General features: G+C 47.0%; 1 protein-coding gene across 2 annotated transcripts; it reads right to left on the bottom strand.

Moving 5' to 3' along the window:
• Positions 1 to 27,922: 27,922 nt before the first annotated feature.
• RALB (RAS like proto-oncogene B) lies at positions 27,923 to 69,989 on the bottom strand. Of its 2 annotated transcripts, none has more exons than XM_003819158.6 (5): positions 69,763 to 69,989; positions 43,916 to 44,076; positions 36,556 to 36,764; positions 32,884 to 33,061; positions 27,923 to 29,492 (listed from the first exon to the last, which is right to left on the bottom strand). In XM_003819158.6, the coding sequence occupies exons 2-5, from the start codon at positions 44,027 to 44,029 to the stop codon at positions 29,373 to 29,375; spliced, it is 621 nt and encodes a 206-aa protein (XP_003819206.1). In that variant the 5' UTR covers positions 44,030 to 44,076; positions 69,763 to 69,989; the 3' UTR covers positions 27,923 to 29,372. The 2 variants fall into 2 exon arrangements, with proteins under 2 accessions (XP_003819206.1, XP_008970751.1); XM_008972503.5 differs by having other exon boundaries at positions 43,916 to 44,079; positions 69,763 to 69,983.
• Between the last annotated feature and the right edge of the window lie 2,100 nt (positions 69,990 to 72,089).

The following is a 72,089-nucleotide window of genomic DNA, read 5'->3' as shown; positions in this document are numbered from 1 at the left end:
TGAGTTCATGAGTAGTTGCTGCAGCCACCCCCGGAAGTGACAGGAAATGAATCACCCCATTTAGCCTGGGTCCTCGCGGCAAACCTTTTGCAAAAACTCTGAAGACATTGAATATATCGCTCTCCCTGGCCCACCCTGCGCATCCAACGTGTGACACAGAGCGCTTGCCATGCATCCCTGCCCCAGGAAGGCCCCCAGCTCAGGTTTGTCATTGCTCAGCACCTTTAGATATACAGTATTTGCAGCAAAAGGCCTTCCTTGATTCAAAGGCATGAAGCCCCAACACTGGCATTCCAGACGTCCCACTTAGAGTTCACAGTCATTGCTGGGCATCAGCCCACCTTCAACCCCCCGAGGTAGATGGAAGGGGTCCTGCCGGTCCCTCACAGCCAGAACAGCTCAGAAAGAACAGTGTATAAAGAAGGCCTTCATGGCCGGGCATGTGGCTCATGCCTATAATCCTAACACCTTGGGAGGCCAAGGTAGGAGGATAACTTGAAGCCAGGAGTTCGAGACCAGCCTGGGCAACATAGTGAGACCCCCCCTCACCCCATCTCTACAAAAAATAAAAATTAGCTGGGCATGGTGGCACAAGCCTGTATAGTCCCAGTTACTTGGAAGGCTGAGGAGGGAGGATTCTTGGGCCCAGAAGTTCAAGGCTGCAGTGAGCTACGATCACACCAGTGCACTCCAGCCCGAGTGACAGAGCGAGACCCTGTCTTTATGTTTAAACTCGAAGAAGATGGAGGAGGGAGAAGAAGGAGGGAGAAGGAGGAGGAGGGAGAAGGAGGAGGGAGAAGAAGGAGGGAGAAGGAGGAGGGAGAAGGAGGAGGAGGGAGAAGGAGGAGGAGGGAGAAGGAGGAGGGAGAAGGAGGAGGGAGAAGGAGGAGGAGGGAGAAGGAGGAGGGAGAAGGAGGAGGGAGAAGGAGGAGGAGGGAGAAGGAGGAGGAGGGAGAAGGAGGAGGGAGAAGGAGGAGGAGGGAGAAGGAGGAGGGAGAAGGAGGAGGGAGAAGGAGGAGGGAGAAGGAGGAGGGAGAAGGAGGAGGGAGAAGGAGGAGGAGGGAGAAGGAGGAGGGAGAAGGAGGAGGGAGGAGGAGGAGGGAGAAGGAGGAGGAGGGAGAAGGAGGAGGGAGAAGGAGGAGGAGGGAGAAGGAGGAGGGAGAAGGAGGAGGGAGAAGGAGGAGGGAGAAGGAGGAGGGAGAAGGAGGAGGAGGGAGAAGGAGGAGGGAGGAGGAGGAGGGAGGAGGAGGAGGGAGGAGGAGGAGGGAGGAGGAGGAGGGAGAAGGAGGAGGGAGAAGGAGGAGGAGGGAGAAGGAGGAGGGAGAAGGAGGAGGAGGGAGAAGGAGGAGGGAGAAGGAGGAGGAGGGAGAAGGAGGAGGAGGGAGAAGGAGGAGGGAGAAGGAGGAGGAGGGAGAAGGAGGAGGAGGGAGAAGGAGGAGGGAGAAGGAGGAGGAGGGAGAAGGAGGAGGAGGGAGAAGGAGGAGGAGGGAGAAGGAGGAGGAGGGAGAAGGAGGAGGAGGGAGAAGGAGGAGGAGGGAGAAGGAGGAGGGAGAAGGAGGAGGGAGAAGGAGGAGGGAGAAGGAGGAGGGAGAAGGAGGAGGAGGGAGAAGGAGGAGGGAGAAGGAGGAGGGAGAAGGAGGAGGAGGGAGAAGGAGGAGGAAGGAGAAGGAGGAGGGAGAAGGAGGAGGGAGAAGGAGGAGGAGGGAGAAGGAGGAGGGAGAAGGAGGAGGGAGAAGGAGGAGGAGGGAGAAGGAGGAGGAGGGAGAAGGAGGAGGGAGAAGGAGGAGGAGGGAGAAGGAGGAGGGAGAAGGAGGAGGGAGAAGGAGGAGGAGGGAGAAGGAGGAGGAGGGAGAAGGAGGAGGAGGGAGAAGGAGGAGGGAGAAGGAGGAGGAGGGAGAAGGAGGAGGAGGGAGAAGGAGGAGGAGGGAGAAGGAGGAGGGAGAAGAAGGGAGAAGAAGAAGAAGAAGAGGCCCTTATGAAAATCTATATATCTCAAGGATATTTTTCCCTTGACTCTGGTTGTAGGAATTGGCTTTCCCAACAGGTACCCTAAGTTTCCCAACCTTCCATTTATCACAAACAAGGATATTATCCTCTGTCAAAAAAAAAAAAAAAAAAACCCAAAGTTTCCCAGGCCTGTTTGTGAAAGCTGTGCTGGCCATCCTGCCCGCATGAAGAAAGCATGGGTTCTTGTCATCCCACAGAGGAAGCCGTGTGAGTGCTGTTGATAGCCTGTTGCTCTAATCCAGCAGCTTTCCTATACACAGCTGTTGAAAACCATCAGCGTTGGAGACAGCAAAAGAAACACTGGGCTGATAGATCGGAATGACTTAGGAGAGGCAAATCAACACACACACGTGTTGTGCAGATCTTCCAAAATCTAACTATAGCGAGAGAGGGGTGGGGAGAGGGGAAGAAAACAATTGAGCCCCAGAGGCATCTGGAAATGAATGCTAGACTCTGTCTGGGTGTTGCTCAATGGTGACCTGCCTTCCCAGGGGCCTTGCCAAGGTGTGGTAAAGGCGCAGGCTCTGCTGATGGCTCGTTTCATCCCTGCTGGAAGCAACTGGGGAGCTGCTTCAAAGTTGCAGTGTCCTTCGAGCAGCAAAGATCCAGCGATGCCAGGGCATGAGAAGGGCATCTCTCCCATGCGAGTGTGGTGAGCAGACAGGCGTCTACCTGCACAAGGTGTGTTTACGGGCGCAAAGCCTCCAACTCATGTGGTCAGGTTAGAGAACAGAAGCTCATTCATTCCCTATTTGCCCCAAAGCCTAACCCTTCTCCTTCAGTTACTTGGAGTGAACAACTACTACCCCACAAGGACCCAGGCCTGATGGCTTCTAGCATACAGCGCTTGCGGTGCAGGCAGCATTGCCCTGGAACAGAAAAGCTGAGATTCTAGAGACACCTCCCCGACACGCCCCTCCCTTTCTGCCACATTTTGGCCGTGTCTGATGTTGGCCCACAAAGTTCCACCAAAAACATCCACCGCCCACTACTCCTGCAGCCCAAGCAAAAGCTCGCAAAGGGAAAATCGAGGCGTTCCGTCAGAGCTGCAGCATCAGACAGAGGTGTTTTGGCAAGCCAGGGGCTCTAATGAGGCTGTAAATGACAGGGCAGGGAAGTGCAGGAAATGGCTAAACATCCTGTCGGCTTTGAACTCCACAGACCTGCTCGGAAGCACTCACATTGGTCTGAAACACGAACACCTCTTTATTATGGGATCAATAAAGGCTGTAGGAATCGCTTCTGGTCCTGCTGGTGTTACCAAATTTGATGATCATTTGCTGAGCACTGAGGAGATCACAGGCCAGAGGAGGTGGGGGTCCACCTGGGCTGTGTGGTCACGCACCCAGTGCCCAACGCTCAGACAGACACCAGCCAGCTTCACCTTGTGCTGCCTCTGCGACTCTGGGCGACTTAGTTTTCTGTGGCTCTGTTTCTTTGTCTATAAATTGAATATAATAAATAGGGCCCACCTGCAGGAGTTGTGTGGGCCCCAGTGGAGTGATAATGTAGGTAAAGGGCTGACATGCCAGGGCCAGACACCAGGGTGACTCCCCTGAGAACCAAGAGGTCATCGCCATGGTTCAGAACCTGTTCCATTCTCCTCTGCTGCCCTAAGCATTCCAATACAGCACCTTCTCCCTGCCACGCCCAGTCTCCAGGGCTGGAATACAGATGTGAGCAGGACCATTCCTGGCCTCCCGGCTCTGAGGAGGCGAAGCGCAGGCCCACAGCTGTGCGGCAGGAGCCACCCTCCCAGCAGAGCCAGTGTAGACACTTGAACGGCTCCTGCAGACACTCCCCTCTCCCCCTCTTAAAAAAACAAATGCCCTGGCCTCCATAGCCCCCACATACCTGCTTGTGCCCTCCTCTCTCCACTGGTATCACAAACAGAAACATCAATCTGCCTTTGTTTTGCCAGGTCTGTTTCCACACACCCCTCCCATTATATTTGAAAACAAAGCTTCCCATCTTTGCTCGGACTTCTCAGCCTACTTTTAAGCAAAGCACTAACAAGCGCCTCCAGGGTGGCGTGGAGAGTTTGTGCCAAGAGCACGGCTTGGCCCAGAGCCCATCCCTTCCAGGCCTGGTCACAGGGAGAGAGGGTGGAGATACAGCAGACAGAGGGGCCGAGAAGGGGCCTGCGGCCTCCCCACCTTGCCTCTCCCTCTGGTAGTGAACGTCCTGCCCATCCCCAAGGGCCTCCGGTCGGCCCTGGGTTGCTCCAGGGGTCCCTTTCAGCAGACCGCCCCCAGGCCTGTCAAGCCTGTCTCTTGCACAGAACGCTTTATCTGCCCCCACCCCTGCATCCTGTTCTCTGTTCCAGAGGGGCAAGGCTGTGGAACCCCAGAAGACAGGCCTCTGAGACGACCCGGGTCACCCGGACCTGGACTCAAATCCCATCCCTGTACCTCTCCTTGGATGAACCATCGAACACTGAGCTTCCATTTTGCATCTTCCAACTGCACAGAGAAGTAAGTGTGTGCTGCTCCTTCCGTGGTTGGTGCTGAGTGGGGATTTCGGGAATGGTCCCTGCTCCCTGCATTTTCCACAGGGCCAGCGGGAAATAAGCTTTACCTCCACCACACAGGAGGGAAAACTTCAACTCACATGTTAGGGTAAACTGGGGAGAGACTTGGGGTAAATGGGGAAGTTTTTTTGGTGATGGGTTGGGAGGGGCCCTTTACCCCGAGAGGAAGTGGTCACCTCCGAGGGTCTAGCTTGGTGGCAGGGGGTACAGTTGTAGCCTAGAGAAGAAAGAACAGGGGCTACACACATGTGATGTAAAACCGAGGAAAAGTGAAGAAGTGCGAGGTGCTCGTGGGGTCACCAGGTTTGGGGCTCAAAGTTCCAGGAAAGGAGGGACTCCAGGACTTGACCTCCACTGCACACCTGGGGACAGGGGCCGGAGACAGTTACCTTGGAACCACCAGCGCCCACACACAGGGACACTCCCCACCTGACAACTAAACTGTGGAGTTCATTCAAGTCTTTCCAGACCGCTGTGGTAACTGAAGACTAATTTTCCAGTGCAGGAAGAGGAGGAGGGACCTCCTGTCTCATGCTTTGTTTAACTAATATGAAGGGAAGGGGAGCCAGGCGCGGTGGCTCATGCCTGTAATCCCAGCACTTTGGGAGGCTGAGGTGCGCGGATCACCTGAGGTCAGGAGTTCAAGACCAGCCTGGCCAACATGGTGAAACCCCGTCTCTACTAAAAATACAAAAATTAGCTGGGCGTGGTGGTGGGAACCTGTAATCCCAGCTACTGGGGAGGCTGAGGCAGCCTCCCTAGTATATATATATATATGAGGGGAAGGGGGCAGGAATCATGGAGCCAGAGAAACTGATTTTCAGTTCACAGGCAAGCGGAGGCCTGATGTGGAACTAATGGGGTACTGCGTCATGGGCAACTAAACCTGGAGGGGGCACCGTGCCCGGTTCTCCCAGAGAAGAGAAGAAGGCCTGGGCAGACAGCTCTCCATCTCTCTGTGGAGGCCTCCCCTCCCACTTCCTTCCCCAACACCCCACCTCTACCTGCTGCTTCCAACCCCCAGCCCTGTTGGTTCTGGAAAGTTTGGTTGTTATCCAGCAGGAGGATGAGGAATGGTTTAGAGCAGAGCCATTAAACTACAACCTGTGGGCCAAAGCTGGCCCACCCCTTGTTTTTCTAAATAAAGTTTTATTGAAACAGTCACACTTGTTCCTTTACATATCATCTGGGGCTGCTTTCTCACTTTGAGCTGTTGCAACAGAGACAGTGGGGCCTGTGACACCAAAATTATTTGCCATCTGGTCTTTACAGAAAAGGTTTGCCAACCCAGGTTTACAGAAGGAGAAAGGAGGGTGCTTCCCACCTGCTTCCCTTGGTGAGTGGGGAGGAGCTGGTGGCAAAGCGCAGGTTCTTGGCAGTAGGAACCAAGGCAGCCCTGCATCAGGCTGGAAGGGCTGAGGAAGGCCTCTGTGGAGATACAGAAAGGGGGGCTTAGGAATGGGGAGGGCGCTGAGGCCTGTGCCCAGAAAGGATGGGCCAAGAACAGGGAGAAGACAGCTGGCACAGAGGGGACGCTGGGCTGCCCCTCACAGACTCAGCTGAGGCAGGAAAGACTTCACTAAAGAGGAAGGCCAATGCGTTTAGGCTTTTTCAGAGAAAAGGACAGCGCTCCCATGGGCAAGGGTGAGTGGGGAGAGCAGGCAGGCGCGAACCTTGAGCTTGGGCTCCTTGGGACCTGCGTGACCCACAAACCCCACCCCTGCCCGGCAAACCCCACCCCTCTGCAGCTTTCCTACTGCCCTTGCTGTACCATACCAGGGACTTGCCACCAACTGCAGCTCCGGCTGCTGTCAGATCCCTCCATCAGGAAAACAGTGGTCCCCTCACAGCTGGCTCCTCCCTTCCCCACACCACCCCAGCAGGACTGATCTCTCCTGTTTCCCAATGTCTGTTAGGGGGACTCCACCACCCGGTCCCCCAAGTCAGAAGCACCAGACGTCCCGAGGCCTCTTTCTCCTTCCCATGTCCCGAGGCCTCTTTCTCCTTCCCCACCTTACATTAAGTCACCTCCAAGTCCCTCCAAACCTCCAGGTGTGCTTCTGAAATCCATCTGGATACCCTCCCTGGCTCTGGCCACCCTGCCCTGTCTCCCAGCCAGAGCAGCCCTCCTCTGCGCTCACTCGCAGCCCTGCACATCTGCTCAGCCAGCAGCAGCTCTCAGAGGCTTCCTCACCAGCCGGTTTCCTGGGCCCTGGCATTCAGGCCACCCCTCCGGCCTTTGCCAGGCCCCCACCCCAGCACAGTCAGGCCCTGTCTCCACTTTCTGCAGAATGTTCCAAGCAGAGGTTTTGGGGCCACACAGCAGCTGTGGGAACTCAAACAAGTTAGCCCACCTCGCAGGGCCTCAGTTTCCTTACCTCTAAAATGACGACAGCACCAGCCAGGGCCAAGGCCACTGTGAGGATGCAAAAGGCTGTTATTCACATCGCTGCTATTTCCCTCCCTGCTCCTGCCTCTGTGCTTGCTTCTGCGCCATTCCATTATCATTCACTGAGCAAAAAGGCATGGGCTGCCCAGGAACTCAGGGAGGGGAGTGAGCTGGGGTTGACCATCATGTTACAAGGGCCACAGTGCTGCTGCGGGCATTTCAGCACTGTGCCGGGGTGGGAACCAGTGTCTGGCTTTGCCTGGAGAAGCAGAAGGGCACAGTTGGGTGAAGTGTGCTGTGTGCTGTGGCAGCAGGGTGGGGAAGGGTGCAGCCAGGGCCAAAGGCACAGTGCTGAACACGCAGAAAAGGGCAACAGGCACACGATGGGACCACAGCATGTGCAGATGACAGCCGGGAGCACAGACAAAATGATGTTCTGCGGATGGCAGCCAGGGACACAGAGGAGGTGCCCTCTGCAGAAGGGGCTGGCAGCCCCCCAGCCTCACACCCACTCGTCAATGGCTGTGTGGTCACGGTGGTGTCCCCCACCCTCCAGGGATTGTCAGCTGAGGAGCGACATGGCCAGGCCTGTGCAGCAGCGAGCTCACACTGGTATTAGAGTGAAAGACCGTCCTAGAGACCAGAGACCAGAGCATCAGTGTGAGAGGTCAGGGAAAAGACGGTCGCAGTGGCCAAGGCGTGATGCTGTACAAGCCAGACAGTGGCACCAAGGGGCAGTGGAGGCCACCCAGAAGGAGCACACTTGACAGACCACAAGAAAGGACAGCACGATTCGGTGACCATCACCAGGGGCCAGGCAACGGGAAGAGTGAGGACACCTGCGGTGTCACCCTGCGGGCAGCCAAGCTCCTATGGCGCTTTCGGGTGGGAGGCCGCCCTCAGCCAGCGGGCGAGAGAGAATCCATCCCAGAAGCCGCTGGAGGGCAGGAAGGAAAGGATTATGGCTCAAAGGGAATGACACAGTGATGGAGAAACAAGCTGCTGTTGTGTGTGTGGACGAGTGTGCCGGGGGCAGGAGGCGGCACCGACGATGTCACCAGGGAGAAAAAATTACCTTGAAGCTCATGGAGTGAAGAGTGTTCGGGACAGAGATGGGAAAGCCTGGGCCTGAGGAAGGCACAGATTGTGGTCAGTTGTTTAAGGACAGAAGAAGTTAGGAAAACACTGCCCTGGGTGATTTGCCTCCTACACAACAAAGGTTTCCTCCAAGGCTAGTGCAAGCTGGCAGGAAGCCCGTCATCTTCCGTGAGCCCAGCCACATCAGCAGCACAGGCTTCCACCTTTGCGCCGCTTCAGAAGAGCTTGCTCAGTCTGGCTGTGGCTGTTAAAAGTGTGCTTGGCTTTCTGATTAAAAATAAAACCTCAGTCGAGGGATGAAAGAAAGTGCTTTGGAGCTCTTCCAGGGACCCACCGCATACAGGTGGGGAAGGAGGAGGCTGGGGAGGGAAGGAGGGCCGGGGGAGGCTGACACAGCACCCGCATCCATGAAGAGCAGAAGCCCAAAGATGTCTTTCCCTGCACAGACCAAGGATCTGTGATTTCGGGAGCGCAGAAGGAAAGGCGCAGGACAGGAGGGGAGAGGTGTGAACATCTATGGCAAGGCGAGTCCAGCTACTGTTAGCTGGGTGACAAGGAGCTGCTACGACAAGCCTGCGTGGAGATTTAGGCAGCATATGGTCACCGTTTCATTATGTGCAAGTGGCTTTCTGCTGCCAGCTCCGTCCGGAGCTCCTGAGGCAAGGCTGAACCACAGGGTCTGGAAGGTGAGCCCATTTCCCAGACTCCACAACCCCCGCAGTCAGAGACAGTCTCCCCACACCACAGCTCTAGGTCAGACACACGTGGCTGGAACAATGTAGAAGGACAAAATGACGTGTAAGACAAGATGGTCACCACGACCTGCCACGCGCCCAAGCAGAATATGCCAAAAGTGTCCCGCGGTCCAGCTCACAGGTCACGGTCAGAACCCACCCAGAGGACTGCCCGCGGGTGAGAGTGGTGCGTCCCCTGCCCGGCTGCCCCAGACCTCTGAGGTCAGCTTGCTTGGGTGTGAGAGAGCAGTCCTTGAAGTAAAGGCCATTGGGTCGGTTCACAGCGGGTGGGGCCCGGGGCAGCCACTGCCCAGGGCTGCTGTTGACACGGCGGGAATGTTTCTTGAAATCAAGGTCTGCTGCTCTCTGGGGGAAGGCAATGGAGCCCGGTGCTCCTTGGGGCGGGCGTGGCTCCGCCTGGCTGTGGGGTCCTCCTGCTTCTGTTTCATCTGGAGGAAGAGTTTGCTGGGATTCCGGCTAAGGGCTGGGGCCTCCCTGTACTCTCCAAATCTCTTCTCAGTAAACAAAACTCAGTGTGGGAACAGAATTCCTATCAATTACAATACAAACTGATTGATGCCATAAAAGCGCGACTGAAACCACCGGCCCTCACAAACAGTGCGGCTTATGTTGCCTGCCCCGCTCTCCGAAGGAAACCTTCCCTTCAAGAGTTTGTGTATCGTTTACCCTTCTTCTTGGCACACACATACAATCCAAAGCCTGTAATAGCGCAGGTCATTAAACGAAACAACTGCACTTGGGCCTTTTTCAAGGGAGTGGTTCAGGCAGGCGCTCTCCTCGCGGAATCAGTTTACAAAGCGTTATCACAGCTACCTCCGCTGAGAGGGGGGCAGGCCAGCCACGCAGCGTTTTCTCGGGAAAACGGACTTTCCCGTGGCCACTAGGTGGAGCTAGGTGTTTACCAAAAAGGGCAGCTTGAGCTTTGGTGCCGCTGGGGACTTACGATATTAAAATGTCATTTTTATATGCAACTACCCTTTACACATAAAAATGAAATGGAGTGGGAGCTCTAAGAAGCACCTGAAAGTTTCATGCTGGGGGAAGCCCCCCATATGTGGTCAGGAAGGAATCCATGTCTCATTTTAAGTGCGGAGAATGGGAGGAAGGGAGGAGGTAGAGGAACCCTCCAGAACCTGAGGCGCCACGTAGTCCTGATTCGCCTCTCTCCATCTCCCAACCTGAGCAGTCCTGAGAACGCGGAGACCGGCTCCATTCACTGCGCAACTAACTTCACCGCCTGCTGTGCTAGGTCACTGCGCCCAGGGACCCACGTACCAAGAAGCAATGCTGACACCCTCCCTGTCCAGCAGCTAGGGTTGCCAGGGGATGTGAAAGGATTCTGAAAAGATAATGCAATCTTCAGACGTTGTTAGGACTGTTTTGTTATTATTATCAGGAAACAGACGTAAACTGAAGAGGGAGACATAAAGCATTGGCTGTGTGATAAGTCTTTTTTCAAACTCATGTTTTCTGACACTTTTTAACACACATCCTCGTTGATAGAATTTCCTTCTCGTCCGGGCGTGATGGCTCATACCTGTAATCCCAGCACTTTGGGAGGCCGAGGTGTGTGGATCACCTGAGGTCAGGAGTTCGAGACCAGTCTGACCAACATAGTGAAACTCCATCTCTACTAAAAATACAAAAAAATTAGCCGGGTGTGGTGATACACACCTACTATAATCCGAGTTACTTGGGAGGCTGAGGCGGGAGAATTGCTTGAACCCACAAGGCGGAGGTTGCAGTGAGCCGAGATCGCACCACTGCACTCCAGCCTGGGCAACAAGAGCGAAAGTCTATCTCAAAAAAAAAAAAAAAGAAAAGAAAAGAAAAAAGAATTTCTTTCTCGGATAACTTTAGAAAGAAATCATGGCAGGGGGCATAAGTTTGTACATGGTAATCAAGTATACAAGATAACCAGAGCTCAGAGCAGCCCCGTCCCAGCATCAGGGATGGTGAATGAACCCTTAGGGCCAGGGTCTGCAAGGCCACAGTGGAGTCACCTGTGAGGCTTCTTCCTGTAGGTGGGCAGAGGAAGAGCTAGAGGGCCCCAAACAGCTTCCAATAGGAATCTCTGGCTCCGTTTATGGCTAATCAATGATGAACCAGAAGAGGAAAGCTAGTTGCTAATTTCCAAACAAACCACGAAAAAACATAGGAAATGATAAGTTTATTAAAGCAGCATGCTTTTTAAAAAGAAGTCTAATTTTTCGGCTGAGCGCAGTGGCTCACGCCTGTAATCCCAGCACTTTGGGAGGCCAAGGCAGGTGGATCACGAGGTCAGGAGTTCAAGACCAGCCTGGCCAAGATGGTGAAACTTCATCTCTACTAAAAATACAAAAAAATTAGTTGGGCGTGGTGGCACATCCCTGAAATCCCAGCTATTCAGGAGGCTGAAGCTGAGAATTCCTTAAACCTGGGAGGCAGAGATTGCAGTGAGCTGAGATTGTGCCACTGCACTCCAGCCTGGGCGACAGAGCAAGACTCCGTCTCAAAACAAAAAAAAAGATGTCTAATTTTTCTAGTTATTGTTTTTTAATAGAGACAGGGTCTCATCATGTTGCCTAGGCTGGTCTCAAACTCCTGAGCTCAAGTGATCCTCCCACCTCTCCCTCCCAAAGTGCTGAGATTACAGGCATCAGCCACCACGCCCAGCCAAAAAGTGTAATTTTAAAGGAATCAGGTCACAGGGTTCAGGCAGCAGCCAAGGAGCTCTAGGGTCTTCCAGAGCTAACATAAACTTTCAAAAGAAACCATATCTGTGCACATGTGTAGCATTTGCTAAAGATTGTTTTGATCTGTTATATGAATAAGTGTTTTGTTCTCAACTTTTTTAATTAAAAAAAAGTGTTTCCTATTCAAATAAGCCCAGAAAATATTGGATTAAAAATAAAGTGTCCTAATGAGGGCTTTGAACCTCCAGAAAGGAGGACTCTAACATGAACATGCAATGTTCCATGAGCACATTCGGTCATAAAACCCTTGTTTCCTGAAAAACCAATTTGCATTTCTAAGAACTAGTATTTCGTGCCATATTTTTTGAAGAACACTATCCCAATTCAATGGGACATGCAGGCCAGTGCTGACGGAAAGTCAGATTGTGGCACCAATGACTTCCTGGCATTTGAGTAAAAACAGTCAGGAGAGGCAGGGCGCAGTGGCTCACACCTGTAATTCCAGCACTTTGGGAGGCCGAGGTGGGTGGACCACTTGAGGTCAGGAGTTCGAAACCAGCCTGGCCAACATGGTGAAACCCTGTCTATACTAAAAATACAAAAATTAGCTGGGCATGATGGTGCACACCTGTAATCCCAGCTAGTCCGGAGGCTGAGGCAGGAGAATTGCTTGAACCTGGAAGTTGGAGGTTGCAGTGAGCCAGGATCATGCCACTGCACTCCAGCCTGGGTAACAGAGACTTCATCTAAAACAAACAAACAAAAAACCAAACAAACAAATCAGCCAGTAGAAACAGTACTGGCTGTTCGTTGAACAGCCAGTTCAAAACAGTACTGTTTTGGTTGAAACAGTAGCAACAAGTCAAAGACATGATGGAGAGGAGATTCCATCAAAAATGTACAGTCAGGAATGCAAAGACCCCAAATTTGTCATTAAACCTTTTTGGTGACCTAGCTAGGCCTCTGTGCTAGGGCTTAGCAATTGATGTGGGAATCTCAATCTATAGAACAGGTTTCTGAAAAGTCATATACAAATGAAGCATTATAAGCAAATAAGCCTGAGAGAGAAGAGAAGCAATTCTATTTAAAATAGCTGCAGCATCACAATGGAACTCTTTGTGGTGTGATTACACCCCTGGTGTGTGTTTGGGCAGCCAACACCTGTGCTTTGTCCTCCTTTGATCCTAACCACAAGCCTGGGAGAGGGTAGCCCCAGAAGTTCAGCACCTCAGAAACAGAGAATGGCTTACTGCCCCCCTCATCTTACAGATGAGGGAGGTGAAGCACAGAAAAGTCAAGTGAGGCCGGGCACGGTGACTCGCGCCCGTAATCCCAATGCTTTGTGGGTTTTTGCTTTTTAAAAAAAAAAAAAAACCGAGTCTTGCTCTGTTGCCCAGGCTGGCTAGAGTGCAGTGGCGCGATCTTGGCCCACTGCAGCCTCTGCCTCCCGCGTTCAAGCAATTCTCCTGGCTCAGCCTCCATAGTAGCTGGGATTACAGGTGCCCCCACCACGCCTGGCTAATTTTTATATTTTTAGTAGAAACGGGGTTTCATCATGTTGGCCAGGCGGGTCTCGAACTCCTGACCTCAGGCAATCCACCCACCTCGGCCTCCCAAAGTGATGAGATTACAGGCGTGAGCCACCATGCCCAGCCCATAATCCCAATGCTTTGGGAAGCTGAGGCAGAAGGATCACTTGAGCCCAGAAGTTTGAGACTAGACTAAGCAACATAGCGAGACCCCATCTCTACAAAAAAAATCAAGCAATTAGCCGGCCACACCTGTAGTCTCAGCTACTCAGGAGACAGAGCCAGGAGGATTGCTGGAGTCCAGGAGATTGAGGCTGCAGTGAGCTATGATGGCACCACAACATTCCAGCCTGGATGACAAGTGAGACCCTGTCTCAAAAAAAAAAAAAAAGAAAAGAAAAAGCCAAGTGACTTTTTTCTTTAAATTCGAAAGGCAAAGTTCTCATATTCAGTGTTAAAGCTTTTTGTTAAACTGTTAATTATTTATGTCAAAACTTTTCGTAAGTTCAGAAAATGGGGAATGCTGAGTATTTTAAACAGAGATGAGAAAACAGCTACTGAAAAGTTGATTTATTATAAGTGTTGAAAATCAGTGTAGAAAAATCAGCCGGGCGCGGTGGCTCACGTCTGTAATCTCAGCACTTTGGGAGGCCGAGGCGGGCGGATCACCTGAGGTCAGGAGTTTGAGACCATCCTGACCAACACGGAGAAACCCCATCTCTACTAAAAATACAAAATTACCTGGGTGTGGTGGTGCATGCCTGTAATCCCAGCTACCTGAGAGACTGAGGCAGGAGAATCGCTTGAACCCAGGAGGCGGAGGTTGTGGTGGGCCGAGTTGCGCCATCGCACTCCAGCCCGGGCAACAAGAGCGAAACTCCATTTCAAAAAAAAAAAAAAATCAATAAATGTGTTACTACCCATTCTGAGGAGATGGAACATGAGAAAAGCTGAGACAGCATCCAAAGAATGCCAGTGTCAATCCTTAGACTACCCAAACCACCCGCTTACCTAGAAAAAGTGAATCTCATGAGTAGCGTACAGGTTTTTACCAGTACAATGTTTACTGCGGTGTGAACTCAAGCAAATTCCCCTCGCCCCTGGGTCCCGAAGAACAGGACATGATGCCCTGGGCCTGCAATGCCAGGGACCCCTTGGCACAGGTGCCCAGAGGCAGGTAGCACGAAGAGGCTGCCATGCTCCAGGCTGGGCAAACTAACCCCCTTCTAGCCACAGCAGCCCAGCCCCAGAACTGAGTCCTGACCCAAAAGAAGCCACCCTGGCATTCGGGGTCTGCTTTGCATGGGAGGGTGACTAGCCCACTGTGGCAACAAAGCCTGGGGCAGCCCCCTGAGCCCCACCTCCTGGTACTCACCCCTGCCTTTGTGCAATTCTCTCCCCTCTAGTGTGGGCGGGACCTGAGACTCACTTCTAACCAATGGAATATGGCCAGTGTGATGGATGGCACTCCATCTTGACTACATTATGTTACAATTTGCTGGCCATGAAGAAGCCAATTGCCACGTCATGAACGACCCGTGGGGAAGGTCACAGCGCAGGGAACCATGGGAGGTCCTAGGGACTTGAGGGCAGCTCCTCTAACAGGCAACAAAAAACTAAAACTCACGTTTTTTGTTGGTTTTTTTTTTGAGACAGTCTTGCTCTGTTGCCCAGGCTGGAGTGCAATGGCACGATCTTGGCTCACTGCAACTTCCGCCTCCCAGGTTGAAGCTATTCTCCTGCATCAGCCTCCCGAGTAGCTGGCGCCTGCCACCACGCCTGGCTAATTTTTTTGTATTTTTAGTAGAGATGGGGTTTCACCATGTTGGCCAGGCTTGTTCAAACCCCTGACCTCAGGTGATCCACCCACCTCAGCCTCCCAAAGTGCTGGGATTGCAGGCATGAGCCACCGCACCCAGCCTAAAACTCACTTTTATAGCTGCAAGGAATTGAATTCTGGGAACTTGGAAGTGTGTTCTTCCCATGCCAAGCCTCCAGAGGAGAAAAGCCCAGCTGACACCTTGGCTGCAGCCTTGTGAGACCTTAAGCAGAGGACCCAGCCAAGCAGTACACACATTCCTGACCCACAGAAACTGTAAGATACAATAACAAATGTGTGTTTTCTGAGCCACTAAATTTGTGCAGCAAGAGGTAACCAATACATCAACCAAACAAGGGTGTCCGATGTCAGAGATGGCACTTGACATATACAGAGAATCAGTCAGCAGTCACAGCAGCAGAGCAGACGTGGCAAATGCAGGAGGAGGTGCTGAGTCCCAGAGGAGCTGCTGGCAGGGAAGGGAGCCCCGGGAGCCTGGCCCTGTCGGGGCAGGGGGACAGCCTGTTCACCGGAGCCCTGAAGCATCCTGCTCGACATTCCAGTCCTACACAGGGCTGGCTCTCACATGCACCCTCTCACGATTCACTCCCTCCTTCTCCAGAAATCTGCTCATCTCCCTGCGGCCTCTGTGTCAGACACCATACCATGAACCTTCCAATCACCTGCCAGGGAAACATGGAAGTCACTGTGAGGCCAGGCGCAGTGGCTCACGCCTGTAATTCCAACACTCCAGGAGGCCGAGGCAGGCAGATCACCTAAGGTCAGGAGTTTGAGACCAGCCTGGCCAACATGGTGAAACCCCGTCTCTACTAAAAATACAAAAATTAGCCAGGCGTGGTGGCAGGAGCCTGTAATCCCAGGTACTTGGGAGGCCAAGGCAGGAGAATCACTTGAACCCGGGAGGCAGAGGTTGTGGTGAGTCGAGATCAGGCCATTGCACTCCAGCCTGGGCAACAAGAGTGAAACTCCATCTCAAAAAAAAAAAAAAAGAGTTCGAGGCTGTAGTGAGCCAATATCGCACCACTGCGCTCCAGCCTGGTGACAGAGTGAGACCCTGTCTCAAAAAATATATGTGTGTGTGTGTGTGTGTGTGTGTGTGTATAGCTAGTGGAGATGAGTATCATCATGTACTGTTTTACTCAGCATCTACCATAAGTTAAATCTTGTATATAAATGTATATACACACTCATTACATCTTTCCAAGGACAAAAAAGTAAAATGGCATCATCCCCACTTAAGAAAAACTATGAGAAAATGATGCTCAGAGAGATTAAGGAACTCATAAATGGGCATAGAGCTTCATTGCTAAGACTCAGGCTGCTCTTTTTAAAGCCTACGTTCTTTCCACAGGCTGCCCCTGACCCTGTTACAAACAATCCTTACAACCCGGCCTGCCAGCTCTGAGTCTTCCCTTAAAGATGAAGTCCGCAGGTGGCAGCAGGTGGAGGACGGGTGTGACCAGAGGTTGCTTGGATGTGTTTGTGCTCCAGTGTGGTCCACTACAAGCCACTCCCCAAAGGCACTTCAAAAGAGAGTTGGGTCCCCCTTCACATGGAGTCCGCCATCTGGCCTCCGCATCTTCCCATCAGGATGGTGTGTCTCCCCAGACACAGCTGGCTGCTTCGCTGCTTCTATTTTGCTCATAGTCTCTTGTCTTGAACAAACTTCCTCTTTTCTTTGTCTTCCTCTCTACTTTCCCACCCTTCAAGACTCATCTCGTCACTTCCTGTAAGAAGCCCTCCTTCTTTCCCTCTCTAGCCTGGGTTACTTACTCCTAACACAAATGCACACTGCTAGCATAGAGCATTATTGCACACGATGACAGTTGTGCTACCTAGTGCAATACTGCATGGTATTACTTTTATCAGCATACATGTTCATCTTCTCCAACAATGTGGAGACTCCTGAAGTCAGGGCTGTGTGTATTTCATTTTGTATCCCAGTGCTTAGCCCAAAGCATGAGACAGAGCAGGATATTGGTCGAAGTGATGCTCCTGCCCATGAAATGACCAGCAGCACTAGAAGTTTGGAAAGTAATTAAAGGCGAGGCTAATGTTCACTTATCCTTGAAGCCCTACTATCACCCACGTTAGCAGTCACCCGGCACAGGAGTTTCCACAAACAACCACTGGACAAATATTGTTTGCATAACTGACTCTATGGACCTACCCAGGAGCTTGCTAGGTTCACCCTCCTTTCAGGGAAGGAGAGTCCAGGAGAGTCTCTGACAGCCTCGTTCACCCACTACGCATGCTTTCCTGTTGGCTGGACTGCCTGGTGGACACTGAGAAGCCTCTGGATACACACTCCGGTGCCCTGGGGAGCTTCTGCAGACCTGACGAGGCAGAAGAATGACCTCTAGTGGTCCTCGCTGGCTTTGTTCATCCATGAAGCACTGGAACTGGGAGGGGTGTTTTCAGTGGGAAAAGGTGCAGTAATTCAGACAACTGTCCAGAAAGAGCGCTTATCAATACACAAGAATTCTGGCAATCGCAACAGAATAAACAGCTGTAGAACCACAGAGTAAATATTAGATATACCTCTTTATTACTGGTAATAAATCCATCTAATATAGCAGTAAATAAAATATATGTTATAAATCTTTTAAAGTCTATGAAATTTTCAACCTTAAAATGCTTTAAGAAGCTCTCATGAACATTCAAAATAATACAGACAACAGGTACATCACATTGTACAGTTCTTCAAAGGCATATTTTTTTAAATAACTCATCAAAAACAAAAAAAAAAACAAAAAAAAAAAGACTCTGCCCCCAACCACCCACCCCAGCAAGAACTACTATGATTTTGCAGTAAGAGATTTTGGAAAAACAATCTATGAAAACCAGGGCTCCAGTGCTGCCAAAAGCACACAAAGGATCTGTATCTATCAGCATACACTCTCTTTAAATGGAAACGTTTAACTTATCCCGTCATACCAGTTCTCCCAAAGGCAGTTTGTTACCATGTAAATTCAAAGTTGATCAAATCAGGCGTCATATACTCATTTTCTGATTTGATCATCCTTGTTTTCTGTGGAGGAAGGAGGATTGCAGTTGTTTTTCTAATGAACAGGTAGAGCACAAAAAGTTTAATCTCTTTTGTTAAACAGAACTTCTATAGGGTTATTTTCTCCCTGATTTAGCTCTGAACTAAAGTTCATAACTACCTTCGTGGTAACAGTCAAAGTTCACCTCCTGTAGGTGCTTATAAACTGCTTGCTTATAAACCCAGGGCCTCTGAAATATACTGACATATTCTCTTCACCAACCTAGGGCACTCACTTCCGTTAACCACCCACTCAGTACCACCTGGACCAAGCTTCTCTGCCGCAAGCTCGGCCTGAGTTTGATTCCTGGACCCAGCATCCGTAAAACCTTAGGAAAGCGCTCTGAGCCTTTGATCACGGGCTGGCAGAGCAAGCCCACCCTCTGGATTAGACACCCACAAAGCCTATATAATCAATATCGAAGGCAATGAATTATTTCATCCAGAAATAATTACTGCTTCAGGTTCACACAGGAGGTGAGTTTCACACACTTAACACATCTTCCTTGCACAGTTTGTGTGTGCACTCACTCAGCTGGTTTATCCTCATAGCTAGACATGTACATTTCACACACATTTCAAGAAGGGACTTGGAAAGAAATTTCAACTTTTAAAGTTGCTTTCTAGTCACAGGTGAGTGGTCTCTTGCCTCTTTGAAATATAAAGTTTCTTCACAGCCCATAACGTGGAAAGATTGCTAGAAGACTTTTATGCAAGACAGCCAGAATATGGAACGCGAGGCTCCGTCACAGCTTTAGCCAACTTCTTGTGAAAGCACCTGTAGTTGACGCTGACAGCCCCCTCTGTTGAAGGAGTCAGGTGCGACAAGGATGGACACATGGGGCAGACCCTAGTCCTACCCAAAAGAATGGTCAGAAGGCAATCAGAGCACAGAGTGGAGGCAGACGACCAGGAGGAGCCAAAGAAGGCATGCCAGGGGTTCTAGGAAAAGAGCGGGGACATCTGAAAAGAGTTCAATAGGGTGACCAGGAGGGATGACCAGGGGGGGTTCAGGCTGCCGTGCACAGTGTGGAGCTCGAGATGTGGGACATCTGTGTGGAGGAAGGAGCACCTTTGCGGGGTGGTGGCCCTGAAAGGATGGGTAGAACTGTGTCAGAAATTGGAGGAGAGTAAGAGTCCAGGTGGAATGAATTGCATGAGAAAAGGCACAGAGCGATGAGGGGAAAGGAAGGGGCTTTGCATAGCATCCATCTTTACAATCACCTGTGAGGCCACTCTAACCACCTTCGTTCTACAGACTTGCTGGCTCACAAAGCCCACATGGGGCAGAGCTGAAATTCACAGAGCTGTGTGTGATTCCTCAGCCAGAGCAACCTCTCTATGCCAAGTACAGGCACTGCTCAGGGAGAAGGAGAGTGCTGAACGGCAAGGGTGCAGGTGGAGGGATGGCAGGCATCCAGATGGGGTGAGGTCCCCGGGGGCTCTGATAGAGCGCTCCAGAATCCCTACAGAGGAGAGGTTTGGAGGAACAGCTGGGGTGGGGGATGGAGAAGGCTTATCCAAAGCTGCATTTCCACAGCATTGGTGCGCCATGGCTCACTTAGGTGTGTGTTCAGTTGAGGCAGTTCCATCGTTTGCTCTAATGCTGGCTAAATCAGTTGTACTTACTTCTGCAGGCGACAGGCAGGAGTGCAATCTGGGTAGTGCTTAAGCCAGCTGCCAAGGCAGGGGTTCCTACAGTGGACAGAAACAGGGAGAGACCTGAGTGGGAAGACCACCATGACTACCAGACCACTCCAAAGCGTGTGAGGTCAGGAAAACAAGGAAGGAAGAAGAGGAGGCTGAAAAGTAGAAACGGAAAACTATGTTCTGGGGGATACCAGGGAGAAGGCATGCCGGCCAGCAAACGTTTAACGGAAGAAAAACAGGGCAGAAAAGAACGTGAGGGCGAGCTCACCACCACCGGATTTAAGGGTGGGGAGCAGCAAGGCAGACGGCAAGTGTCTACTTTCAACTCAGCAGAAAACTTTCTCACTGAGAAAACAATCAGTCCTCCAATCTGGGTTTAGAGAAACAGAACCTGGTCAGACTTCTAAGATCACTACTCTAGCTCTTATTTCACTATGTCTCTTGGTACCAGTCCTCAAAAGAGAGCCCCTGCTTTATAGAGAAACTTGAAGCGCTTCCTCAAGGCGACATGATTTTACATTTAAGCTAACTCATTCAGTTTAGCCAACACCCAAGATCCTGCAATGAGTCCACATCAGTAGAGGGCCCAGAGACACAGAGTGAACAGTGTGTGGTCTCTGTGCTCACGGGGCTCACACGACAACAGGGACTGAGAGGAGCACGAAGCCGCAGAAGGAGCTGTGAGGGGCTCATGAGGCACGTCAGGGAAAGCCCTCGGCGCGTCCAGAAAGGCTGCAGAGCAGCCACACGGTACTTAAGGGTGAGCAGAGGGTCAGAACGGGGCTTTACAAAGACCTTTTATTGTTTGTATGTTATACGTCAATAAGCTTTATTCTTTTTTTTTTTCCATCTCACTCTGTCACCCAGGCTGGAGTGCAGTGGCACGATCTCAGCTCACTGCAACCTCTGCCTCTCGAGTTCAAGCGATTCTCCTGCCTCAGCCTCCCGAGTAGCTGGGACTACAGGTGCGCACCACCACAGTGGGCAGTAAAGGAGTGAGACCCCGAGCAGGGAGAGAGGTGAAAGGAGAAGCAGGAGAAAGCTCAGTCAGGCATGAGAGCACTGGCAATACTGTAAAGACTGGAAACAGCCACTGACTGTGCAGGGGGAGCTCCCTGGTGACTCTGCCCCAACCAGCCTGGCAGAAGTGGAAGCGACTGCAATGGGGACTGATGTGTGTTTCTGGAACATGTAGCCCCTGCCCTGGGCCTGAGGTAAGGAATACGGCTTAGCCATGAAAAGACAAAAAGAAGAAAGGGGTATTTTCCTACACCCATACAATTCAAGAATCTCTGCAGGAGAAAAAAAAAATCCATTCACATACCAAAAGCAATTTTTCCCTAATAAAGAACATAATTTGCACAGATGAGTTGATAAGTTGGCCAATCGCACATGGATAAGTGCTGACTTAAAGTTACGCAGGTATCTTAGTTATCTTGACCCAGGAAGTCAGGGCCTTTAAGGAAGCCACACTCCACTACTGTCTCCACAGCCAGAATCGAGTCCCCAGCACTTCCCCCACTTCACTGAGTGCCAGCCCCTGCAGAATGCCGCAGCCCTCCCCCAGGCTGAGAAACCCTGGCCTGGGGCTACGTTTCCAGCTGCGCTGGGATGAAGAAACTTCATGGGTCAGGACATCTTCTTGTCTTAGATTCTCACTCAAACCAATGTGTGGCTAATTAAGGCAGTCTAGACTCACGGAGTTTTACCACAGGATTAAAATAATATCATACATGTGTTTTCGCCACATAAATCAGATTTTAGGAAAGCTTTCCCAGCTGCAACTACTGAAAATACACAAGAAGTAACTGATGACTTAGCCCATAAGAAGTTAACCAGCTCATCCCTTTGATTCCTGTGCAACACTCACCTTGAGATGTTTTTAACTACTAGAAATAAGTAAGCTTGGTTTTGTTGTTGTTGTTGTTGTTGTTGTTTTGAGACAGAGTCTGGCTCTGTCACCCAGGCTGGAGGGCAGTGGCGCAATCTTGGCTCACTGCAAGCTCCGCCTCCCGGGTTCACACCATTCTCCTGCCTCAGCCTGCTGAGTAGCTGGGACTACAAGCACCTGCCACCACGCCCGGCTAATTTTTTTGTATTTTTAGTAGAGACGGGGTTTCACCGTGTTAGCCAGGATGGTCTCGATCGCCTGACCTCATGATCCACCCGCCTCAGCCTCCCAAAGTGCTGGGATTACAGGTGTGAGCCACCGCGCCCAGCCGTAAGCTTGTTTTAACGTGTGAAGTTGATGGACACTAACTTTCCCAAGGATTCCGGAACTTGAAAACCGTTTAGGTATCTGGTCCTTCTTCACTGCCACCTGAGAAGGCTTGTGGAGGCTGCACTGCGGAGAAGCAGCTTCACACTCCTGGCAGCTGGGGGCTCCGTTCCTGCTCCCAGGCCGCAGCACCTTCACCAACCTGGGTGGGAGGCCGAATCCTCAGCTCAGCCAGGTTTCTGTGCTTCTCAGACACGACCAGAGGCCCCATTCCGACTTGAGCTACGTGTGTGGCAATGAATCATCCTGACAGTACTGTCAGTGTGACTGAACGCGTCTAGCTTGGTGGCACACAACTGAACAAGTAGAAATGAACAGCAAGCTGCAGTGTGTCAGGACAAGCTCTAGCACTTGAATTAGACAAAGGCTGGGGCGGAGGGGTGTTGGAGGAAGTCTCTTTCTTCATTCACATCTACTCAAATAGAGAAGAACAGCCTTAAACCCAAGGGCCCAAATTAGTTTTCAAACTTGTACTACATCCTTTCTAAAAAGTCCTCAAAGCGGGCCTCGTGTAGCAACTTACAAAAGGAAATCAGGAAGTCTGCACTGACAATATGCATTTTAAAAAGCAGCATCACCAAGGAGCAGGTAACTCACCAACTGCAGCTGGCAAGCAGGATCGTCCCAAACCTGAGAACAAAAAATCTACAAAACCGCTAACAGCACAGGTAAATTAACTTAGATTTGTTGACCATATAAAAACAAGAGAACATCCCAAGTCAGCTACATTTCAAAAAAGATAAGACAAACGATGTACTACTCCACATGGGCAGTCCAGGTTGTTACCTGCACAGGTAATAAACTGATCACCAAGAGGTAAAAGCAAAACATATAAGTGAAATCAACACAGGCTTAGTGAAAACTCACAATTCCCTCACTTGAAAGTTGGTATCAGAAGACAACTGGCCAGGCCGGTCATGGTGGCTCACACCTGTAATCCCAGCGCTTTGGGAGGCCAAGGCAGGCAGAACGCTTTAGCCCAGGAGTTCAAGACCAGTCTGGCAACAGAGCAAGACCCCATCTCTGCAAAAGCATTTAAAAATTAGCCAGGCATGGTGGCGTGCATCTGTATTCCCAGCTACTGTGGAGACTGAGACGGAAGGATTGCTTGAGCCCAGGAGTTCAAGACTGCAGTGAGTCATGATTCCACTACTGCATTCCACCGTGGGTGGCCAAGCAGGACCCTGTCTCAAAAATTAAATAAAGACAACTGGCCAGACCCAGGTCTGACCCCAAATGCTGAGGTCCATACTCCTGGAGAACAGAGATTGCCATAGGCCCTCAAGTTCAAAATGACCCCTGCATAAAGTCAAATCAATGTGTTCACTCTAATCTTTATTTAACATTGATCTGCAAAAAAAGGAAATTTTAAGTATTTGTGACAATGAAACCAGGGCAAAATGGAAAGCTGAGCCCAAAAGTTAGTCTCCCCTGAAGCCTCTCTTCAAATAATAGTATTTAAAAAGCCCAAAGGGCAAAGAGAATGGAAGGGTCACTAGCTGATGTGTGAATCTGACAAATTTACAGAAGCTGAAACCCAGACGTGAGCCGTTTGATAAGGAAGGATCTGTTGAGATGAGGGCAACAGGACCGGCTCAGTTTCAACCGGCAGATGGAGCAGCAGAACCACGGTGCGTGGCTAGAGAGCCTAGGTAGAGGTCTGTGTGGGACACGGTCCACCCCACCCCTGCAGGCAGCTCTGTCCATCACCAGTGCTCTTCTCTTGGAAGAAACTGTCTGGAGTGAACCAAGGCATCCAGCCTGGCCAATGGCCCCCAGAGCACACCTTCCCTCGATTAGGCATTAGGGGTTCCCAGCACTATGACTGGTTTTCTACCCATTCACCCCAAAGTCAAGCCTGCTATTTCACAAGCCCCACTCATGTACATGGAACTCCTGGCCGACTTTCTATTTCCTCCTAAGAATATGGCTGGACAAGCAGGAATCATTAGATACGTGAGAAAAACTGCAGCTTAAAAAATAAAGAAGAAAAAGTGAATAAAAATACAACTTTCAAAAGATCTAATATCCTTCAAAAGTCAAGATATTGAATCCATAAGGCCGCCAAGAACAGTTGCTATGAAAAAGGAACAAATAAAGACAAAGAAAGCTTTTGTTCACACATACACACGGTGAGCAAGTGAGAAGACAAAGTTGATCCCACTAGTGTAAGCTTCCAAAGGGCAAGGAATTTGTCTGTTTTGCTCACTGCTCTATCTCAAGAACTTACAACAGTGCTTGGCAAAGTGCTTGGAAAAACACAGGGAGGGAGGATAAATTTGAGAGAAAATAAAGATGGAAAATATAGGAAATGGATGGAGCAGACATGAATCTAGGAGGTTCCAAAGGTGGTAACAGGAGCTCTGGAAGGAGAAAACAGAAGCGATCAAAGAATTTCAAAAATACTTTTCTAGAGCTGAAGAGGCAGGAGTCTTCATTGGAAGCCTCTGCCGACTACCAAGCAGGATGAGTCACAAAACAGCCACACTTAAGATCCACAGCTGTGCCCATTTCAGACCCTGCAGATAAGGAGAAGGCCCCGATAACGGGAGAGAGGGAAAAGCCAGGGCCCCCACTGCAAAGGGACGACCAGGGAGGGCTGCACCAGTTTGATCAGTGATGATGCACCCTCCTGGACTCTGAGCCAAGCCTTCCACGTTCCCAGGGAAAACAATTTTGAACCCAGAATTTTACTCCAAGCTGAACTAGCAATCAAATAAAGGGCAAAAGTACCAACACTGTCATACATGCCGAGGGGCTCTGAAAGCTCTCCATCACGTCCTTCCCGAAAATGCACTCCAGCAAAACGAGGATGAAAACCAAGAAAGGAAGACGTGAAATTCAGAAAAGTGTGGAACTGACCCAAGTGTCCAATACAAATCTCACCTCCTACAAAGTAACCAGTCCAAATGAGATCGCGCAATCCATGAGCTCTAAGCAGAATATCTTCAGAAGAATGGAAGCAGATTCCAAGCGACAGAGAAAGAAACTGGCATGAGGGGGAAGAGAGCACATGAGTGTTCTCTCAAGAAAAAAAGCAACCCAACATCAGGAAAAATGGCGAGGGGGTGAAGGGGCACTGCATAGGAAATAACCAAAGCTGAAGCCCACACATGGCGTGATCCAGGCAGCTGACAACAGTCCGCTGGACCAGACACTAGGAATGCTCCTTCAAGTGGCAGCCTGCACGGCACGGTAAAAGACATGATTGCTGCACGGTGCTCAGCTCGACAATGAGCCAGGTTCACATAAGTGAGAATAACCGTATCATCTGCGATTGGTGTTCAACTTTCAGAATTAATCTACAGAGAAGCACCAATGCCTGAATTATGGTCACAGAATGGAATGTCCATGTCATCCATCCTGATAATGTAAATAAAGAAGAAAGAACTGACAAGAGCTGGGAAGGAGACAGGGTCAAGAGATGGTGGCAGGACTGCTCACACCCTCACCCTTCCAAGTGGAGAACCACACAGCGCTTTTGAGAGTTGACCAAATAAGAAAACAGAAGTTTAAATATACAGTTTTAAAGGTATAGCAGTCACCAAGAAAGGAATTAAAACTGAAATTACTGCTGACGGTCATAACTGGGGGTGAGGGGAACAGGTGAGCTAAATCCTTGTCTGTTATGTCAAATCCTTACTGGAAAGGTCTGAGGTTGAAAAGAAATAATGGCATAAGATGATTATTTAGAAATACAGGAGTACGGAATGAATGAGCTGAGAGTAGGAAGGGTTAGATGTGAGCTTTGAAGCTGGAGCAGGGAAGAGTGAAACTGAAGACCTTCCATCACAACAACTTCCAGGCCACTGGACTTTAAAGCCCATGCAGTTAGAATTTTGATAACATAATTTTAGGCCGGGCGTGGTGGCTCATGCCTGTAATCCTGGCACTTTGGGAGGCCAAGGTAGGCGGATCACCTGAGGTCAGGAGTTCGAGACCAGCCTGACCAACATGGTGAAACCCTGCCTCTACTACAAATACAAAATTAGCCAGGTGTGGTGGCGCATGCCTGTAATCCCAGCTACTTGGGAGGCTGTGGCAGGAGAATTGCTTGAACTCAGGAGGCAGGGGCTGCAGTGAGCCAAGATTACACCATTGCACTCCAGCCTTGGCAACAAGAGCAAAACTCCATCTCAAACAAACATAAAATAATAATTTTGGCCAGGCGTGGTGGCTCATGCCTGTAATCCCAGAACTTCTGGAGGCCAAGGCAGGCGGATCATGAGGTCAGGAGATCGAGACCATCCTGGCTAACACAGTGAAACCCCGTCTCTACTAAAAAAAAATACAAAAACAAAATTAGCCGGGCATGGTGGCGGGTACCTGTACTCCCAGCTACTTGGGAGGCTGAGGTGGGAGAATGGCATGAACCCAGGAGGCGGAGCTTGCAGTGAGCTGAGACCGTGCCACTGCACTCCAGTCTGGGTGACAGAGCGAGACTCCATCTCAAAAAATAGTAATAATAATAAACTTTTAAAATGAAAATATCAAGGTCAAGTTTACTGCTATAACATTAACATATTAGTACTTTTCAAACACTGTTAAGCTTCTATGGTGCTTTATTAGAAAGTAGCTCATAGACCAACAGAGGTGAGTTTTGTATTTCAGTTGTCATTTAAATTATATGCCACAATTGACCTAATCTAAAAGACACATTTTCTCCTACATTTTTATGTCATTGGAATCAAGATGAATTCATTTAATTGGTAGGGTTCCTAGTGGTACATAAATTGTTTATGTTATCTTGTAATCAGGGTGCCTTAGATTTAATAGGGCACTTGTAGAAAATATGTCAACATACTTTTCCCCACATTATTTGATGAAATCAGATTGTTACATCTATTTCTAATACTCTGCTCTGCTCCCTTGTACTCCAGCCGTATCCTGGTTGTTGGTTTCTTCCTGAACACTCCAGGATCCTGGGACTAACTGTCTCCTAGTCTGGAAAGCTCCTGCACCCAGCCCACCCATTCCTCACAGCGCTGGCTGCTTCTGGTCACCAAGTCTCAGTTAACACATCACTCTCTCGGAGAAGCCTGTTGGCCACCCAATCTAAATCGGCTCTATACCTTAGAGACATTTTCTGTCATATTACCCAATTTTCATCAAAGCAGTTATCCTGATGTTTTCATTTCTCTTTCCTTACTAAAGCTTAAGCTCCAGGAGAGTGGAGATCTTGCCTATCTTGTTCAACACCACATCCCCAGCACCTAGAATAGAGCTCGACACCAAGTAGGTGCTCAAATAATTCTAAAATAAATATTTTTTTAAAATAGCACTAAGCTATGGACATAACATCTAAACATTTAGTGACTGTGTTTCAAATCTATAAGCAGCACGGCTTCATTATTTTTCAATAGCTAAGAATCTCATAAGTTATTTTGTTAGAAGATCCATTTCTAATGGCTATCCAATTAAATTTTAGAAATATACTAATAGAATATATCAAGTATAATTTCTATAGCATGAAACAAGTCATAACATCTTTAATTCATTTGTACATATTCCAAATTTACCTTTTTTTTTTTTTTGGAGGCAGAGTCTTGTTGCCCAGGCTGGAGTGCAATGGCGCGACCTCGGCTCACTGCAACCTCTGTCTCTGGGGTTCAAGCGATTCTCCTGCCTCAGCCTCCCAAGTAGGTGGGATGACAGGTGCCCGCCACCATGCCCGGCTAATTTTTGTATATTTTTAGTAGAGATGGGGTTTCCCTCAGGCTGGTCACGAACTCCTGACCTCAGGTGATCTGCCCACCTCAGCCTCTCAAAGTGCTGGGATTACAGGCGTGAGCCACTGTGATCGGCTCAAACTTACCCACTCTTGACTAGAACTGGTATCAAATGGATGGCAAACTAGGATGAAAACAAAAAGCTTGTTTCAAAAATTCAAGAGTGTCATTACCCTCAACTTTTTAAATTTTAAGAAGAGATGGAGGAAAGATGAAGTTTAAAGGACTGTTGATACTTACCATTTGATTTCCCTCAACTCAAGTATTAATTGAAATAGTTTGTCAGATATTGAAGAACGCCTGACAAGAATAATGAATAACTGGCCATTCCTTCAGTACTTGCATTTCACATGTATGACAAAAGGATAAAATAAAACGGCTGAAATCCCGAGAAAGTCTATTTGCCTGCTTTTTTATTCAAAAAAAAGCCCATGATTCTTTGGGAGGGGATACAGGATTGTTTTCCAGTCAGATCATAATTTCTACCATCTCTGTGATAATCATAAATTCAAAAGGTTCCCACTCTCCACACCCCGATTCACTTTTGGCACCTATATATGAAATGTTGCTTCTGAAAAATGGGGAAAAAATGTGAATACTGGGCTTTTACCACAGTGCTCCTTTCCTGATGAAAATCTTTTAGTTTGCTCAATTTAGAATACTGATGCAAGAAAGTTTAAAGATATGTCATCAATGAAAATCTTTTTCTAACTATCTGGCTATCTTAGAAAATAATTATATTAGAAACAGCAGCCAATTCTCAGAGGCAAAGGGGCGATGGCTTTATCTCTCTCTACTTCTAATTTTAAATTTAGAATTACAGAGCAATTCTATGAGAGGTAGCAGAAGGTCTGGCACAGGCTCTGGCTTCACGATTTCAGAATACAACTTTAACTCATCACGTCTTTGGGAAGAGTGTGTGTGACACTTAGCAAGAGGCTCACTAGACCTCCGTGTGCAGTGATGCTGATCAGACAGACACATGCATTCACCACTAGTGGAGAGGGAGGGGCCTAACCAGAGGACAGGCAGTTAGGAGAGGACTTAGCCAAAGAACTTAAAAATATCTACACGAGTGGCAACGTGTGTCATTTATAATGCACACCATTCCTGAGTCTTCACTTGGTCTGCCAAAGAAAAGTTCCTACATAAAAATCAGGATGCTTACAGGAGAAAAATAACCAACACAGATTATAATAGGCCAATGTTTAAATAAGAGGAAAACAACTCACAACTTTCACTTTTCATATGTGAGGAGGAATCAGAAGCTTGGTATTGACCTATCTGGCGCAATTCAAATTCATTTCTTTAGCTGTTTCAGATCCACAGGGTATTGCCAAGAAGCTTACCCAAAAAATCGGTGGATTTTTCAGTGTTCTTAGAGCTGAAGGGATTTTTCTCAGTACTACTACTAAACTGATAAAAGTGGGAAGGCATCTTACTCCACTCCCTCCTCCGAAACCCACTACAACATCTGTAGTTCGAAACGAAGGATGGTAATGTTATAAAACTAGGAACAAAATAAGATGCTATGACAATTCTTTCTCTTTGTAATTAACAGCTGTTTCCTATCTGTGGCACTTTATACATAGCTAAGCTTTTGGGAGGGAAGAAGGGGAGAAGAAAGAAACTCCACAACCTCCTGACAAAGCAGCCCTTCCACTTGCATGGGCTTATTTCTTCTGCCAGCCACTGAGTCACAAATATTTTTCCCCATTTAAAGAAGTTTGAGTGAATGAAGTTGGGGAGAGTGGGAAGCACAAGCAAGAAGTTAACCATAGCCTTCTCTTTACCAACCCAGCCCTGTGTCCTTAGGAGCAGCTGGCTTCATCCGTCACCTTGACACTCATAGTAAGCAACATCTTTCTTTAAAACTTTTCTTGTTCTTGCTGCTTTTCTTGCCATTCTTGTCTTTGTTTTCTGACATCTTCTTTGTTCTGATTTCTCTCATTAGGTCAAAGAACACCTGGGGGTGAGGAGGAAAGAGTAAAAAGAATAGTGAAGAAAGAGCCATTTAATGATTTTTTTCTTTTGTTAACCTGACACTGTGAACACAGCATTTAAGGATTCAATGAAATAATTTGACTAAGCAGGATATGTAGTTACATTTTAAAGCATAAAGTCAAACTGATTTTTATAAACCATATGTCAACAGAAACAATAGCTCTGGGGCAAATAAGAAAAATTAACCTTAAAAAATTCTAATTATACAAAGCAAACATCTCTCATACAACTGCTCATATCACACAACTGCTCAAGCCAAGGACAGAATCATCGTACTGTCACTGCCATGCAGCAGCAGCTTTTTTTTTTTTTTTTTTTTTTTAATTCAGACAGGGTCTCCCCATATTGCCCAGGCGGGTCTTGAACTCCTGAGCTCAAGCAATGCCCACCTCAGCCTTCCAAGTGCTCGGATTACAGGCGTCAGCCACTGCACCCGGCCTAACAGCTGCTTTCAAAATGATAAAATCTTACAGTAAGTGTGATGAAGGGTAAGACATATTTTTGCATATAACAGATCTATACATTTATAAAATTTACAAATATTGGGAGTAATAACAGCAAGCAGACTTTCTAGCATTTCCAACCACCAGGGAAGGGAAGAATGCCATAATGAGTCCCTGCTCCCAGGTGCTCTTGACACCCCTGCATCTGATTTAATCCTTACAAGGACCCCACAGAGGTTGGAACATCATTATGCATGACAGCTTTCCCAGCTAACTCCACAACAGCCACCCTGGGGAGGCAGTAGGATGGGAGAAGGAGGGCGTAAAGCATCAACAACTAAAGCTCCTGCACTAGGCGACTGAGAAGATGGAGGATGAGAGATGTCCTTCTGGCCACCCTATCCCTCCCCACACACACTCCCCCACCCTCAGTCTCAGGACAACCACTCCTCCGACCCTTGTGATGTCAGCTGAGAGGAACTTTATCAAGAACTGATGAGACTTGTCCTTTGAAGGTCAGTGTGTTACTTAGATATGGATTATCCTTTTGTCACAGTAGTTTGGGTTTTGCCCTCTGCTACCAGCAATCATGCCAGAGGACTGATTATACCCAAGCAGACAAAATATGAATCCTACGAAGAGACATTTGAGATTTCTCATAGAGAATGACGGAGACTGCAAGTGTGGGACTGAGCACAGCCCTTATCTTCAGACATTCACACAAAACCACAAGCTCCTTCATGGCCACACCTTCTTCTTGGTGAGAAGCAAGATCAAGCCTCTGGAGTGTGGGGCTCCACATGCATTTACCACTAGCTCCAGGCACAGAAAAGCACCCCCAACCCCAGCCCCCAGCTAGATCAGGCCAACCCAAACATCCCTTCTTGCCAGCCTCTCAGGAAAGCACTGCAGAAGACAGCAACAGTGAACAGTTTCAAATGCTACAGGTTTGTCTTTTTGTCCTAACAGCAAAAGACAAGAGGAGGGGAATGGAGTGCATCCAAGTTAAAATGATGACAAAGTTGTTCACGGGCTGATCTTATCACACCTTTCATAGAAATTCTTTACAAGTGAATACAATGCTGCCAGTCATAAGTCTCTGCTGGTTCCTGTTTGGCAGGTCAAGCTGGTCCAGCAGACAAGGGGAGATGACAACACAGACCCCCCACGCGACAACCCATCCAGGAAATACACATCCACAGTTCCAAGCTGAGAGAGTCTCCCTGATTTTTTTAAAATGAGCCATATTTCTGGATTTCCTGTGTGGTTTCCACAGCTGGAAAATAATTTAATACAAATATTTTAAGTAGCACAATAATATAAGAGCGTAAGAGTTGAGAGATGACAATATAAAGAAAAGCTGACGACGGAACGCGCGCTTCCCATTGCAGATTACAACTAAACGGACTTAGGCTGTAGAATATATGTATCCTATATGTATATCTATCCTATATGTATATGTCTCCTAAGATACATGTTTTTATGTACGATACATACACATAGATGCATCTTGCCGAAGTGCGTCTAAAGCAAACCCCTTCTAATACCGACGTTCTAAATACCAACGTTCTTCTAGCATCGCTTCAAGTGAAAATAAAGCTTGGATAAAAATCTCTCCCTTGTCAGGTAATGAAGCAAAGGGGAATGTTTCTGCACAAGAAAGAGAAACAGAAGACAGGATATAGGGGATTCAGATGCTGATGCTGCAGAACAAAAAGCAGACGTGTCCACTGTGTGGCCGCCAAAGTGCTATGTGCTTAGATTCTACAAGCACATGGATATGCAGTGAGAGCTAGTGAATGAGGTCAAGGCAGAAAGCCTCATCTTTAAGGTACAGCGTTAAAATTTTAGCTGTGTGGCAACCACCTTGAACTTTAATTTTAAAAAGAAAAAAGGCCTAACAATAGCAATCCCTGATAGGTGGATTTTCAAATTGTCAGCATTCATCATTGTCACTCAAGGTCACCCTTTTATTAGCTTCAGAGATTTGAATGAGAAAGTATGCTGGGATGGGATAAGAGATTAAAAAAAAAAAGAGATCCCAGAGATTTGATTTCTGAGAGCAAATACTATTTAGAGACTACACTACAAAGATGGAACACTGTGGCTCTGTCAGTGAACAGTAAGGCGAAAAGAACAAAACTGACCAATAACTCAATGAGAGCAAAATCAAGAAGCTCCACGTATCTTTCAAGGGCACCTCCAGGGGAACCTCCTAGAAGCAGCCAGGCCCGCCCACCCTGCTCCTGAAGAGCAAGGCTGTGGGAGGTGAGAGCACACACAGAAGCTAATGACGTCCATCCCTCCAGCCCAGCCTTCACAAACCAATGGCCTCGTCCCACCATCCTTCCCAGGACCACACCAACAGTAAGCACAGTCCGCCGGGTGTGGTGGCTCACACCTGTAATCCCAGCACTTTGGGAGGCTGAGGCAGGCAGATCACTTGAGCCCAGGAATTTGAGACCACCCTGGGCAACATGGTGAAACCCCATCTCCACAAAAAACAGCCAATGTGGTGGTGCACACCTGTAGTCCCAGCTACTTGGGAGGCTGAGGTAGGAGGATTGCTTGAGCCCAGGAGGCAGAGGTTGCAGTGAACTGAGATCACACCACTCCAGCCTGGTGTCACAGTGAGACTTTGTCTCAAAAAAGAAAAACCCAAAAGAACACATTAAGCATACTCTAATGAAGCCTCATGACAAAGTAAAAGGTTCTGTGAGTTGTCTGAAATACAAGGTGACATCCTCTCAATGTTTCTCATTATAATCATGATAATGGCTTAGACATTCATAGGAATCAGAATCTTCACCTAGTTTTCATAAATGGTTCCCTAAAACCCAGCAGATGAGATGCCTCCATTCTGCTGTTTCTCAGGTCTGTTTCTGAGAAATACACAGAATTCACGCCTACCTTGTCCACGTTGGCCCGGGTCTTCGCTGACGTCTCCACGTACTGCACGCCCCACTCTTCGGCTTTACTCCTGGCCTCCTCCACAGGCACCTGCCTCCGCTCCTCTAGGTCAGACTTGTTTCCCACGACGAGCAGTGGAATTTTATCTTCTTCAGCCTTCACACGGAGAATCTGTTCCCTAAGGTGTTACACCAAAAATACAGCAGCTAAAAAAACTAAAGAACGAACCCTGGTTTTGTGAACCCATCTAAAATAAAAGGCTTTCCTAAGGCAGAAGGAAAAAAAAAAATCACTAGATTTAGGGCACGTTCTGAGAAAGCACTCCCTAGAGGCAGTCATGAGCAAGACAAGTGTTTTCCAAGTATGCTTCTCAGTTTGCCCACATCAGAATCCTCATCACAAATGCAGATTTCTGGGCTCAGTCTTACAGAAGTAAGTGTCTGGATAGGAGCCCAGGATTTTACATCACAACAGGGTCCCCAACTTATGCACACAAAAAAAAAAACAAAAAGAAGAAAAATGGTCAATCTCTGCAATAAAAACAAGCTAAGGGAACTATCTCCATAAAATGCTTAATTCCCCTGAAAATATTTGTTTGTGACATAAAAGCTATGAAATCCAGTGTTTTCTATATGGAAGGTGGCAGCCTATTAGTGGATCACAAAACCAATCTAGTGGGTCACAACCAGCAGTTTCTCCCCGCCGCAGTGAAATAGATTATAGAATAGAACTGACCAGATCAGAAATATCCAAGGGAATCTCAAGTAGGAAAGGTGAATATTGTATTGTTTTGAAACTTCAGTTTTGATTAGATCTGCATGTGTACACGACAAGTATGTCATCCCATCCCCAGTTTCCATGCAGACACAGTAATGTTATAGGCCACAGAATCGAGACAGATATGTTAGGCAGTAATCACATTCCAATACGTACCATTTTTCTACTACAAAGTGAAAAAAATGAAAGGAAATACGACAAGCCCTATGGAAAAGTACTTCAAAAGTGTCTTCTACAAAAATACCATTACTCATAGCATATTAAATTTTACGTCTACTAAAAATTATCAGCTATCTGAAAGTACTAATCAAAACTAAATATTTAAAAAAATTAAATACCCCATTTCCATTATTTTGGTCCCATGAGAATATTTCTACTTTTATATGCCAATACATTCTAAAAAGAGTCCCCTTCAAAAATGTATTTTGTAGAGATCTGTATTGATTTTTATATGGTATAGGGTAACATTTCACAATAATAAAAATATTTTCTAGGCGTGGTGGCTCACATCTGTAATGCCAGCACTCTGGGAGCCTGAGGAGGGAGGAACACTTGAGCCCAGGAGTTCAAGACCAGCCTGGGCAACATAGGGAGACTTGTATCTACAAAAAAAAAAAAAAAAAAAAAAAAAAACTAAAATTTTCATGTAGTCAATTTAAGTGCCAGATACCAAATATTTTAAGACAAACTAAAAAAGATGAAAAGATGCTTGAAATTGGCTTTGTGTAGCCTTGTTATAGCCTACATTTGAACTGGGGTCAAAGAACATGATACATTTGAAGTCATGTGATCATTATAAACTATGAACAATAAAAACTGATAGCTTTCTGGCTCATTAGTCTTGCAGGGGCACACAAAATTACCTCATTGATAAACGTATCGATCCAAAAATGGGAGTACCAAGTTCTGGTCTCTTATGACAGAACTTATCTTAGTTCGTAAAATATTTTCCAGGAAAAGTTTCAAGGAAGACAGCATATTCACATGTCATTTTACATTGGGGCCTTTCTATTTGGAAGATAGTACACAAATGCTGTTTTAAAACTGCTAACAGACATGAAGTAAAGTGACTTGAGTTTAGCCACAGGGCTCAGATAATCGACCTGCATTCTTCTGTTCCCAACAACATGAGAAACCTACGCAGAGGTCAACTTCCCCTTCTTTCTGGTTTTAGGTATTCATCTGTCCTTTTTCTTCTAAGGATCTCTCTTTCTACCTAACAACCAAAACCCTTTTCCACGATGAGGGGAGCCCTGCTCCAACTCTGTGAGAACGCCCGAGTGCTATCTGTGCATGTGTGGTGACTGAGGAGAGGACAAGGGGCACTTGAAATACCTGTATTTCTCCATATCCTCTGCAGAGAACTCGCCTGCCCACTTCCCTTCTAAGTAAGTCACAGAACAACAGGAAATCAAAAGGCTCGGGACAGGGAAGAAAAGAAGAGAGTATGTGCATCTGTCCTGTTTTACCCTCTATGAGGCATTAAAAACAGGACTACGCAGATGCAAACAATTATAAATACATGGGCTACATTCAAACAGAGCAGCCCTTAGGAAGGTCTGAAATGTCTAAAAATTAACAGAACTTCTCATAATGAGTCATAGTCACTTAACTAGTCCCTGCACCACACGCACTCTGCTTCCAGAAAAGTAGGTCTTCGACTCTGAAGCCTGGAGCTATGAAGCATCACTGAGGCACCTCCCTATTATCTTTCACTAGCCCTGCTGGGTGACCTGTGCTCACCCGAGGCCTCCCTGGCTCAGTGATGCTTCCATCCAAGTCCTGGAAGGATAGCTAGCTTTCTCCTTTTCACCTCTGGCTGACCACCTTACTGTCAGACCAGAACTTGCTGAAGAATGAAAAAAACTGATTTGATTTTTGGGTTTTTTCTCTTCAGTTCCCTACTAAACTCTAGATCTGCTTCTTAAAAAGTCCATCTAGATAGATATGTTTATAAGAAGAACAGATTTTTTAAAACTCAATTATGTAGGAGAAATGGGAAGGGCATGGGGTAAAGAGACATTTATAGAGCATAAGAATTATGCCCAAAAGGCTATTTCTTTATAACAAAATGAACTGAAGGTATTCTTTTCACTGCTATATTTTCTTTTTCTTTCTTCTCTAACACCTTCATGGAGAATAGTTGCCATATTTTAAAATAAATAACAATGGATATTCTACTCACTATGGAAGCACCATGTGTCTACACTGTGACAGGGGACAATGGAGGGTAGCCAGGTTCTTGCCCACATGAAATTCACAGTCTAATACATCCTTTCATTTCATTTCTCAACTCACAAGTGCATTTCCAGAGAAAGAAACAAAATCCTGACACTAAGTAAACTTGCCCATGGTCAGTGAGCGGCAAGGCAGGGATTCAAACCAGGTCTCCTGACTCTAAAGCCGCGTTCTCGTCCCTCCACTGTGCTGAAAGTCCTTAAGTAGCAGCAAATGGTCATTTTGACTCCCATCTTTCACTCTCCGGTCATTGTTTCATAACCTTCAACACAGACTAAACCTGCTACTTTTTTTAGTAACATTATTTAAAGGATAGATGGTTAATTTATCAATGAAAATCTCTGAGTATTTATAGGAACAAAATTATATGTTCTTGATTATATGGAATAGCTTCATTGTTTTCGGGGACAATAAGACTCTTAAAATTATTTTATTCAGAAATCACAGATCAGGAAAGCCCAAAGAGATTATAATCATCATAGTCTATAATGTGCCAAGATTCAGAAAGCCCCAGAAGATTCTTTAGACAGAATTATTCCTGAGAACAAGCTCAGCCCTCTCCTAGTATGCTCAGCCCCAAATTCTTCATAGGCCTAAGACATATGAGAAAAGGCAAAAAGCTTCCTGGGGGCTTCTGCTATTTCATTTCAGACATACCTGAATTCGGCAGTTGCTGTAAAGGATTCATGTTCTGTGATTGAGAACACAAGAAGAAACCCTTCCCCACTCCGAAAGTAGTTATCTCGAATGGCTGCGTAGTCCTCTTGCCCAGCGGTGTCCAGAATATCTATCTGAACTTCTTCCCCATCAAGAACCACTTTCTTTCTATAACTGTCAGCTTTGGTAGGTTCATAGTCTTCTACAAACTGAGGAAATAAACATTATCGGTAATTAACAAAGTCTTAAGGGGAATAAAATCTGCCAAAAAACAAAATTCCACATATGGGCACTTCACACTATGAACAGGACACTATAGAAGTAACATTTTACATAACACTTCTGTTCTTTATAGCTCTGTTTTGCCATTTTTTGTTTTTAAACAATATGGGCAGATATGCCAATTTACAGATGAGGAAACCAGGCACAGAGCAGAACACTTGGCAATATTATTGTCAGTATAAAATTATAATGCAAATACCTGCAAGGGTGAGAAACTGGAATTCTTTTTTTTTTTTAATTATACTTTAAGTTTTAGGGTACATATGCACAACGTGCAGGTTTGTTACACATGTATACATGTGCATGTTTGTTACACATGTATACATGTGCATGTTGGTGTGCTGCACCCATTAACTCGTCATTTAACATTAGGTATATCAAAAAACTGGAGTTCTTATTCATAACGGAAGTATAAAATTCATCTGAAAAGTAATTTGGCAAGATGTATGATATGGTCTGGTTCTGCATCCCCACCCAAATCTCATCATTTAGGTTGTAATCCGAATTATCATCCCAATGTGTTGGGGGAGTGACCTTATGGGAGACAATGAGATCATGGGGGCGGTACCCCTATGCTGTTCTTGTGATAGTGAGTTCATTCTCACAGGACCTGATGGTTTCATAAGGGGCTTTTCCCCACTTCGCTCTGCACTTCTTCCTGGTGCCTTGTGAAGGACATGTTTGCTCCCCCTTCTGCCATGATTGTAAGTTTCCTGAGGCCTCCCCAGCCCTGTGGAAGAAAAGAGGCTATACACCTCTTTTCTTTATAAACCACCCGGTCTTGGGTATTTCTTCACAGCATCAAGAGAATGAACTAACACAGTGTACCAAGAGGCTTTCAGTGGTGTGGGTTTTTGAGAAAGGAATGAAGTAGTACCAACGCATGCTGCAACATGGAACAACTTTCAAAACATGATGCTGAGTGAAAGAAGTTAGACATAAAGGCCACATATTGTATGATTCCATCTATATGAAATGTCCAGAATAGGCAAATCCATAGAAGCAGAAAGCAGTTGCCGGAGGCCAGGGGTGGGACGGGGAAGCAATAACGGGGAATGACTACTAATACGTAGGTTGGTTTTTTTTGGAGTGATGAAAGTGATCTAAAATTAGATAATGGTGATGGTTGCACATCTGTATGAATATATAAAAAAAACCTATTAAATTGTACACTTTAGGCTGGGGCAGGCAGATCACCTGAGGTCAGGAGTTCGAGACCAGCCTGGCTAACATGGTGAAACCCCATCTCTACTAAAAATACAAAAGATTAGCCAGGTATGGTGGTGCACACCTGTAATCCCAGCTACTCAGGAGGCTGAGGCAGGAGAATCACTTGAACCTGGGAAGTGGCGCTTGCAGTGAACCAAGATCTTGCCATTGCACTCCAGCCTAGGCAACAAGAGAAAAACTACACCTCAAAAAAAAAAATTGTACACTTTAAAAAGAGCGAATTTCATATGTGCATTACATCTTAATAAGGCTGTGATTTAAAATTTTTTAACTTAAAAATGGAATTGAAAATGTCCAAGTGAATTAAAGGTTATTTGAGGAAGACTGTTAAAAAGAGCCTTGTATTGTCAGTTAACAGCTACTCAAAAATAAAAATATTAAGACATGTTTAGTATTAGGTTCTCTTCAACGTGTACTAATAAATTATCTCCAAATAGAGATGTGAAAACTTGCCTGTGCTTTCAAGTGTCCTTCTTTTAACTCCTTTCCAAAAAGAAAAATACACGCCAAAAAAATCCAACACACGACTCTCCCCTGAAAATCTCTGAATTCTACCATAAATTATCTCAACTGTATATTTCTGAGCTTCCAAGGATAAAGCCAGCCAGAGTTCCACTGGCTCCTTTGACACAGAAGTCAGAATGTCCTGCTGTACCTACATACCTCTGTACTCAATGAAAAGTATGCTGATTACCCCAACATTCCATTACAACCCTGATGGTTATTTACATTGCTCAGCTGGAAACAGAAAATCACAAAGTCTTTGTATCCATTAGCATGAACCATACAAGTCTTTGTATCCATTAGCATGAACCATACGTATCCCCTACTGGCCTTGCAGAGCTTTGCATGGCTCAGTTTCAGATGCCCAAGAGTCTAAGACAAACTTCACGCGGACCCTTTCTTTCTAAGCTGACTTTCCTCTAGCTGCCAGAGACTGAAAGTATGAAACGGTTGCTGCCAAAGCCTCTCCATCCCCAACCTTACTCTCCCAAAAAAGGCAAAAACGAGTATGTTAGGCCGAGCATAAGGAGCTTAAAATCTGACTGCTGCCACCCTGGCAGCTCCCTCCAATTTTTCTCAAAGTCAGAGCTTAGACAAGAATAAAGACTCTGGGACTATGGCTCCTTCCATAATCTAATCTTCATGAAAATTCCATCACATAAGCTAAAAAATTTTAAATAAGGGTTAAGCATGCACTATGAACAAAGAGTCTGAATGGTGCAGGAGACTTTAGACCAGGGGTGTCCAATCTTTTGGCTTCCCTGGGCCACATCAGAAAAACTGTCTTGGGCCACGCATAAAATACACTAACACTAACGATACCTGATGAGCTAAAAAAATATATTGCAAAAAGAATCTCTGAATGTTTTAAGAAAGTCTACAAATCTGTGTTGGGCCACATTCAAAGTCATCCTGAGCCACAGGTTGGACAAGCTTGATTTAGACAGCCGGCCTCCCTGAACACAGAGCTCAATTTCCTGACTAGATGATCTCTCAGGCAGGAGTTGCCACACCTGGCCACGCGGCAGAACCACCAGAAGAGCACCATTGAAAGAGTCCCAGTTCTCCAACTCCACCAATATTATTCAGGAGGTGTTTTTTTTTTTTAAAGTCTCCCAGGAAATTCTATAATCAGCTAGGTTTGACAATTACTGCTAAGGTCTCTTCGAGCTAAAAAATTATGATTCTAGAACCATTCTGTCCAATATAGTAGCCACCAGCCACATTTCAAATGCACAATAGCCACTTGTATTGGACAGTATAGATACAGAACATTTTCATCATCATGGAAGTTTCTATTAGCACCGTTTTAGAAAATCGATTAGAACTCCTCCCCCAAACATACATCACTTCATTTCTATTCCTTCCTTGCCCCAATTTTATTTTACAATTTCTTCAATAACTGCCACTTTCCAGTTCTCAAGTATGTTAGCCCATGAGAAAAACAGACTAAGGCCAGGCACAGCTTTCCCTGGTCTCTGTGAAGAGAACAGAAAGAAGAGAAAAAACTCTCGAATCTTCTGCATGCATCTGCCCCCTCCTCTTACCCACCCCCCCCCCCCAACACACACACACCCAGAAACCTCCAGACCAGGCTCTCCTAGTCTCCTCAGCAGTGCTAGCTCTGTTATCTTTTTTTTTGAGATGGAGTTTCGCTCTTGTTCCCCAGGCTGGAATGCAATGGTGCGATCTCGGCTCACTGCAACCTCCATCTCCCAGGTTCAAGTGATTCCCCTGCCTCAGCCTCCCAAGTAGCTGGGATTACAGGTATGCACCACCACACCAGGCTAATTTTGTAATTTTAGTAGAGATGGGTTTTCTCCATGTTGGTCAGGCTGGTCTTGAACTCCTGACCTCAGGTGATCTGCCCGCCTCGGCCTCCCAAAGTGCTGAGATTACAGGCGTGAGCCACCGCGCCCGGCCCCAGCTCTGTATCTGAACTTGCTCTTGGAACTGGCAACCCAGGGCCTCTCAATCACTAACACTGTAGGGGAATCTTCTCTCCTCGGATCTGCCACGGCTCTGCCTCTAATGCAGGTTTCTCAACAGTGGCATTGTGGATATTTTGTGCTGGCTAATACTTGGTTGGGGGCTGTCCTGTGTGATGTAGGATGCTGAGTGCGTCCTTGGCCTCCACGCACTAGATGCTGGTAGCATCTTCCCCCAAGCTGTGATGGCCAAAAATGTCTCCAGGCACTTACGAATATTCCCTGGGGAAGCAAAATCCCCCTCTCTCACCTCTGTTAACAACTACTTCCCTAATCCTATCTCCCTAATCCTAATTCCCCTACTCACCACCCCCTCTCTTCCCCAACCTCTGTTATAGGGGAGAAAAAAGCTTTTGTAAGCAAATTATAAGTTTTTGAGCAAAAACAAACAAAAGACCTCCAAAGCAGATGCAGATCTCCCAACCTGCTTCTCTTATGCAAAAATGTTTTGGGGAAATTCAGCAGATTACATTAGATTTATCCAGTTTGACCCCCCAGAATAAGATAAAGAAAAGCAGGTACCAAACACAAAAGTGTCTCATTATAAGACATGGGGAGCATGACCCAGGAGGATAACCAGGTTTGGGTTTGAAGCTTATTCATTATGGGGGCCCTTCCTTAAGATACAAAATTACACACGTAATACTGGACATTAAAGTAAATGTTGACATTGAATGAGAAATCATAATCCATTATAAAGTTTTAAAGATGAGTACTCCAGCGATCTCACCCCCGGGTGACTCTCAGTGAGGCGAAGGGAATACTCCCATGTTTCCATTTCATTTTATAACACCGTCTAGGCTGGCTGGAGACTGGAGACTGTCCTGCCGGCCTTGGAGAAGCAAGCCACTGTGGTATGAGCTGCCTATGGAGACGGCACATGGCAGGGGCCTGCGGGCAACTTGTAGAATCTGAGCACCTGTGTCCTACACCCACAAGGAACTAAATTCTACCAACAATTAGGGAGCCTGGAAGAGGACCCCCACGCCTCAGAAGAGGTCACAGCCCCAGCTGACACCTTGACTGGAGTCTTGTGGGACTCTGAGCAGAGGACTCAGCTGAGGCTCCAATTCTGGACCCATGGAAACTATGGAATGACAAATGTATGTTGTTTTAACCTGCTAACTTTGTGATTATTATACAGTAATAAAAAAACTAATACAAACAGCACTGACATCACAAAATCCAGCAAAATACCAATATTTTTATTAATTAAACTGCCTGACATACCTCTAGAATACCTTCTACTTTTTTGTTTGCTGTATACTTTTTCTTGTCATATGCCAATGATTTTGAAACATTCCTATAGAGAATAAAAAACAATTTAGTCTTTCCTTTAGCATGGTTAATGAAAATGTCTTTTGTTCTGACAGCTTAGAAGAGGTTCTTTCAGCTTCACAACTACATGAGTTTTTTTTTTTCTTTTTACTTTAAGTTCTGGGATACATGTGCAAAACATGCAGGTTATGTAGGTATACATGTGCCATGGTGGTTTGCTGCACCTATCGACCCATCATCTAGGTTTTAAGCCCCACATGCATTAGGTATTTGTCCTAATGCTCTCCCTCCCTTTGCCCCCCGCCCCACAAAAGGCCCCAGCATGTGATGTTCCCCTCCCTGTGTCCATGCGTTCTCATTGTTCAACTCCCACTTATGAGTGAGAATATGTGGTGTCTGGTTTTCTGTTCCTGTGTTTGCTGAGAGTGATGGTTTCCAGCTTCATCGATGTCCCTGCAAAGGACATGAACTCATTCTTTTTTATGGCTGCATAGTATTCCATGGTGTATATGTGCCACATTTTCTTTATCCAGTCTATCTTTGATGGGCATTTGGGTTGGTTCCATGTATTTGCTATTGTAAATAGTGCTGCAATAAACATACATGTGCATGTGACTACATGGCATTTCTAGTAAGGAAAGTTTTGGGATTACTACCAAATTTAGGAAACCTCTATTGAGCTTCACTGTACAAGCTGTAAGATCTCAAAGACTTTTCTGGCCCAGTTTCTAGCTTCTAGCTCTCACACACTTGTGTCAGGTGCCACAGGACAGGTTCACATCGGGATCCACCCCGGCCCTGCACCTCACATCACGATGCTCACACGTCAGCACAGTGGGCGGTTGGAGTACTCCTGCAGCCAGCGATAATTGCCACATGCCGCGTGACTCCAAACCACACCAACACATACCACTATTCCCACCTAACCCAGCCCAACACAAATTCCCTCAGCTAGAGGCCGAAAATGCCCATGGCCACTCCAGCTGCACCCAGCATAAGAGGAAGCAGGACAACGGGAAAGTCTAGTGAAAAGACGTAGTGATCTTAACTGACGTGGTTGTGATAGCTTTCTTTCGCAAATCTCATAAAGCCATGTGGCCGCAATGCAAGTGAGAGGCCCTGAGGTTTAAGCTCTGCTCGGAACACTCTCCCTGCCTGTACTACAGTCATCCCTCGGTATTCCTAGAGAAATGGTTCCAGGACCCCCACCAAATACCAAAATCTGCAGATGCTCAAGTCCTTTACTTAAAATGGCACAGCATTTACATGTAACATCCTCCCGTACACTTTAAATCATCTCTAGATTACTTATAATACATAATACAATGTAAAGGCTACGCAAACAGTTGTTACACTGCATGTTTTAATTTGTATTGTTTTTATCATTGCATTGTTATTTTTCATTGGGTTTTTTTCCCGAATATTTTCATTCCGCAACGTTTCATTCTACATTGCTTGAATCTGCAGATGTAGAGCCCACAGTAGGCTAAGTATCCTAGCAAACAGCTCAAGCAGGGACTTTTGTAGCTCCGGGGATCAAGGCTGTGTTGTCACACTGAACTCAACACCAGTGATGTTATCCACATTAAGTAGGTGACGTAAATTTTGGGCAAGGATAGTGCAAGCTTTACCTTGCCGCACGGGAGAACTGGATCTGATGTCTATCACTTGGGAAAGGATTAAGTTGTATGACAGCTCAGCTCCCCTTTCACTCTCTTTCACTTTGCGATTGACTGACAATCGCAAGGCTAAATGCTTGTGTTGTTTGGAAAATCTGTACAAAGGCTCCTCTCTCCTCCCCTGGGCTTTTGTCAGAAAGAAAGCTCGAAGTATAACAATGGAAACGATGCAAGCAGAGATCTCTCACATCCCCGCCGGAGTTGAAATTATTTACCTAGAATCAGCAATCCAGATCTTATGCTGATTAGACCTTCCTAGGAAGCTATTCAGAAGCCACCTCAACACAGACTTGCTCCGTGAACCCCTGTGTACGGGAGGACCGGCACAGAAACAGCGGGAGCAGGGACACTGCTACGGCCAATGCCATCGGAAGGTGGTCTGTGCCTAGCAGGGCTTACCTCGTCATACATGAACTGAAGCGTCAGGGCTGACTTGCCAACGCCTCCGCTGCCAACCATGATCACCTTGTGGAGGGCCAAGGAGCTCTGGCCCTTACTCTTGTTGGCAGCCATCTCGCTGGTCTTCTGAGGCTGTGACACACAGATGACCCACTGAAGAGCTGCTGATGACAAAGACAAAGACTTAGAGGCGATTTGCTTTCAACCTAGCTAAAACCAAATGTCATTCACATCCTCCATTAAAGCCTAACTAACCCAGACATTCCAACACGAAAGTAATCCTTTCAGGCTCAGGGCAGACATGCGAGCCCTCCAACAACTCTGGAAGTCACTTACCCCAGCACAGCTGGGGCGAAGCCAAGGCTAGAGGGGAGAAACAGGAGCGCACACCCCACGCCCGCCTCACTGGGCAGGGTGGAGAGGACACCCAGTCACCAAAAATCATCAGACCCTCAGCAGGGCCTCACTGAGGCAGAGACCAAACCGCTCGTAGCTCCAGTTTCCTACCTCTCTGCTCGGTTCTCGGCTGCCGCGGAGAACAGCTTGGGACCTCAATCCCCAGCTCTTTAGCTTCACTCCTCGCTTTGCCCTCTTACCCTCTACCCCACAACACGCACATACTCACAACACGCTCACACACGCTCTCACACGCTCTCACATTCACATTCACAAACGGTCACTAACACACTCACACATGCCCACATTCACACACATGCTCACACTCACACACGCTCACATTCACACACTCACACGCTCTCACATTCACATTCACACATGGTCACTCACACACACTCCCACACACATTCACACATGCTCCTATTCACACACACTCACATTCACACACATTCACACTCGCTCACACACGCTCACATTAACTCACACTCACACACGCTCACACACTCACTCATTTTCACTCACATGTTCTCACATTCACACATGCTCATGTTCTCACATTCAAACACACATATTCACACACTTGCTCTCACACGCTCTCACACACTATCACAGGCTCACACATGCTAGCACACGCTGTCATACATGCTCACATTCACACAAGCTCACACTCACACTATCACGCACTATCACACACACCCATATACACACATTCACTCTCATAACACGTTCACAATGCTCTCACAACACACTTCCAAATTTGTGCTCTCATGTACACTCACAAGCTCACATGCTCTCACAACACACACTCCATACACTATCACACACTTGTCCTCTCATAGGTGCACTCACGCTTTCACACACACACAACTACACACATACACTCTAACATGTTCACATGCTCATACCACACATACATGTTCATGCTCACACCACATACTCTCACATGCTCTAACACATGTTCACATGCTTATATCACAGGCTCACATGCTCTAACATGCACATACGTGTTCACATGCTCTCACACATACATGTTCACGCCACCACACACATGCTCTCACACACATACATGCTCACATGCTCACACCACACACAATCTCACATGCTGTAACACATGTTCACATGCTCATACCACACATGCTCTCATGCTCTAACACATACATGTTCACAGAACACACATGCTGTCACACATGCTCCCATACACTCTTATGCTCTCATACACTTTCTCACACACACATATGCTCTCACACTCTTACACAGCCCCACACATCCCTCTGGTTGATTAAAGAAGTGAGTTCAAGAACAAATACCCCTTCATGTCATGAGAGTTAAAAGGAGAAATCTCAAAATCAATTTGCCCTAATCAGAAGGAAGATAAAATGAGTAAAGCAACTCCAGTATTATGGGACAACAAAGCATCCCAAGTAAGTATATTTAACAGGGACCTGGAATCTACCATAACCCAAGTGCCAATCTTTATTTTAACCAATTTGTATGGAAAAATCTATTTCACATATACCAAAACACAAGAATAAAGGGCAGGGCTTGGGCATCTGGCAGGCCTGAGTGTGGTTCTGCCATTTGTGAGCTGCGTGACCCTAGAACTAGTTCAATGTCTCCAAGCCAGTTTTCTTATGTGCATAAAACCAACCACCACCTACCTTGCAGGAATGTTCTGAGGACTAAATAGGATACACATAGAAAACACCAAGGCACAGACCCAGCACCCAGTAGGAATGAACCAATGTTGTTTTCCATCCCATCTAATTGTAAGAGTGATACAGGAGGTAGAAAGAGACCATTTAGGCAGATAGTGAGGGCAAAGAGTCCTCGGCAGAACTTCCTCCTTTTTTTTTTTTTTTCTTTTTTTTGAGACAGAGTCTCACTGTGTCACCCAGGCTGGAGTGCAATGGAACGATCTCGGCTCACTGCAACCTCTGCCTCCTGGATTCAAGTGATTCTCCTGCCTCAGCCTCCTGAGTAGCTGGGAATACAGGCACGCACCACCCTGCCTGGTTAATTTTTGTATTTTTAGTAGAGATGGGGTTTCACCATGTTGGCCAGGCTGGTCTCAAACTCCTGATCTCAAGTGATCCACCCCCTGCTCAGCCTCCCAAAATGCTGGGACTACAGGTGTGAGCCACTGCACCTGGCCAGAACTTCCCTTCTAACAAAACACAGCCCAAGAAATCAATTCTTTTCTAAAAAAGAGCAGCCTGGAAGATCAGGTTACAAACATAGATAAGGAAGCCAGAGGCTTGCACAGCTGCATGCCAGCGGCTGCACCAATAGAAGGGCTACCTGGGGCCAGGCAGGTCCACCATGGGGGTTCCACCTCCCCCATTTTTAGCACATGTGCAATAGGAAAGAAATAAGCAACATAGAGTAGCTCAGGCTGAGGACTCGCCTGCATAGTAAAAGACTGTGTTGGGTGCTGCCAGAGAGTCATGCCTTATGCAGATGGCACACTTGGTCCTAACTGGTTTTCCACACCCTATGTAGATCAGATACTGCCTCCCCACTAGCACATCTGTAAAAACCCCTGCATTTCACTGCAGGATGGCAATCCTTTTTCCAGGACTACTCTCTGTGGCAGAGAACTGTTCTCTTTCTTTCTCCTATTCAACTTCTGCTCTAAACCTCACCCTTGGTGTGTCTGCATCCTTGATTTCCTTGGCCATGAGACCAAGAACTCTGGATGTCACTCCAGACAACGAGGCCACTTTACGAGAGTGTTCATTCTAACTACAACATGGTGGACTCCTATTTCCCTTACTGCTGACGAGATAGCCTGAAAACATCCCCACTAGAAAAATAAAAACACACAACACACACACACATCACTGGGCGAAATAAAACAACATCATCTTAAATCAGTGGTTCCCATTCTTAGCTATACAACAGAATCATGCAGGGAGCTTCAGAAACATCCTTACACCTGGGTCCCACCCTAGATTCTGAAATAATTGGTCTGAGATGCAACCTGGGCATGGGAAAGTCTAAAAGATTCCCAGGTGATCCTCATGAGCAGCCAAGGCTTAGAATTGCTCTTAAATGCACAGCTGAGCTCAAAAGAAAGTAAGGCTCCCCAAACAGGAGAGAATCAGAGCAGTAAGAGCGGCAGTTCCTGCAGTTCTGGATGGTTGCTGTTCTTGGTAATTTAGGATTTAACGTACATGTGCATGTGTGCGCATGCACACACACACATTCACATCGCTGGGAGACCAGACATACACACAAGGTAGCAGTTAGAATTGAGACACCTTTTCAATTGAGAACTGAGAAGTCAAGACCCTTGAAGGAGCACACCATCTGTGCGCCAACAGAGGAAAATGACAAGGAAGCTTGTCTGGGCTCTGGCTGTAGGGAATTCTCCCCTGAAAACCTATACCCACAACACTCCTCCAAAGCCAATGAAGTAACATGAAAAGCGGTCCCAGGCTGCTCATAGTGCTGGAGGCCCAGGCAATGCTAAACGAAACCTCTCTGGGGGAACAAGGGGCAATGAGTGTTCGGGAGTCTCACAGCTAAAGCCTAAAATTCCAGCTCACAAAACACAAGCAAATCGCAATTCATGAGAGTCAATGGCAGTAACAAGCAGGACTCTTCAGGCAAATATTATAAAAAGTATTAGTTGATCAATTTTAACAAAGACAAAGGCAAAATGTGAAAAAAATGACATCATTGAAAGACCTGATGGAGTTGAAAAAGAACCATTCTGAATGCTTAAGATACTTTTTAAGTATTTTAAAAGTAACGATGCTCATAGCAAATTTACAGAATACACATAAAAAGCACCTATGATCCTACCACCCAGAGATACTCACTATTAACTGTGTATACCAGAATTTTATCTATACCTTCCTATATTTAAAACCTGTTTGAGGCCATTATTTATGTAGTGTTGCAAGTTACTTTTCATGTATTAGATTTCTCTGTCTTCTGAAACAGCACAGACTGAACATAACCAAGCTTTCTCTTGACAACCTCAGGGCACTCATCAGTTAGTGAAAGGCCTTGGCTGCCAGGAGTCCAGATCACATTTGCTCTTCTCCCCCCTACTCTTGACCGCCTGCCTACACCAGGCGTTCTTTCCACTCCCCCTTTGCAAATTACGTGTTTTTTTTTTTTTAAATAAGTGAGCTAAGCAAGTAACTAGATAAGTAAGCACATCTGAAATGTGGCTAAAATAGAATAAATGGAATAAGAGGCAGACCTCCCCAAAAGGCTTGAGTTTAGGAAGGTGAAACTACTTCTGGCCTCATTTCTGGTCCACACTGTTTCCTACAGGGCTGAGGTTTGTGAATGAGGTTGGAACCTCCAGACCATCAACCTGTCACACAATTTCTCTGAATCAATCCTGGTTCTATGAATTATTATGGCTGTCTGAAAAGGATATTTTTCCAGGTTGGGGGGGATCCTTTCAAACACGTGTAGTTATCTAATTCTGAACTGCTGTTTTCAAAAACAAGTCAATTTCTCTAGAAGAAATAATAAATGAATTGAAAACGATTCAACACACGCCGATACTTCCCAAAATATCTGTGCTTAAAGTTCAAAAACTGAAATAACCATGGTGGATATTTCCAGCCTGTATCACTGCTTCAGTCAACTTGGCATAATTAAGGGAAAGAACAGGGAAGGTAGAGGTGCTGACCACATGCCCCTCACTGAACCAATCCTAGAAACAGCAACCTCCAGACTTTGGGTGAAACTGCCTTTGCAAAGATTCTGACAGTGAAAGAAGCTGAACGTGCTGACTCCATCTTGCCTCTGGTCTCACAGGTCGGCGTCTTCTCTTATTCCTGGGCATAGGCCACACCAACCCTGAGAGGAATTTCTAGTTTAACAAGGATAATAATAGTCCCTCCCTAAAATTGATCCTTTCCTTGTTCAGGGACTGAAACTGCCTTTATAAAACTAGTAGATTAGGCCAGGAGATTAGGATTATGGGAGGGGCCTGAGTTCTGCTAAAATATAGGCCTCCTTCCTATAATCCCTTACTGCTCAGGAGTAATGTGGTCAGAGGTCACAAGATGTGGACTACCCCAGTTGCTCCTATAGATAACATCAGTATTGCAGAACCTAAGATTGGTCTTTTGAGATGTTTTTCAGACTGACCCCACATGGACTTATGACTCAACCAGTCCTGTGGTTCCTCGCCACCATCCAGAGGTGGACTCAGGGCACAAGCACCATTTTCTACACCCCTATAACTGCATCCCCAACCAACCAGCAGCACCCATTCCCTAACCCCCTGCCTACCAAAACATCCTTGAAAAACTCTAAACTCTGAGCCTTTAGGGAGACTGCTTTGACTGATAATTCTAGTTCTCCCATGTGGCCAGCCTCGAGTCCACTGAACTCTCTTTACTGCAATACCATGGTCTCAGTGAATTGGTTTTGTCTGTGCAGTGGGCAGGAAGACCCAACGGGCAATGACACAGGGTATTAGAGATAAGAAACTTCTGTTTAAGCCACAAAGAGTCCACTGTTGTGTTTGTTTTTTCTTGTACCAAAAACATTCCAGAACACAGTCTTTGCCTTCAAAAAACTCAAAGACTAGTGGTTCAGACAGATTAGTAAGTAAATGATTACAGTACAAGATAGTAAATTCTATGGCAGAAGTATGCAAGTGGTGCCCTGGGAACACAGAAAGACATATCTGTATCAGGCTGGAAGGTCAGGGGAAATTTCCTGGAGGGACATCGCATGAACTAAGAGCTGAAGGAACTGACTAGATAAAGACAGGAGGAGAAACAGCAGGAAGGAAAAAAAAATCAGTTAAGTTTAGGAAGCTCACGTTAATGATTTAATACCTATAATGGAAATGCCTAGCCAATAAATGTGTTCTTAAAAAAATACAGGTATCTTCCCCAACATTTTATCCCAAAAAGTTTCAAACACTAAGAAAAGTTGAAAGAACCGTCCTGTGAATCCATACACTCACTGCCTGGACTTTACAATCAACATTTTGCTCCATTTGCTTTATCACAAATCCATTCATCTGTCGTCCCTCTCTCTACCCATCAGTGCACCTCATTTTCTGATGTATTTCAGTGTAAATTGCAGATATCCGTATACTTTGTCCCTAACATGACGCACAGACATTCATTTTCCCCAAAGCAATTAGACTTCCCCCACTGAATTCACTAACAATTTCAGAACTACATCTGTGGGGCGGGGACCACTTGCAAACCATAAGGTCATAAGGGTAGGGCCCTGATCCTATTCAATGGGTGCACTTATAAGAGAAGGAAGAGATACCTGGGCTCTTTCCACCATGCGAGGACACACTGAGAAGGCAGCTCAGGTATCTCTTCCTCTTCTTATAAGGCAGGAAGGGCCCTCACCAGAACCCAACCATGCTGGTGCCCTGTCTCAGACTTCCAGCCTCAGAACTGTGGGAAAATAAATTCCTGTTGTTTAAGCCACCCAGTCTATGGTATTTTGTTATGGCAGCCTGAGTTAAGATGGCACCCTTCAACATGTTTCTATCTACTCACCCAAAAGCTCTGTTGTTTGACTCAAGTTTGTTCAAAAAACATTTGGGCTCTACTTTGTGCCAAGTTTTGGGTTTCTCCCCTTAGAAAATTCAGTCTTCCCAATGAAAGACTTCTATAAATAAAGCATTTTAATGTAATTTCTCACATGCAAAGATAAAGATGGTACAAGATATAATGGAAAGCATAATGAACTCCAGGAAAAGGGAATCAGGGAGGCTCCAAAGGTTAATAATAGTCCATTCAGCAGATGAGAGTGAGAACATATTCCAGCTTAACACACAGCATGTGCAAAGCAACAAAGGCATGAAACATCACAGTGGGTTCAGGAGTCACATAATATTGAAGCATAAGGTATGGGATGGGGAAGTGCCTGGGTAATGAGTCTCCAAAGATAGCTCTGTCTATAAATGGGCCTGAAGTGCCATCTTAAGAAACTTTGATTCTAGAGAAAACAGGGAGTCATTGCTAGGCGAGTCCACCAGCCCATCTTAGCTTGTAAGGCACTGAATCAACAAGGATACAGAATAACAAGACACTCCAAACTAAGGATGTCCACTTAGATGACTTGTCGGGAAAGTGGGGCAAGAGCACTGGGAAATGGTTTTTCTATGTAATGTTATATGAAACACTAATATTAGATAGGGCTCTCTACCACTTAGCATAAAACCAAATACCAGAACATATATTCACTTGAGAAGTAAAATGTATTTTGAAAGCAAATCATACATAGTACATAAAACCATACATGTTAGGAGGAAGAGGTGGTTTCTACTAGCGTTAGTCCCATAGGCCAATATAGTCAGTCTTTTCTTAAGCTTGAGCAAAGAGGAAATGCATTGGTAAGTCGTGTCCAAATGCCACCTTGCAGTATCATAGGGTTGTCATGAAAATCACAAACGAGAATCTGAAAACCTAGGGGAAACCTAATCTCTCAGTCCCCCTCCTAAAATTCTGTGTCCTGAGTATTATGGCAACAGAAGCACACAGCAAACAGTCAAACATTACACACCTGCCAATAACTGCATTCAGCACTCCTCCAGACAGTATGAACTGAAGGTCACCTAGTAGGCCATAATCATAATATTTGAGTCTGGCAATCCTAAAGCTGGGACAATGTAGGGACAAAAACAAGAACAGTATTGAAAACAGACCCCTGAAAAATTAGGAATCCAGAAATCCATAACTATAATGAATATTAAATAAACAAGGGAGAAGGAAGGGCTCTGCTTTGGGAGAACACCAAGGGGAGACTGGTCAAGGTGGAGGGCACACCTGAGTCAGAAAATTCACATTTTCCTACAATCACAGAAATGACCTTTCCTTTGTTTTAATCCTTACAACAAAAACTAACCCGATTTTAACCAGTTATTTTCCATTGTTGTGTCTCCCTGTTCCGGCCTTACAAAGAAAGTAACTTTGAAACAACCTATTTTGGGTTCTATGTTTCTGCATTTTTCAGCCCTTTTCTTTCCGCAAAGCCAGCCTCCTCTCCTCAGCTCACTCGAACACAATCTTATGGAATCACATGCTGCCCGATACCAGAACTGCAAATAAAGCCAGTTAAGATCTTTAAACTACATTTGTGATAATTTTGTCTTTTGACTTTACAAAAGCTCAAACTCAACAGTATAGTTAAAATTCAACTTCCTGTTATTTTTTTCAAACAAGCGTTCCCAACAGGAAGCAGTAATGGAAAAATGCAGGGAATCAAAATATGGTAAGAACTGTTTAATTCAACAGCTAAAAAACGGGAAAATAATTTGAAAAGCAAAGGAGAATTATAAGAAGAACTGAAAGACAAACAGATAAGGAGAAAATATTTGCAACACAAAACAAAGTAATATCCCTAATATATAAAAAGCCCCTGCAAAGCAGTAAGTCAAACAACCTAGTTTTTTAAACGGGCAAAAAATGAAGAAGTACTTCACAGAAAAGTGGGCACAGATAACAAACATATGAAGCTAAACCCAATTTCTCTAGTAGTCAAGGAAATGTAAATAAAACATTAGATTGGGTTCATCAAGAGTTTGGGGAAATGAATACTACTGATATTATTAACTGCCACACCCTTTTGGGAAAAAATAAGCAACTACTAAAAGAATTATATGAATGTAAACCTCTTCCAGGAATTTATTCTACAAAAGTATAAGGATATAATTACAAGAATAATTTTTTGTCACTACAAAGAATGCTATAATAATCTTTAAATTTTCCATCAATGGGGAATTCTTGCATAAATTATGATAGTGAGAGGTGAAGCCAGCTGGACTTCCTGGGTCGAGTGGAGACTTGGAGAACTTTTCTGTCTTACAAGAGGATTGTAAAATGCACCAATCAGCCCTCTGTAGCTAGGATTGTAAAATGCACCAATCAGCGCTCTGTGGCTGGCTAGAGGTTTGTAAAATGCGCCAATCAGCACACTGTAAAATGCACCAATCAGCACTCTCTAAAATGGACCAATCAGCACTCTGTAAAATGGACCAAGCAGCAGGACATGGGTGTGGCCAAATAAGGGAATAAAAACTGGCCACCCCAGCCAGCAGCAGCAACCTGCTCGGGTCACCTTCCACGCTGGGGAAGCTTTGTTCTTTCACTCTTCACAATAAATCTTACTGCTGTTCACTCTTTCAGCCTGTGCCACCTTTGAGAGCTGTAACACTCACTGCGAAGGTTTGCGGCTTCATTCTTGAAGTCAGTGAGACCACGAACCCACCGGAAGGAACAAACTCCAGACACACCACGTTTAAGAGCTGTAACACTCACCACAAAGGTTTGCAGCTTCATTCTGTAAGTCAGCAAGACGATGAACCCACGGAAGGAACAAACCAAATTACAACCAAATTTTAGATTATCCAGCTATTGAAAAGAACGGAGAAGTGCTATATGTACTGACCAGGAACAATGTCCAGATGTATCCATTTAGGAGGAGGTACAAAATGGCAATGATCCAAATTCTATCAGAAATGTGCAGAAAACATATAATACAATGTCATTTGTTTAAAAAAAATTGTTTGTTTATATATAAACAAAGAATTAGTGTAGGATACAGAGTTAATACTGGCAACAATGAAGTTGGACTTTCCTTCTTTTCTTTCCTTTCCTTCCTGTTCTAAAGCATTCTGATAAACTTTCACTCCTGCTCTGAAACTTGCCTTGGCCTCTTCTTCCGCTTTAAAAAAAGTTTTTTAAACACATACTCCTTATTTTGCCTAATTTGAACAAAGTAAATTGAGGAAATCTGAACACTGATTGGATCTTAATTATTTATTTTAGGACAGGTTCTTGCTCTGTCACCTAGGCTGCAGTGCAGTGGTGCGATCATGGCTCACTACAGTCTCAACCTCTTGGGCTCAAGCAACACCCCCCACACACACTCCCGTCCTGGGCCCTCTGCCCCCAACTCCAGAGTAGCTGGGATTACAGGTGTAAGCCATGGCATCTGGTCGGATTAGCCATTCATTGACTGATGGTGACAAGGTAGCGCATTATGTACTATTCTCTATACCTTCGTATATGTTTGAAAATTTCCACTAAAAACAAACATAAGGTAAATTAATTTATACCACAAAGGGGGATTTACTAGCAGACTACTAATGTATGTCACTGACTCGAAACGAAAAACTATGCTACAGGAAGGAGGCTGAGGATAGGGCTGGGACTCAGGAGCAACTGGACACAGGGCCCTGAGAGCTGCCAGACCATCCCTGTGATTCTCGCCACGTGCTGGCTCTGTCTCTCTTCCTTGCTATGGACCAGCTTTCACCACGTGGCAAAAGCAGAGATACCAATTTGTAAAATTTGGTGGCCTGCAGACATGCTTTGTTTGCTCATATAGTGCTTTTAAAAATTCATTTAGGCCAGGCGCAGTGGCTCATGCCTGTAATCCCAGCACTTTGGGAGGCTAAGGCGGGCAGATCACGAGGTCAGGAGCTCAAGACCATCCCGGCCCACATGGTGAAACCCCGTCTCTACTAAAAATACAAAAATTAGCTGGGCATGGTGGCTCGTGCCTGTAATCCCAGCTACTTGGGAGGCTGAGGCAGGAGAATCGCTTGAACCCGGGAGGCAGAAGTTGCAGTGACCCCAGATCACGCCACTGCACTCCAACCTGGCAAACCGAGCGAGACTCCATCTGGAAAAAAAAATATATATATATATATTCATTTAGTTACTTACATTTTTTCAAGAACGATTTCACATAAAAGTCCAAATTTTTGGTATCTCTTTAAAAAATCAAGAAGTCTGACATTCCTAAGTCCCACTCGGCTGGTGCTGTGGAGCAGCTGCCGCTTCTGGAAGGGACATACACTATGTGAAAGCCAGCGTAAGCCTGCTGCAGTCTTACTTCCATCTGCCTCACTCATTTGCCTGGCTCCCTGACCCTGCTTCAGACATGATAGGCCCAGCCCTCCCGATCTCATACCCAGACCCTGGCCTGAGTCAAGTGACCTCCTTGGTCAAGTTCCCCTTCCCTTGTGTAGCTGCTATTCTAATTAGCACCAGGGAATGGAAAATGTTTATATGCTCATACACATTATGACTCACTTTCCATGTCTATAAAAACCAGAAAGTTGAATTAAGTGATCTAAATTATCTTTCAATTTTTGACTGTTTTTTGTGACATTAGATATGCAAAACAACTCTAATTAGCCCTCCTGTATGCCTAAGGAAATTTGTTTTAGATATTTCTATTCCCTAATGGATACCTCTTTACCTGTCCCTTCCCACGCCCCCCCTCCAAAAAAAGAAAAACTAAATTAACAAAAACAAATGAAGTTAACTAAAACAAAAACTAGAAGGCTTTGGAGTCCCTTCCTGTAAGCAGGAGGCTGCTTCTGGTCTGTACCTCTGTGCACATGCTATTCCTACTGCCAGGACTGCCCTTCCTCCTGATGGAGGAGGATCACCTATCATTTAAGACTCAGCTGCAATATTTCCTCCTCACCTTCCTAGATACCCCCCGGCCAGCTCATCCTCCCAGTCTCAGGGGGCCCCCATGCCTGTCAATATTGTCTACCATTTCACTTAGGGAAAGTCGTGATTTCCCCCAAGATGAGGTCGGTTTGTCCCACCACACTTCAAGCCCATTCATCTTTGTGTGCCCAGCGTGCCTGGTACTTAGTGGACGCTCAATATTTGGTAGATAAAACACCAGAGCTGGTGTTCTCCACCTGGGTTGTGAGGCCTCAAAAGGATAAATGGTAACTGGTAAGCTTTTTATTTATTTATTTTCTTTTTTAAGACAAGGTCTCATTCTGTCGCCCAGACTGGAGTACAGTGGCGTGATCATGACTCACTACAGCCTCAACCTTTGGGACTCGAGCAACCCTCCCACCTCAGCTTCCCAAGTAACTGGGACTACAGGCACACACCACCACGCCCAGCTAATGTAAAAAAATTTTTGGCAGGGCACAGTGGCTCACACCTGTAATCCCAGCACTTTGGGAGGCCAAGGTGGGCGGATCACGAGGTCAAGAGATTGAGACCATCCTGGCCAACCAACATAGTGAAACTGCGTCTCTACTAAAAATATAAAAATTAGCTGGGCGTAGTGGCACACACCTGTAGTCCCAGCTACTTGGGAGGCTGAGGCAGGATAATCGCTTGAACCCGGGAGGTGGAGGTTGCAGTGAGCCGAGATCGCGCCACTGCACTCCAGCCCAGGCGACAGAGCAAGACTCTGTCTCAAAAAATAAAATAAAAATTTTGTAGAGACTATGTTGTCCAGGCTGGTTTCAAACTCCTAGCCTCAAGTGACTCTCCTGCCTCAGCCTCCCAAAGTGTTGGGATTACAGGCATGAGCCACTGTGCAGATGAGTAAGCTCTGAAACATTAATTCATTTATCTGATAACTTTCCTGAACTATAAAGCAACAATAAATGGTGGGAGTAATTTGGAAGCTTATTTTAATACAATTATTTCTGAAATAAAGTCCTCCTCCACCCACCCATGGAATCTGGGATTCTGCTAGCCTTACAGATGGTTACACATTTATACAGATTCACTCTGAAGTTCCTGCTACCTGAAGAGGCAGCCGTGGAGACATTAGAGCTACTGGACTCCTAACAGCTGAAGGCAAATTTGGAATTAGCATACATGTCCCTATCCTGAATTATTTATTCAAATAAAACCTATTTAGAGACTTAAACAGATTCTACTATTACTTCTACTTCTATAGCATCTCTAGTATATTGCATACTCTCAAACAGAGTTTGTATGATTTGTCCAGGGTCACTTAACTAGCGGATGGCAGGGCTGGGACTGGAGCCCTAGCAGTCCATACTCTGAACCACTACATGGTCTGTGCTCTACGAGTGGATTACAGTGGGGTGGGGAAGAGCTTCAAGTATGATGTGAAATGTTGAAACTTATTTCAAGGACACAGATCTATGGGTCAGAAAGCTCACTAAAGAGGGAGAAAAATGCACAGGCAGGCAACACAGAGCACAAGCTCTAAAACAAAGACCTGAGAGAAAATATACAACAAAAATAGTTGTTATACAGTCATGCACCAAATAAAGAAGTTTCAGTCAATGACAGACCACATAATACAACGGTGGTCCCATAAGATTATAGTACTGTACTGTTACTGGGCCTTTCCTACGTTTCGATATGTTTACACAAATACTTCCCCATTGTGTTACAATTGCCCACGGTATTCGGTACAGTAACATGACATGCAGATTTGCAGCCCATGAGCAAAAGGCTGTACCGTACGGGCTAGGTGAGTAGTAAGCTACACCATCTAGGCTTGTGTAAGTATACCCCGACGTTTGCAAAACAATGACATTGCTTAAAAGCATTTCTCAGAACGTATGTGTCATTAAGTGATGCGTGGCTGTATATACAAAAGAACTGAAAGCAAGGACTTGAACAGATATTTATACACCCATGTTCACATCAGCATTATTCACAATAACCAAGAGGCGGAAACAACCCAAATGTCCGTCAATAGATAAACACATAAATCAGATGTGGTGTAAATGTAGAATATTCAGCCTTAAAAAGGAAGGAAACTGACACATGCTACAACATGGATCACCCTTAAAGACGTTATACTAAGTGAAATAAGCAAGACACAAAAGCACAAATACTATGATTCCACTGATATGAGGTACCCAAAACAATCACAATGGGAGACAGAAGGCAGGATAGAATGGTGGCTGCCAGGGGGTGGGGGAAGAGGGGAGTGGGGAGTCAGTGTTTAATGGGTGCAGAGGTTCAGTTTGGGATGAAGAAGTTCTGGAGATGGATGGTGGTGATGGCTGCACAACAAAGTAAACATGCTTAATGTCACTGAACTGTACCCCTGAAATTAGGTAAAATGTTGAATTTTATCTTATGTACATTTTACCAGAATTTTTAAAAAGTAGTTATATACCAACCACAGTGTGGGACAGGAAAACAAACCCTTGACTTGAATTCTGCCATTAAGAAGCTAACAGCTTTAGTTAACATTTCTTGTCCTCAGTCTGATCTACAAAATACAGGACAAGGCCAGGTGTGGTGGCTCACGCCTGTAATCCCAGCACTTTGAGGGGCGAGGTGGATGGATCACTTGAGGTCAGGAGTTCCAGACCAGCCTGGCCAACATGGTGAAACCCCGTCTCTACTAAAAACACAAAAATTAGCTGGGTGTGATGGTGGGTGCCTGTAATCCAAGCTATTCAAGAGGCTGAGGCAGGGAGAATTGCTTGAACCCTGAAGGCAGAGCTTGCAGTGAGCCGAGATCACACCACTGCACTCCAGCCTGAGCAACAGAGTGAGACTCTATCTCAAATAAATAAATAAATAAATAGGCTAGCGCAGTGGCTCACACTTGTAATCTCAGCACTTTGGGAGGCTGAGGCAGGTGGATCACCTGAGGTCAGGAGTTCGAGCCCAACCTGGCCAACATGGTAAAACCCCATCTCCACTAAAAATACAAAAATTAGCCGGGCGTGGTGGCGTGCACCTGTAATCCCAGCTCCCAGGGAGGCTTAGGCAGGGAGAATCGCTAGAACCCAGGAGGCAGAGGTTGCAGTGAGCCGAGATCACACCATTGCACTCCAGCCTGGGCGACAGAGCAAGACTCTGTATCAAAAAATAAACAAATAATAAAATAAAATATAGGACAGGCCAGGCGCAGTGGCTCATGCCTATAATCCCAGCACTTTAGGAGGCTGAGGCGGGCAGAATGCTTGAGCTCAGGAGTTCGAGACCATCCTGGGCAACATGGTGAAACCCCATCTCTACCAAAAATACAAAAAATTAGCTGGGTTTGGAGGCTGAGGTGGGAGGATTGCTTGAGCCTGGGAGGCAGAGGCTGCAGTGAGCCAAGATCACGCCACTGCACTCCAGCCTGGGTGACAGAGCGAGACTTCGTCTCAAAAATAAAATGAAATACAGGAGGGCTATATCCTTAGGACTGTTATGAAGATTAAACGAAGGAATACCTATTAAAAGAAGTTCTCAGTAAGCACTTAGCTGCATTTTAAATATCATTCTAGCCTGGGCACAGTGGCTTATGCCTGTAATCCCAACATTTTGGGAGGCCAAAGAAGCAGATCGCTTGAGCCCAGGTGTTTAAGACCAGCCTGGGCAACGTGGCAAAACGCATCTCTACAAAAATTACCTGGGTGTAGTGGCATGTGTCTGTAGTCCCAGCTACTCAGGAGGCTGAGGTGGGAGGACCACTGAGCCCAGGGAGGTCAAGGCTCCAGTGAGCTGTGATCTCACCACTGCACTCCAGCCTGGGCGACAGTGAGAACTTACCTCAAAATAAATAAATAAATATCACTCTAATACTCTAGAAAGTCTTGAGAAAGAAACTGGCCTCAGAGCCAAATATATGGTAAGGAAGCTGCCAGTCCATAAGAAAGAGATAAGGCAAGAGACTTTTTGCTCAGACGCAGTCCCCCTTGTCCTGAGGAATGAAGGGGCCTGGCTTTGAGTCCTCCTTCAACCACTGACTCACTAGAGGATTAGGCAAGTCACTCCCACTCACTGACAATATCTGCCCTGCCTACGTCTCAGGGCAGTGGAGAGGGACACATGGAAAACGCGTACCAAAGGCATACTCCACCCGGAAACAAGCACAGGCATATTTTCATCAACAGAAGCCCTTCACACCTTTCTTTCTTCATCACCCAAAACACAGCGTAATTTGCCTTAGAGGCATAACCAATGGGCATTTCAGGATGTCCCTGTCCTAAATCTCCCCGAAATGGCTCTAACAGAAACAGTCTTGCCTTCTCTTCCCTGCTGTGTCAGTATGTGAAAGCTGAGAGGATCACACAAGGAAGCTGCCACCTCCCCAGCCACGTTTGGGAACTACGGTGCTAGAACAGGACCACCCTCCTCTTAAGGGGAGCACACTGCTGAACATCTGTCCTGAACAGTCACCACCAGAAGTGCAGGTGTCCCCACTCTTCCCTATGACTAGGGCTCTCAACCCAGCAGAACTGCATCCATCTCCTGAACTGGCTAACCCACCTGGTCCCTGCAACCTCAGGCACACCAGCAAACCCTTCGAGAGCCTCCACCCCTTCTAAGAATGTTCCTCTACCTTCTAGCTCTGAGACCTGGGTGTGCCCTGGGGACACCACATCAAGCAGATGCTATTTCTCCTCCCATGCCATGTGCTTCAGGGCCAGACAGACCAGATATGTGTCCCTCCTCCCTCCCCAATGTCACCTGCACTTCAGTACCTCTGTTAGCCCCATCCGTCTTACAAAAGCCCCCATACCTTTGAGGCCTGGCCTTTCCAGCCATAATAGCCTGTCCTTCACCTTGGTACTATCGGCTACAGACCTCCTGGTCACTTCACTCATTTATTGAGGACATCTGCTTCTAGTCTGCAGACTTCCATTCTACCCAACTCCTGTCGCCCTCCCCAATGACATCTGTGCACGTGGATGTCCCAGCCAAGCTCGGCCCCTCTCAAGTCCTTGATCCTCTCTTCTCCGAAAACCCTTTCTTTCCTTCTGTCTAACATTATCATGGTCATTACCTGAACTTTACCGTCACCAGAAACAGTTATCTCCTCTAACCCTCTAGCCTCAGCCTCCATCCTTCTTGCTCACTTGTTCAAATACCACCCCCACACACAATTCTCTGCCCTCTTGACACCTGCAAGCATTGGCCTCCAGCACTCTCTCTCTGCATAACAAGACCCTCTGGGCTGCACTGCCTCCCTTCACCAGCTTAGATCCCAAAGCCTGACATGAGAAAAGCCCTCTTGCAGATACCTCATCTCCCTGCTCCCTTCCCCTCCATCTCACTCACTGTTTTCAGCACCTGCACCCGGCATGCAAATGCTGCTGTCGAGGGAAAGAAACTCAAGAAAGCAGCCTCCCAGCACTCCACTCTCAATGCACTTATGATCACAAACCACGAATGGGCATTCCCCCACACTTCCTAGTAATCTCGCTGTGACTCTCCCCTGTGCCCTCCCTCTGCTCACTCTTGACAGATAACCTAACCTCATTTGTCCCAGAGAACACCAAGCCATCAAACCCTAACTCCCTCAGAGCTCCTTCAACAAATCTACAAACCTTCCACGCCCTTCTTCTCCTTGTCTCCAGCCTCATGGAGTACACATTCCTGCTCTTAGCAAAGGCCAAGCCCTCCACCACCACCATGCCCAAGAACTTAATTCCTACCACTACCCTTCTTCCTGCAGCATCAATCAGTCTTTACTTTGCTACAGGATCATCCCCAACAGCATGTAGACACGTTCTATTGAATCTTCACCCTAAAGATTCGCACATGCATGCGCGCTTTTGACCCCCATATATCCTTCTAGCTAATGACACAATTCCTCTATAGGAATTATCTATGCTAATGCTTCTCAAACTTTAATGCATAGTTTACCTGGGAATCTTGTGAAAACGCATATTCTGATTCAGTAGGTCTGGAGTGGAGCCCAAGATTTGGCACCACTAACCTAGTCTCTAATCATGTTCCTGACCCACAGACCCCACACTGCGTAGCAAAAGCCTTTGTTTCCTTCCCTATTTACGGAAACCATTCCAATCCAACTTCCTCCCAACATAAGCTCACAGAAATTTGTGAGATCAAGATCACCCACAAACTCCACGTAGCTAGCTCCAATAAAAACTCTTCTTTCTTCCTTCCCATGCCCTCCTCCTCTTTAAAATGAGCAAGTAGCAAGAGTGATAAAACGCTGCCTGGAAAGGGAGGGCCCGCAGCAGGCCTGTATAGGGCCCCTTCCAGCGTCCCCCTCCTGAGGCCATCCCTCCTGGCTTCCACAGCCCACATTCTCCCACAGGCTGAGTGCTTCCCGGGTGGCTCTCTGGGCCCTTTCTCGGCGCCACTTGCCAGGCATTCCTCCTCCCCTTCTAGATGTCAGCACTTCTCGGAGCTCAGTCTTGCTCCCTCCTCATCTGCACCACATACAGCCCAGTGGCTGTACAGACAACTTACGAACCTGAGGATGCAGCCCTGACCGCTCTCCTGGCCCCAGGCTCACAGCCTTGCTGCTGCCCCTGCCCACTGGGCTGCTACAAGATTCTCAACTTATTCCCAAAATAGAATTCTTGATTCTTCCCTCTTAAAATCTGCTCCTTCACTATCCCCCATTTATTAGCTACTGAAGTCACTACTAGTGAGAGGTGACAGCATGCTGGCAGTCCTCAGAGCCCTCGCTTGCTCTAGGCACCTCCCCTGCCTGGGCTCCCACTTCGGTGGCATTTGAGGAGCCCTTCAGTCCCCCACTGCACTGCGGGAACCCCTTTCTGGATTGGCCAAGGCCGGAGCCCACTCCCTTGACTTGCAGGGAGGTGTGGAGGGAGAGGCACGAGCGGGAACCGGGGCTGTGTGCGGCACTTGCGGGCCAGCTGGAGTTCCGGGTGGGCGTGGGCTTGGTGGGCCCCGCACTCGGAGCAGCCAGCCAGCCCTGCTGGCCCCAGGCAATGGGGGACTTAGCACCCGGGCCAGTGGCTGCGGAGGGTGCACTGAGTCCCCCAGCAGTGCTGGCCCACCGGCGCTGCGCTCGATTTCTCGCCGGGCCTTGGCTGCCTTCCCACGGGGCAGGGCTCGGGACCTGCAGCCCGCCATGCCTGAGCCTCCCACGCACTCCATGGGCTCCTGTGCGGCCCGAGCCTCCCCGACGAGCACCACCCCCTGCTCCACGGCACCCAGTCCCATCGACCACCCAAGGGCTGAGGAATGCAAGTGCACGGCGCAGGACTGGCAGGCAGCTCCACCTGCAGCCCCAGTGCGGGATCCACTAGGTGAAGCCAGCTGGGCTCCTGAGTCTGGTGGGGACGTGGAGAGTCTTTATATCTAGCTCATGGATTGTAAATACACCAATCAGCACCCTGTGTTTAGCTCAAGGTTTGTGAGTGCACCAATCGACACTCTGTATCTAACTGCTCTGGTGAGGATGTGGAGAGTCTTTATGTCTAGCTCAGGGATTGTAAATACACCAATCAGCACCCTGTGTTTAGCTCAAGGTTTGTGAATGCACCAATCAACACTCTGTATCTAGCTGCTCTGGTGGGGCCTTGGAGAACCTGTGTGTGGAAACTCTGTATCTAACTAATCTGATGGGGAGTGGAGAACCTTTGTATCTAGCTCAGGGACTGTAAACGCACCAATCAGCGCCCTGACAAAACAGGCCTCTCGGCTCTACCAATCAGCAGGATGTGGGTGGGGCCAGATAAGAGAATAAAAGCAGGCTGCCCGAGCCAGCATTGGCAACTTGCTGGGGTCCCCTTCCACACTGTGGAAGCTTTGTTCTTTCACTCTTTGCAATAAATACTGCTCACTCTTTGGGTCCACGCTGCTTTTACGAGCTGTAACACTCACCGCGAAAATCTGCAGCTTCACTCCTAAGCCCAGCAAGACCACGAGCCCACCGGGAGGAACGAACAACTCCAGACGCGCTACCTTAAGACCTGTAACACTCACCGCGGAAGTCTGCAGCTTCACTCCTGAGCCAGCGAGACCACGAACCCACCAGAAGGAGGAAACTCCGAACACATCTGAACATCAGAAGGGACAGACTCCAGACCCGCCACCTTAAGAGCTATAACACTCACCGCGAGGGTCCGCGGCTTCATTCTTGAAGTCAGTGAGACCAAGAACCCACCAATTCCGGACACGCTAGTATTCGTATCGTTACCAAAGCCAGGGACCTGGAAGTCATTTTTGACTCCCATTGCCTCTCCCCAGCTCAATTCATGACCATTTCTAGCTATTCCATCTCCAACATACATTTCAAATCCATGCACTTCTTCCATCTTCTCTGCCACCATTCATTCAACAGCCCCAGCTTTCTAAGTGACCCCTCACTACCACTCCAGCCCCTCTTCAATCTGTTCTCCACACAGCCCTTCCAATGGGGCTTCTAACACTGCACATGAAACTGTGCTTAACGCTCCTTAAAGGCTCACCATGAGCGGCAGCTAAACCCTCCACTGGCCATGGCCTCCGTGGCCTTTTCCTTGCCTTCTTCCAGCCCTGTGAATGTGCCAAGCGCTTTCCTACCTAGGACTCCTCCACACTCCCCCACCCCCACGCACACGTGCCTGCACACACACACACACACACACTGCATTCAGGAAAGCCTGAAGCAAGAGGAAGCAAAGTCCAGTCAAGAAAGACCTTCACAGCTATCTGCAGCAGAGAGAAAGAGGCAGAGCCCAGTACAAGATGACACTGAGGAGGTAAGGAAGGGCGGGATCATTCAAGACCCCAGTGTAGGCCAAGTTGAGGGATTTGGGACCTTTGACTGAAAGCACTGGAAAGCCACTGAAGTGTTTCAAGTCAATGGGTAACATAATTAGGCTTGAATGTTGAAAAGGTAATTCTGGCTACAGAGTAGAAAAACAGAGGGGTCAAGAGCAGATGTGGGTATGCACCAGGCCAGGCCGGCAACACGGTGGGGACTAAGGAGACAACAATGCACATGAGGAAAGTGACTAAATTTTAGACCTACTTAGGATGTTAAAAAATGGCAGTGTTTACTACGTGAACACATATAATTTGAGATTTTTTAAAGGTTTGCCATGCAAGTATTACTAGAGGTAGCACATTGGCTAAAATTCATTCCTAACAATAGCATCAGCTATCAGCAGCAAAGGACTGGCCACCAATCCTTCCTGTGGGAAGAAGGAGGGGGATTACAAGGAAAGTAGAATGAAAGAAAAGAAAGATACTAGCTCATAAATTAGGGCAGAGGATGGGCAAGGGGCCAAAAATAGGAAGCAGAGGAAGTACAAATAGTGCTGACTTTTCAACTCTGCCTAACAGTGACTCTAACAACCTTCAACTGGATTGGGACGAACAAAAGCTATTCTCAGAAAAGCTTGTCTTCTGAGGTTGCAATTTAACATGATCAATGAAATATTTTGTTATAAATATGCACAACTCAAAAGGATATTCGTTATAAAAAAAAAATAAGGATCATAGAATTTTCAGAGATGGAAGGGACTTAGAGGTCATTTAGCCAGGCTCAGGCTCAGGATCCAGAAACTCTTCTCTCCACCTATAGGCACTTCAGGAAGATTTCATCTGGAGCTAAAAGAATAGCGCCCTTCTATCCAGGTCAATAATTAAAATGTATGAGAGTCTCAAAAGTGAACTGAAGAATTGCTAGGCAAACAAGCAGTATCCAAAGTTTTAAAATAATGGGGAGGAGTAAGAGGGTTTAGGTTCCCCAAAATTTTTCAGCTACTTTGCCAATGAGTTTTATTTTTAAGAACACACAGATAATGAATGACTAATTTTAAGCCATTCATCAAAGGAGATTACTTTGGCAATATTTTTTTACCAACTTGTTTTGGGGTTAAAGAAAAAAATTCAGATGTTCCTTTTGGTTTAGGGACCAGCAAGATCTGAATTTCTAATTTCCAAAGCTACTGCATACTTGGCTAATTCCAGCATCTAACAAAGAACCGGAAGAAAGAACATAAAAGTTTCACATATAGTATTAAAGCTTCTACAATACTAAAGACCTCAGCTGTCTTTCCATCTCCTACAGTATACTTCAGTAAACATCTGAAAGAAAGATTTTCTCAATGATGTCGGGACTAAACCTTAAAAAAGTTGTGGTGGCTAGCCTCCAAGAATACTGATGTGCCCTGACCTCCCCTCTTGTAGTCCTTTCCCACATTGTGCCAGGTCTGGTCTGAATGCTGGTAGAAGGGATGGTATGCCATCTCCAAGATTAGACACTGGATTAGTCTGTTCTCATGCTGCTACGAAGAAATATCCGAGACTGGGTAATTTATAAAGGAAAGGGGTTTAATTGACTCACAGTTCCGCAGGGCTGGGGAGGCCTCAGGAAACTTACAATCATGGCAGAAGGAACCACTTCACAGGGCAGCAGGAGAGAATGAGTGCCAGCAGGGGAAATGCCAGACGCTTGTAAAACCATCAGATCACGTGAGAACTCACTATCAGGAGAACAGTATGGGAGAAACTGCCCTCATGATTCAATTACCTCCCACCGAGTCCCTCCCACAAAGTATGGGGATTATGGGGATTACAATTCAAGGTGAGATTTGGGTGGGGACACAGCCAAACCATATCAGCCACGAATATACTGCTGCTTCCATCTTGATCATTATCATATTCATTCTCTCCCTCTCTCCCCACCCCTGTCAGATCACTTGCTCTGGGGAGAAAAGCTATGTTGTGAAAAGCCCTGTGGATAGGCCCACATGGTGTAGAACTGATGCCTCCAGCCAACAGCCATGTGAATGTGCCATTTTGGAAACAGATCCTCTGGTCCCAGTCGAGCTTCAGATGACTGCAACCTCAGCAGAGACCATGAGCCAGAAGCACCCAGCCAAGCTGTCCCCAGATTCCAGAACTTCAGAAACTGTGTGAGATCATAAATGTCTGTTGTTTTAAGCTGCTAAGTTTGGGGAAATTTGTTATGCAGCAACAGAAAACTCATTCAAAAGGTAGGCAAACTTTACAGGCAGCCAGGCACGCAGGACCAAACTACTATATTTCCTTCATCTCATGCCGTATACTCAGTAAAATCACATAGCTTGGAACAATGCTATATATAAAAAATGCCCACAAAGCACTGACAAAAGCAACAATGAAAACAATATATTGGTAATTATCAATTAATGGCATTTTTCTTTTCTGCATTTAGATTTCAACTAAAAAACAACTAGCCACCATCACCAAAAACAGCCAGGAGAACACTAAGGAAAATTATAAGCAGCTACTTTTTTTAAAGTGACAAACTTGAAATTGAGACCTGGCTAGAATTTTGCAATTGCTTCTAGTAAGCACATATACCGTCCCTCTTTGACACTCACTTCCACATCCTCTTCATCTTTCCTTCCACTGTCACCTATCCAAGACTCATTAACCCTCTTGCCTACTGGCCCCTCTGCTTTTTGGAATATCTAAGAATATATGTACACATACACCAATATTTATATTCCTAGGTACCAAAAGAACTGAGGAGCTAAAGGAGACAGCCCATGGTCAAATCTCCAAGGCCACATATTTAACTGGTATGGCTTGGATCAGTGGTCTGTGCCAAGCAGACAGCTGATGCTCAGTAACTGTTAGTTTTTCTCCTCCTTAACTACTCCGCCATGTGATGAAAGAAGAGTTCCTTTTCCTCTGTGCTCGGCTCTCTTTGCGATAACATTCAGAACAACATGCATTCATTTAAAAAAACAAAACGAAAAAAAAAACCAAGCGTCTTGCATGTCTAGAGCAGGGGTTGTTTAGCAGTAACTGGAGCCAAGGAAAAGTGGGACTCCTGTATACCATCTGGAGACAAGTTACACTGGAAAACTACAGAGTTCACCTAGATCTCTTCGCACTCTAGTCTTACATTGCCTCCAAATTTAGCTTTCAAGAAAGGTCTCTAATGATGTTTCTAACTTCCATAAATTACATGAGGGGGGTAAGAATTTAGCAACTAAATGCAAAGAGGCATAGTAGGATTACGTGATTTGGAAGAAAGGATTATCCCTGCCAGATGGGGTGGCTCACACCTGTGATCCCCAGCACTTTGAGAGGCCAAGGTGGTAGGATGGCTTGAGCCCAGCAGTTCGAGACCAGCCTGGGCAACATGGTGAAACCCCATCTCTACAAAAAATACAAAAATTAGCTTGGCATGGTGGTGCAAGACTGTACCAAGCTACTTGGGAGGCTGAGGTGGGAGAATCACCTGAGCCTGGGAGGTGGGGGCTGCAGTGAGCGGTGATCACACCACTCCACTCCAGCCTGGGAAATAGCGCAAGACTCTGCCCCCAAAAACAAAAACAAAAAAGGATTATCTCAATTCTCAGGCTTAAAATTTTTCATGGAATCTCAAGCCATCTTCAGTCAAGGCACGAATTTAGAACTTTTCTACCCTCATCTTCTACCAAAATCTCTTCATATGCCGTGGAAGACTCTAAATCCTGTTTATCCTTATGGTCTAGGTCCCAAGTTCCCAAAAGATATCTAATAACTTACACTATTTTCCACACACAATCCTGGGAAAATGTTCTACTCCTCGGGCAGAGGGAAATCTGGCTGAGATCTTCGATAAGAGTGCTGTTTCCAATGGGAAGCAATGTGAATGGGCAAGGAAGGAAAGCCCCAGATGTGGTCAGAATAAAGCAGACCGGCTGACAACTAAAGCCACGCACAAATGTCTCCCTGGCCTTCTTCTCCCCCGCTCCTATTTCGTTTAATCCTAACAATTAGGATAACTATCATCACCCTTCTACAGTTGCTGACTCTGGAGCTCAGAGGGGGAAAGACCGTGCTCCACATCACAACACCGGTAAACTCTCAGAACCTGCATCAAACCCAGGTCTTCAAACTCACCCCTCCTGTTTTTCCCAATATGCAGTGCTACCTTTCATGGTCGCCCCATTTCTGGGAACTACGACACTGTGCTTCTATTGCTCCAGGTTTAAGGAGCATTCTGAGCCTTGACCGGTTCTGAGCTTTGACATCCAACAATCTTATGGCTCTGCTTGGAACATCAGTCATTGACACCTCTAAAAGATTCACTATCCCCTCTGATACTCCATGCCCACCAACCATCCCCAGAACTTCAGAAGAAATGAGGTTAGGAAACCAGGACAGAGCAGAAAGTGCACTGTTCTACAAGGGCTGAAGATGAGTCACAGGTAACCCAGATGAGCAATCAGCCAAGTCTCTTCCAAGGCCAATTCATTCAGTCCGCCAGGCACAAGCACTTCTCTCCCGAAGACTCACCTGATAAGAACACCAAAGTTCCAACGTTTCTCGTTGGAAATGAGCACAGAGAGGACACTGCTCACACAAGCAGTGTGGACGCAGCAAGCTCCGCGCCCCGCAACCCTGCACCGAGCACGGTTAACCTCACACTCCCACAGGCGGCGAGAACCGGGACGGCGATGCCCAGTCCAGGCGCTTCCCCTTAGAAGCCCCTTCGCCGCTGGCCCCTATCAGAAAGGAAAGGGGAGGAGGCTGGGGGAGAAACAACTTTATGCTCATTTGCAAGACAGGACCAAAACAAAACCAGCAAACCGAAGCCCTTTAGGAACACCGCCCAGTTCACGGCGCGCGCAAGTTCCGAGGGCAGTAAGTTTTTGCAACACTTCCCAGCCCTGACCCTGCCCAAGCCGCGGCCGGAGGACTGAGGAAGTGGACGGTCCCGAGCGGGAGGCCCGCGGCAGGAAGTGGAAGCAGAGCCATCTGCGGGATAGGGAAGGAACCGCGGCGACAAGGGAGAGGCGGAGGCCGCCCCCACTTCCTCAGCCCCAGGCAGCCCAGGAAGCCGAGACTCCCCCAGGGAGTCCTCCCGGAGCGGAGCGGGGCCGCTGCCGGGGCGTCGCCCTCCGCCGGCCTCGGGGCGCGACATGTCCTGCCGCCGCCCGGCCACAGCCCGGCACGGAGGGAGCAAGAGGCTGCGGGCGTGCGGCGTACCCCACTCCCCAGCCCGCGCCCCACCCCGCCCGGGGCCCGCGGGCGCCGCGCCCTTACCAGGGACCAGTCCCGCCGCCTCCGCCGTCCGCACCCGGCCCGCAGCTCTTAAACGCGCCCCGCCCCCTCCCGGGGCCGGACCCCAGCCGTCCTCCACCGATTTGTCATTGAGCAGCCGGGCTCGCTTTCCCACCCCCCGAGCGCGCCTCCGGCGTCGCCTAGGCAACCCCTCCTCTCGAGAGCGCGCCCTCGCGTACGTTCTGGCCCTCTCCTCGGAAGCCACGCCCGTCGAGGGGCTGTCAGCCAATCCGAGGCGGATTTTCCAAGCAGCGGGCGGCCGGGGAGGAGGTTTCACCAATGAGAAGCTGCCCCAGGCACGGGGGGCGGGCCCGGCGCGCCTGCCCCGTCCCCCTCTGTTTCTCTCTCTGCCCCTCGGACACGCAGCTGGTAACCCTGCGGCAGTGGAGGGGCTGCCCGCCGGTATTGAGGGCGGGTGCGGGTGCACAAGGTGGGGCGCCAGTTGTGGGATTCAGGCCAGGGCCAGGACGAAGTAATGGAAAGCAAAAGCGAAGGACAGACCTGATCATACAGAAACAGAAGAAAATTACGAGGTGGCGAAGAGTGCTGGAGCGCGGCGATGGGGACGCCGCCCGGGGGTCTTGGGGCGGGACTCCACCTGCCGCCACCACTCGCTTCGCTGATGACATCCCATTAGCAGTAATGGAGTTAGTGAGTGCATCGCGGTGACTGGACCCAGGCAGCCTACGAGGGCCAGAATCCCACCCCAGCCATAGCCTCGAGGCAGGAAGTGCAGTGGGCAAGCTCCCTGCCAACAGGTTTTCTCCTGCCAAAGCCCAGGAAAGTGTGATTTTGTATCCAGTACAGCTTCATCTCGGTGGATTTTCCTTCCTAACCACCTCCTCCTCCACAGGTTTTGTGACCGTGCTGACCCCTACGCAGACCTCATGAGAGTCACAAGCCATCGCAACTGACAGTTTAAACGTCTGCCTCTTATCTCTAAGGGAGGGAACTGTCTCTTATGCAATGTGATATCCATGGCTGCCAGCACAGTGTAATTAATTCTTTCATTGTTGATCACTGTAAGTTAGGATGCATGTGTATACTATATTGGAGGCTTTGGGCCTTGATTAGATTGCTATGTATCTACCAGATCCAGTCCCTCCATCAGCATCTATATCAAAAAGCGCAGAAGCTTTACCTTAGTCTTAAGTGACCAACTTAACAAAAAAAGTGCAATCAGAAGAATATCCTAGTGTTAGCCTACTAAGTATTCTGTTTTTACCATTCTCATTCACATTTAAAACTCTTATTGAGTGCTAATCGTATGACAGACACTTTGCTAGGTACAGTAAGGAGATGGGGTAGGAGGCTTCTCAAAGAGGAAGCTCCCTAGTATTTATAACCTAGAAGAGGAATCAGACCCAAACCTTTTCTTACGGAGTAACAATTAAGTGCACAGGTTTGGAGTCTGGAAGCATAGGATTAAAGGAGGGCTCTACCTTGTGACTAGCAGTTACTTAATTAGGAAACTACTTCTGTGGGCTTTAGTTTCACCAGCTGCCCAATAGCAGCACCTCCATGCTATAGGTAAGAAGATGTACATGAAAGTCCACATAGAGCTCTCAGTACAGTGCTAGGAACTTGGTGAGTGCCTCAGGAATGTGAGCTTACATAGTGATTGCCACCAGAGGCCACGATGTACAGTCAAGTGCGTGATCACCAATCTGGCACAGCCTTATCTCCCAAAGCCCATCTGTATCAAGTGTGACCGCGTGCAGCCTGGTGGAAAGGGCCTGCTGTGGTGGTACCCTTTGTCAAATGCAAGTATAGAGAGGAGAGCAGCTGCAGCAGCCTACCCAAGTGAAAAGGGTATGATAGTTGAGGGAACAGGGTCAGAAATCAGGCCACAGGCCAGGATTCTACTGTTCCCACCTGCCCCCCATCCCCTAGGACCCACAGCAGATGCAGGAGGTTTCCCCACCTTTTCTGGGGTGCTGAAGAGCCATTCCTTTGCATTGGTAACAGGATGCACAGGGCTTTCTGAGAAATGCTGCTTTCATTCTCTGCCTGCCTAGAACTCGGAGGGGTCCTACGGGGACTCCTCCAGCAGGATCATCTATTCAGATCCTGGACATGCCAGACCCTGAGCTGTGTAGTATATTCAGAGAGGAGTGGCAGGACCCTTTTGGCGGGGCTGTCTCACACAGGACACCAATAGGGGAAACGTGTCCCAACGGGAGAAGGGAACCAAGAGGCCACCAGCCTCAGCTGCCTCTAAGGTGGCTCATTCCAGGTCTCAAGGGACCTCTTGTCTGCTGAGTTTCCCTACCAGAACTCTGACTCCCAGCAGAGCCAGGGGCTTGAGC

This window comes from Pan paniscus, chromosome 13, assembly GCF_029289425.2.
Source record: "Pan paniscus chromosome 13, NHGRI_mPanPan1-v2.0_pri, whole genome shotgun sequence".
In the NCBI taxonomy this organism is placed as follows: Eukaryota; Metazoa; Chordata; class Mammalia; order Primates; family Hominidae; genus Pan; species Pan paniscus.
The sequence above is the reverse complement of the archived record's forward strand: the minus strand, read 5'-3'. Positions and strand labels throughout refer to the sequence as shown.

Coding starts and splice junctions, on each gene's coding strand:
- RALB (XM_003819158.6), bottom strand. CDS start 44,029: ATGGCTGCCAACAAGAGTAAGGGCCAGAGCTCCTTGGCCCTCCACAAG. Junction 36,765..43,915: donor TTCAGTTCATGTATGACGAG/GTAAGCCCTGCT, acceptor TTATTTCCTCAG/TTTGTAGAAGACTATGAACC. Junction 33,062..36,555: donor ACAGCAACTGCCGAATTCAG/GTATGTCTGAAA, acceptor GTAACACCTTAG/GGAACAGATTCTCCGTGTGA.